General features: G+C 34.4%; 2 protein-coding genes across 10 annotated transcripts; both read left to right on the top strand.

The window, feature by feature from the left end:
* Positions 1–15978: 15978 nt before the first annotated feature.
* Positions 15979–25929, top strand: POP1 (ribonuclease Ps). Of its 9 annotated transcripts, none has more exons than XM_039038811.2 (12): positions 15979–16226; positions 16320–16386; positions 17293–17759; positions 18398–18494; positions 18611–18718; positions 18803–19033; positions 22861–22979; positions 23052–23570; positions 24260–24368; positions 24465–25045; positions 25167–25340; positions 25436–25929. In XM_039038811.2, the coding sequence occupies exons 3-12, from the start codon at positions 17329–17331 to the stop codon at positions 25629–25631; spliced, it is 2565 nt and encodes an 854-aa protein (XP_038894739.1). In that variant the 5' UTR covers positions 15979–16226; positions 16320–16386; positions 17293–17328; the 3' UTR covers positions 25632–25929. The 9 variants fall into 9 exon arrangements, with proteins under 9 accessions (XP_038894739.1, XP_038894741.1, XP_038894738.1 ...); XM_039038809.2 differs by having other exon boundaries at positions 15999–16226; positions 17167–17759; XM_039038813.2 differs by lacking the exon at positions 16320–16386 and having other exon boundaries at positions 17298–17759; positions 18398–18501.
* A 7121-nt stretch (positions 25930–33050) lies between these two features.
* LOC120083326 (nucleotide/nucleic acid binding protein) lies at positions 33051–42611 on the top strand. Its single transcript, XM_039039034.2, has 16 exons — positions 33051–33463; positions 33926–34011; positions 34125–34232; positions 34383–34497; positions 35592–36307; positions 36447–36578; positions 37015–37104; positions 37222–37345; positions 37914–38237; positions 38532–38596; positions 39728–39896; positions 40834–40938; positions 41020–41121; positions 41206–41379; positions 41956–42087; positions 42216–42611. Exons 2-16 carry the CDS (start codon positions 33998–34000, stop codon positions 42369–42371), a joined length of 2526 nt encoding a protein of 841 aa, XP_038894962.1. The 5' UTR covers positions 33051–33463; positions 33926–33997; the 3' UTR covers positions 42372–42611.
* The last annotated feature ends 29478 nt before the right edge of the window (positions 42612–72089 follow it).

The raw sequence follows: 72089 nt of genomic DNA, 5'->3' as shown, positions 1-72089 counted from the left end.
GATGAAGGCGTTGAGAATCCTTTGACCTATAATTACACAATGAATGATCAAAGGAATAGAGTCTTAACACACCTCAAGGAGTTGAGGCATCGAAAATGTTCTATTTTCCTCTTCTTAATTCTAGGTCGTTACTATGTTTAATGTGTTTATTTAATGATTTTATAGGTATCAAGTATCTTAGAGGTGGAATCAGTCGTTATGAGCTGTCCAAGGTTAACTTGAAGCAACTAAGAACTAATTTAAGCAATCGGGCTTCAAAAGGATGTGAAATGACGAAAATGCCCCTAAATGGAGCGTTACAATGTCAGCCGAGCATTGTGCAACGCTACAAGATAGTAGCCTCCATAATGCTAAAAACAAGGTAGTGTTGCAATTTGACAGAGGCGTGCAAGGCCTCATAGCATTGCAACGTTGTGACTGCCATATAAAACGTTTCTTCTTCGTTTTAGGACAGATTATGATGAAAGAATCAACTTCTAGTTGGTTCTATGACAATTTTTTCCTCTCCTCATCTCTCCACTTGTATTTTTCTCTATTTTTCTCCCCATCTCATGTAATTAATGAAGACATTACCAGGTTCTTCTCTTCTTCATCTCTATAGGAAGGTAAGACTTAGCTCTCTAGTTTAGGGATATGGAATAAAGTAATTCTTTTGTAGTTTTTTCAATGTAGTTTCTATATTCTTGTCTATGGATTTCAATATAAATTTTATGTTTATGAATTGCATAATTTTGTTATTGATTGACAACCAATAATTTGTTGTGCAATTTGAATGTTTAGAGATAGCTTATAATATGTGACATATAATTATAGATTAATCTCAAAGTAAGTAGTAGGTTAATTAGGCTTCAAATTCATTGTGTAAAATGAATAGTATTGCTCCCATCAACCTAGAGAGAAACCACATTGAATGTTTGATTAACTGGTGGAAGTTGAACACTCATCCTAGCATTATCCCTAGAACTTAATGCGGTTTGTTAATTTGTATGGAACGAATTCATTTTCTATGCATTTTGATTAATTAGGTAATTATGACCATTGATTGGGATTCCAATCAATTTGGCTAGGTATAGTCAAGAACCTCTAATTGCATTTCAATAACTTGATGGACAAGAATTGGATTGGTCCATTCCATTTCCCTAAGCTAGAATGTCGTAGTTAATTGCATTTCTATCTTTTATCTTTTAGTTTTATTGCATTTTATTTATTTTATGCATTTCCTATTCCAATCCACACAAAGCCCCCTCATTTTACCATTTTTACTAAAAATGCGCTTCGAAGAACCAATCTTCTGTGCTTCTCTAAGGTTCGACCCAGGACTTGCCGCTTGTACTACCATTTAGTATAAGTAGTTCGTTCGGTGCTTTATAAATATTATTTGGCTAGCAAGGGTTTATCGTCTGTACCTCAGAGGCAGAGTTCCTCAGAGGCAGAGCAATCCATCATCTGTACTTTGGAGGTAGAATTCCTTATGGAGTGCTACTACTCCAGTGATGATGAGGGCGTCACTCCATGCTTGCCAGTTTGTGAGGCTAAGAAGGATCCTGAGCCTAAACCTGAAGACATCTAAATGATACAGTTAGAGGTCAAAAGACCTCGTCCTGTTCTAACTCCTTGTATTTTGTATATTTTTTAATTTTCCTCTTCTAGTCCTTACGAGTCTATTGAGTCTTTTCTTTGTTTCAACTCTTTTTGGTCATTTGAGTCTTTTAATTCTTTCTTTTTACCTTTTTCGCCATATTCCAAAAAACCAAAATTCGACCTGTCTAGTTCCCTCGAAAAAATGAGAAGTCTTATAGTCTTACTGGGCTATATTGACTCATCTAAGAAGGGACCAGAGAAATACGAGAATTTCTTTGTACTTTGATAGGGGACAGGTCACATTGAGCAACCGATGTTAAAAATTTGCTCTTCTTGGAGGGAGCCAAGTGAAAAAAAAAATTACTGCTTTCTAGTTTAACTTCTTGTTTTTCTTTTGTAGGCTTTTTCCCTTTGCCCCAAAAGAAAAATAAGATCAATTCATGTGCGAGCCCTCATACCACCATCTCGTGTGCGAAAACGCCATCAGGGGAGGTTTTCTGTTTCCTTGACTCCTTTATTTTTGGGCTTAGATTAGAGATACATTAAGGACAATATATCATTTTAAGTTAGGGGTGGGGTATGTTATGATAGCTTGGGGTCCTTGAGCGTTGTACTCGGACAATGTATGTGTGCTTGAATTGCTTGCTTGCTCTTTTGCTTGGTTTGTAATGATGAAAAGTTGGTGCACACATTCTTTGTGATTAGATTTGTATGAGATGATGTTTGAAGATCATTATCATGATTTTTAACCCTTTTTTTTAAAAAAAATCTTATCTCTCATGCATCTATAAGTCCTTTATCCAACAAAATTAGGCCTTGCGTGCTTAGAATTGTATTATGTGGCTTGTACATTTGTTGTCACCCTGAAAGGCCTAGGTAATAGGTGTTAAGTGACTGAAAGCTCAACCTAGTAATGCATGCCTAAGTTTTTTTCCAAACTATTGTTTTGTATTATAAAAGTTAAGTGTTGATGAGTAAATAAAAAGAAAGTTTGTAAAAGGCAAAGCATGTTGTAAAGTAAAAACAAATTTGTATGTTATTTTTTAAGGGGATTACTCATCTTTCTTGGGGTTATGATTAACCTGGGGCGGCTATGACACTCTAGTTTCCTTCTGAGCTAAAGTACCCTGAGAAACGAGTAAGCTTCGGCACCTTATTAGGAGACGTTGCCCATAGTTGGATGTCTTTCACATAACCCTTGTCGACAAGCCAAAATGAAGGTGATATGTCTAGAGAAGGGTTCCTCTTTTGTGTAAAGTAAGAAAATGAGAAAAAAGAAAAAAATTATAATAAAAGTTTGGTTTCCTTAAGTGTGTCATTGCATTGTTAAGTCTAGGAGGCTTAGCTCTTGAACCTTTGAGCCAGAGTAGGGGAAAAATGAATCGAGAGCCTTAAATAACCATTCCGGGTTTTGCGAGCATAATTAGTAGGACTTTGGACTCACTCATGCATGAATAGGTTTAGAATCATTTTTAAAATGTGTTTCATTGATTGACTGTAATCGGATTTCATTTTTTATTGCAAATCTTATCCTTATAGACTGTTGAGACTAGAGTAACAACCCTCGTGATTAAGCAAGCATATTTTTGTGTGAATGTGTAATTCTACCTTGCTCAAGGACGATCAAGAATTAAGTTGGGGGTGTTTGATAGCACTGAAAATGTCTTATTTTCATCTTCTTAATTCTAGGTTGTTACTATGTTTAATGTGTTTATTTAATGATTTTATAGATATCGAGCATCTTGGAGGTGGAATCGGTTGTTATGGGTCGTTCGAGGTAATTTGGAGCAATTAGAAGCTAATTTGAGCAACCGGACTATAAAGGATATGAAATTACGAAAATACCCCTAGATGGAGCATTGTAACGCTCAGCCGAGCGTTGTGCAATGCTATAAGACAGTATCCTCGATGTTCAAAAACAAGGTAGCATTGCAACGCTCCAAATTTTGACGGAGGCACATTGATGCTTGATTTTATGAAGTGAATTATGGATGATATGCGATGGTGAAATTGCGTTGTGCACTTAAGTTTCCTCAACGAAATCCAAGTATAAATTCTACTGAGTTTCTTGGTAAGTCCAGAGTCGAACTCAGGGACTTGTGAAAACAGGTTGCGTTGGTAATTTTTATGAAAACTTTGCAGTAACCGGTAACTCAATTAATTGTGGGTTTTTTGTTGATTGCGTTAGTGAAAAAATAAACAAATGCAGTGGATTTGAGAAAAGTCAATTGTGTGATAGATGCACTAAGTATGCGGATGAATGGGTTGAGAAGATCTTTAGCTAGCATTACGTGGGAATGCGTCAGACTATGCGATCATGCTACAACCATGTACAGCAAGTCATTTTCCAATGAAAATGCGATGCTCCTAAGTCTATGACACATGTGTTGAATGCAAAATTGTCCATAGAGCTTATCCCTAAGTCTCTACTTTTTTCCTATACGATGATGCAAAATGCATAAAGGCAAGGTGATCGCATAAAATCATATCCTATCTCTAGGATGCATGTGATGCGTTGATAACAAATAGTGCTTATTCCTAAACCTCTATCTCTTGATTATGCATTCTAATCTGACTCTCTCGAGCCTAGATTCTAACCTGACCTTCCCAAGCCTAGATCCTGTCCTTAGACTACCCTCCCGAGTATCTCTAATGGACGAATGAAGCATACATAATACAAGATAATTGCATAGAATGAAGATTCCCCAGTTGTGCTAGCTAAATGCTTCTCAACCCATTCAACTGATTTAGCTACTCATGCGTAAATAACAGAGAGTGAATAGATATAGAGAGAGAAATTCCATTTCGATAAATGAGTGGAGTACAAAATAACAATGGAAGTTAAAGGTAGAGAGCCTGATAGCAATTCCTTGCTGACCGAGGCTTTTACACTGTAAATCTCTATTTGGTTCCAAAGATGTTTCTGCTTGCGCAGGTGTCGGCCCTCTCTTTGTCCTTGAAGCTTCCGACGCTCTCCCAAGTTTACCGAAACGATCTGTCGACACAACCTTCTCCTCTCGCGTTCCCCATGAAGTAAAGAAAATCTAAGAACCACGCTTTGAGGAACTGATCTTCTGTGCTTCCCTAAGGTTCAACTTCGGACTTGCCGCTTGTACTACCAGTTAGTATAAGTAGTTCGTTTAGTGATTTATAAATATTATTTGACTAGCAAGGGTTTATGGGCGACAATAAACTTCGAGCTTTATCAAATTGCGCCATTGCTAGGGAAGCCAATTAGTTCTTCTTAGTTAGTTTTTAATGAAAGTTTCTTTTACTTTGATTTTTTTTCTCTCTTGTGTTAGTTAAGCATGACAGGATTTCCAAATCAATCTTAGACGTCCAAAAGTTGAGTTGCAGGTCTTGACGACAAGGTAAGTGGCCTTGATCAACACATTGCCGAGTCAACCGCCTTGGCTGGCCACATGATAGAGTGGAGTTCGCAGTAAGCAGAGGCAGCAGACCTGAGATTGCAATGGAGTTTAGTACCATATGGTCATTCTAAGGAGGGGTATTATGATCATTTGGACTATGAGCCTTACCATTCTTGGTGGGAAGAGTCCTTTGACCATGGATACTCAAAACGGCAGCAGAGCTTAGACAACCAAGATTTCACAGCACCATGCCAGTTGACTTATGCTCAGTCTTCAGGATCAGGTAAATCTTTAGAGGCTTTGGTTATGGAGCTTGCTGACAATACTTTTGAGCTTCAGCAGGACACCCTCCGTAGGCAGCAGGAGTTCGAGTGCTTCCAACATGAGAGTCTTTGCCCCGTGCCAGAGGCTGTAACTGACTTGCAAAGTCTGAGTGGCCTTGTTGCTCAGCTTGCAACTTCAGTTGTGAGGCTAGACGAGTTGTTGCCAGACCATTCCTTGGATTTTCCAGAGACTCAAAAGCATGAGATAGTCCATGTTGACGTGGTGAAGGAGAAAGAATCACTTCCTGAAGATTCGTGCCCAAGTATGTGTTTGAAGTTCTTAATTTCTGAACTTGCTAATAGCTCTTTTCAGTTTGAGCAGGGCGTTCAAGCTTAGTTGCGAAGCATGACTGACCATGTTGCCAAGCTGACAGAGGTCGTGCAGAGATTGGAGAGTGTGCCAGAGAAACCCCTCGTCTATACCTCAAAGGCAGAGTTCCTTGTGGAGTATTACTACTCCCGTAATGATGATGACTAGTTTGAGAGTCACCTAGTGAGTCTAAGACTAAAGGTTGTATAATTTAGGGCAAGTGGGAGAAAAACCCATGGCTATATGATGCTTAGTGAAGACAAACTATTGGTATGTGATGTCCTACTTTATTATATTTCTCTCTAAAAATTCAACAACTCAACATTATGTGTATATATGTGTTACCATTGGAGTTTTAGTCCAAGTAGAAGTTGGTTGGATTTTATGTCCTAAAACTCATGGTTTGTAAACAATAAACTTACTTTGTTATCAATAAAGAAGTTATTGAGGTTTATTCAATAAAGTTGCTATTGAATATATTAATTGCTCATTTCGTTTTAGAAAACCCTAAATCCAATAAACTAAAATTCATGGCTATAACATGAATATTTGGATTTTATGTAGTAACATAAAAGTGGATCAAGTTCAAGTAAATAGTCTAAACGGTCTATAGTAAACGATAAGGTTGGATACCTTATTCTGGAGACACTATCGGATGCGGCCCACTTTGTATTTAGTACAAACGATGTGATCTTAAATTGTTCATATGGAGACATGCGAGTGGGGCATCCTGTGCAAAGAGTTTATATAAGATCGGACAAGAAATAAGTCACTCTTACTTTATAACGTTGTTTACTATTTAAGACTGACTATTTCAAAGCGATGATCTAGGTAACTTGACCTTAATCCTGAGCTAACTATTAACTCCTGTTTATTTGGGATTATCCTTAAATTTGCATTGGTGAGGGTTAGCTTAACAGCATTGGCTCATAAGCTCCCTATTTCAGGGGTAAGACCGGGTAGATAGCTGGGGACATAGGGTGTAAGACGAAATTCACTCCTACCCACTTTTAAGGATAGTAGAGAGGTTGTTCCCTTAAGTACTAACTTCGAGTCTTGAACAAGAGGCCCCACTCTCTCATTGGCCTAGGAGACTCGGTTTGGTGATTGGATCACAAACAAATTGTTCATTAGATGATCAGTGGGACTTAAGGAGCAAGATGTAATCTCGAGGGTAAAAGAGCTTTTGACCTAACCGTTGTTAGAAACAACCTGTGAAGGGTTGATTTACTGATTATGGTTATATCAAGTGGACAGAAGTATATTTATAGTGAAGAGAGTGCAACTACTAGGCTTTAATGGAGTGACCCTATAGTTAATGGGTGTTGGTTAATTGGGTTAAAAAGTTTAGTTAGTTAATCTTGGATCGTTAGAGCCCATGACTGTACGTCCATTAGGTCCCCCTACTAGCTCATATCGGACTAAATCTTATAATAGTGTGAAGAATGAGTTCGAAGTTTTCAAATTCAATTTTTGGAGTAAATTGTTAATTATATTAATATATTTAACCTAATGTTTAATTATGAATTAAACATATAGAGAGAAAAAATATATTTAAATAAGATTTGAATATCGGAATTTTCTAAATAAGGATTAAAAACGATCAATCAGGATTGATCGAAGTAGTATGGTTTTAATTAATTAAATTGTTTAATTAGTTATTTAAATTTAAATTAATTGTTTAAATTAATTTTAATGTAAAGAGGTCAAAATTGGATTAAAAGTCAAAATTATTGACTAGGTTAAAATTAGTATAAAGTCAAAATGCTGACCACAGACTTTGAGAGTCAAAGTTTGATTATTTGACCAATTTAGTGGAAAAATCCAATATCAGCTTAGTGGGAAAATTGATTTTTTTGTGAATTTGATTAAAATATTCTTGCTAGGTGTTCATCCCATCTGAAGACACTAATCCCACTTAAAGTTAATGGAATTTTGAGTTTCGAATTTTGAGTGTCAAATTTTCATAAACTCGACTTTGCATGATTTTACCTATAAATAGAATGGTTCTATGAAGTTTAATCCTCTTAGCAAAAGTGGAAGTTCTTGGGATTTTGAAGAACTTCAACTCTAATTTTCTCTCAAACTCTTATACAATTTTTTCTCCAAATTGGTCAATTATCGGATCCCACCATCTCGTTCTAAGGCCGAAGAATAGTCGGGAAGACTCTCGTGGTGATCTATGAACCGTTCGTGAGAAGAATTGATAAAAAACTAAGAAGGAATTTGGGCTACAAAGGTTGTATATTCTAGCCCTTTAATCTATATTAAAATCCATGTCTATTCATTTGAAATTAACCTAATTAGAGTACTTAAGATCTTTTATTGTTTCTATGTGTTAATAGTTAACTCTTTCACTATGAACACTTTCCCTATTCATCTTGGTATTGACCCATGCAAACACTTTCTGAAGGGAGGCCGCGCCCAAGGCGAAACGAAACCAAGCATGGATCTCACAGTGTGAACTTTAAGGGACACGAGAGCTAAAAATTGATATATCAAATATACTATTTTTCTCCCACTAAAATATTCTATTATTTTAGAGTTTTATTATACTTAGTTAAATTTCACCTAATGAATCTATTTAATTCCTTCTTAATTTGCTCAATATAACATTTGTATTGAATATTTAACAATACTTGATTTCATTTTATTAAACTCTGGAATAAAATCAATCATCTATTGCATGCATATAAATATTTATCCAAATCACCTTTCAGGTCAGTTCCTAGGTAGAGGTGATCCATTTCTGTCAGCTTAAATACCTCCACCTAGTCAGAACGTTCGTAGACAAAGGTTCTTTATGGACAATTATTTTATAAATTTGATCCTTTAATAGAATTAATTTTAATCCTGTTTAAAAAATTAAAAGATTAACTTATTTCTAATCACATTAGAAATACTTGCAACATAGGTCTAGGTGAATTAATTTAAAATCATTTTAAAAATAACTTGGACCTATGTTTGCATGCAACTCTTGATTATAGGTTTTAATCTATCCCATTAAACATATAACACTTATATTTTAATGTCGTATTAAAACCTATAATTTGCATCTAATGACATCGATCAAATATAACGCTTATATTTAACTAAGTATTGTCATGCTCAATGCAAGGTTCATTTTCATTGGAAAAATATAACATTTATATTTGCCATCCATGAAAAAAAAACATTCATATTCATCATTCCACCATACATTATAACATTTATAGCTTTGTATGATGCATGAACATGCTTAATTAATCATACATCAAAATAATGCAATACTTATATTATGATGCATGAGCATGCTAGTAAAATCATGCATCCATAAAATATAACACTTATACTTAATCATGATGCATGAATATGTTTATCCTAAGGTGGGATTTTGAATCTATATAACATACATTATGTAATATAAATTCAAACATTAATTTAAACATACATCCAATGCATAATAAATTAAAACAATAAATTTTGGACCAAGATTTGGCACCCTAAAAATTAATTTAATTAATATAACTAATTTATATTAATTTAATTAATAAAAATAAATAAAATTACAAAATAAAAGAAACACAATTGCAAACACGGAATAGAGGCTTGAACCCACGACCGTTGGACTCCACGTGCATATGAAACTCGAAACGTTGCAACGTTGAGGGGCAGCGTTGCAATGTTGCAGATGAACGTCCTTCTCCCCTAGCCCCCTAGCGTTGCAACGCTTTGACAGTAGTGTTGCAACGCTACAGTCCAGAATGCTCTATTTGGCTTCGTTTTGCATCGAACTTGGACCAAAATCCTCTGTTTCTCATCGATCTCTTTAGCAACTCTTACTCCTCGATCGACATAGACTTATAGACTCGATAGCAAAACATAAATACTCAAAAACAACGACCCTTACATTTTAATAGGATTAAAACGTAAACCTAAGTGCCAAAAATTGCAAACATCCAATATTGCAAACCTTCATTCAAAATGCATATTATAACCCCAACTTTCCACACTATTTTTTGTTTTCAAAATGTGAAAAATAAAATACAAGGTCTGATACCAATTGTAGGGATCGAATCCCGAGCAAAAGCATTATGATCGTCTTGCATATATTTTTTTTAATAAAAAAGATTAAATTTGAAAGAAGTAGTGTTCCTTTATGGGTTTTAGGGTTAAAAGTCCATAAATACATGAAATTTCTAGTTTAAAATTCTAAATTTGAAATCATTTTCACAAAATTAACAATTTAAATTTCAACCATCAATAACAATTTTTAATTTAAAATGAGAAGTGTTCGCTTTTTTTAATTTATAATTTCTTAAATACATGAAATTTTCATTAAACATCGACGACAGACACTAGAATCATCAAAGTTTGATATTATAATAAGCTTGAGGTGTAAGAAATTATAATGGGAATCCAAAATAAATTTTCAATTTATTTAATGACTTTGATGCCACTCACAATTATTAGCACATGTTTTATTTCTAAAATGTGAACTAATAAACATGAGACATTAAAAAACAAAGCAATAACATTTGTTGGACCTTATTTTTTTTAATTGAACAATAAAAGATAAAAGTTGGTAACCTTTTATGGGTGTTATAGGGTACCAACACATTCCCTACACACAAATGGCTTCCAAGCTCAAATCTGAATTTACATAGACCAAACCTTTTTAAATTAGGCGACCAATCATGCCTATTGGTGGCGACTCCATAACTCTTTATTTAAAGAGACCCATAAAAGAGGACGTCGGCTGCTTCATGTCGCGACCACGTTGTAACAAATGGTCACAAAGGATCTCCACTCTTCCATCCCTTTTAAGACGTAGTTTTCTTATTGAGACTCTAGTTTGACTCTCCTTCATTCAATCGGCTACCTTTTTTATCCTCTTGGCTCATTTTTGCAGCATGTAGGTTTGACAATTTATTTGCCGATATAACATATTTCTATTTAGTTATCAATCCTCAAATGTATAATAGTACTTTAAATTTTCAATTTTGTATTAAATAAGTCATTGATTTTCTTAAAATAAATACCTAATAAATTCTTTAACCTTTCAATTTCATGTCAATTAAGCTTCTAACATTAAAAGTGTATAAAAGATATGGTAAAAAAACTAAGAACGTGGTGGAAGCTTGAGCTCATTGCCCTCTAGGTATTATCTCTTTTGTTTATTGTAAGTGCAAGTATAACTTTGTCGTCCACTCTGTCATGTACTATTGTCAGCTATTTTGACCCTAGGCCTTTCCTCTTAAGAGGATCTCTCTAAATATGTGGAATGCTAACTTTTTTTTAAAAAAAATAGTGTCCATTTTCAGAATACCAAATGAAATTTAAGGTTGGTTTAGAGAAAATAGTAAACACTAAGACTTGTATAGCAGGTAACTCAGACTCTATTTTATATTTTCAAATTTATTGAGTTCAGCGAATATGTGTTTGGTTGGTAGTCTAAATTATGTTTTCAGAAACTGTTTTCGAATTCTATGGTCCAAACAATGCAAATTCTGAAAATAACTTTTTTATGTTTTCAATGTATTCATATTTTGAATTCAAGATTTTAAAAGCAGAATTACATTAAAATTAGTGATAAAAAATAATAACAAATATACTGTTTCATGCTATAGACTCAATTGTTTTTGTTAAATTATAATATGTAATATATTACATATTAATATGATGTTACAAAATAATAATTATACAAAAAATTTAACATAAAAAAGTTCATAAATTAATTAGTAGTGGTTTATATTCAACCTAGTATGTAGTGAGTGGTTAAATATATTTTAAAATATATTTTGAAAAATTATTAAATTGGAATTTGATTTTTAACTCTACTACCAAACGCATATTTGAAAACATAAAATACAATTCCATTTTCTTTGAATTCCTTGTTTTCAATATTCTATTTTCAGATTGTCTACCAAACAGGCCTTACGGTATTGAATTTTTTTATATTTATGTGGACTGTAACACCCTGCACATTTTTTAGTAATAATGTAATTTCAGTAACCTTATTATTTGGAATTTTAGTAATTGTTATTAGTTGGAGGACATTTTTGAAATTTTGGACTTTATAAGTGCGGAATTTAATTGTTGGCATAAAATTATTCAATTTGAAATTCAAACTGAAAATTAATGGCAGGAATTAATTTTCTTTTGAAATGGAAAGGAATTTTATTTCCTTTTTTATTTTATTATTATTGTTGTTGTTGTTGTTGTTATTTTATAAAAAGTCAAACCCCCCCCACCCCCCCCCCTTTTCTTCCTCACGTTCGTGAGCCCGTCCGACGCCGCCCAAAGCCGCCGCATCAGTTTCTTCTTCATGACCTCCGTCCACCACTGCTCAAGCGTCGTTCGCTTTTGCCGTCACTTGATCTATCGATTTGGGTAAGATTTCTGCCGTTTGGGTTTGTTTTCGGTTGATTCTTGAATACTCACTTACTTTTGGCATCAATTGGTTGAAACCCATTGTGTTTCAACTTTGGATTCAAGTTTGTGAAGGTATTGAGGTGTTGTTCAGTAAAGTTGGAGTTTGTTTTAGCGAGTTTTGGTAAGTTTTATGCTTTGATGACCCTCTTGTGGATTAATTTTGGTTGTTGAGAAATTTTGGTAAAATCATTTGGAAGTGATTTTTTTGACAAAGCTACATATGGATAATTTATTTGAGACATTGGTAGTGAAGTATGTATTTGATTCAAGCTTTAATCATGTAAACCTAATTTCAAATTATGATTAGGGGTTGATTCAAGAATTTCATTCAAGATGAAGAAGAGTTTGATTTGCTAATTATTTAGGCTTAAAATTGGAGGTTTGGAAGGTGAATTCGAATTGGACCGCACCTTAGGTAAGGTTATTTGGAAATATTTTGTAATATTTGGGTGTTTGGAATTTGACCTTAACTATTAATTTTAAAGTTTGGTTTATGTTTAGGCTTGATTAAGGATTCAATAATTTCACAAAGATTCGATTGCTTTTTGGTTCGACCTAATATCAAGGTAAGTAATCTTACTACTGGAACTGCCCATGGGCCAGGCATTAGATTTATGCAAGCATGTTAAATGAAGGTTATGGCAGAATGACAGCATGAAAGATTGATAGTATAACATGATTAAAGTATGTTCTGTTACGAGATCCGAATTATTTATTTATGTACATAGACACTTGAATGCTAGTATGAGATGGTATGTGCTTCCATGGTTGTATTTGATCTGATGATGTTGAGGTATACATGTATGTGGTTGAACCATGATGTTGAGGTATATGTGTATGTTGTAGAGCCATGATGTTGAGGTTTATATGTATGCCATAGATTTGTACAGTGATGATTATGATGTTGAGACTGTGCAAATGTACTTACTGATTAGTTAGATGCCCATTAGATTTTGTGTTTCCATCGGGATTCACCATTTTGTGTTTCCTTCGAGATTCACCAGTTTGTGTCTCCTTTGGGATTCACCAGATGTAGTGGGCATACTTAACTACAGTAGGATAGGACTCGGTCTCCTTTTTGTTTCATATGGATATGTGTTCCATGAGGACTAGAGCAGTGTATATGTTTCACCAGAGGTGGGTATCTAGAGAACATAGATGCCCAGCCTGACCCCAGTGGGGTTACTTACTAAGTATTTTATACTCATTCTTTCTCATGTTGTTGTTTCAGGTAAGGGTAGAGATGCACTGGCGATGGAAAAGCAGAATTCATGATCGAGCCACAGGGACTAGTTTTTATGCTTCTGCATCATGAAATCTAGAGTTCTTTTCATGTTTCTCTTAACTTTTCGTTTTGACGTTTAAAACTTACTTTAAGAATCATTTTTCAGACTCATTTACTATCCTTTATGATTTATGGGTACCCTACTATTGTTTTAGTATTTGAATTTGATGAAAGTCTTTTGAACTTGCCTTATTTAATTAGCATTTATTTCACCATAACTGAGTGTCATTTTGAGTTCCATGCATGCATGTATTTAGTAACGGCCTAGCTTAAGTCCTAGGGGGTCGGGTCATTCAAATACTAAACCAATAGTAGGGTACCCATAAATCATAAAGGATAATAAATAAGTCTGAAAAACGACTCTTAAAACTAAGTTTTAAACATCAAAACTAAAAATTAAGAGGAACATGAAAAGAACTCTAAATCTCATGATGCGGAAGCGTAAATACTAGTCCTAGTGGCCCGATCACGAATTCTGCTTGTCCATCGCCGGTGCATCTCTACCCTTACCTGAAACAACAACATGAGAAAGAATGAGTATAAAATAGTAACTCTACTATTGGGGTCAGGCTGGGCATCCATATTCTCTAGATACCCACCTCTGGTGAAACATATAAATTGCTCTAGTCCTCATGGGACACATATGCACATGAAACAAGAAGAAGACTGAGTACTATCCTACTGTAGTTAAGTATGCCCACTACCTCTGGTGAATCCCGAAGGAGACACAAACTGGTGAATCCCGAAGGAAATACAAACTGGTGAATCCCGAAGAAAACACAAAATCTAATGGGCATCTAACTAATCAGTAAAAACATTTGCACAGTCTCAACATCATAATCATCACTGTACGAATCTATGACATACATATAAACCTCAACATCATGGCTCTACAACATACACATATACCTCAACATCATAGTTCTACAACATACATGTATACCTCAACATCATCAGATCAAATACAACCATGGAAGCACATACCATCTCATACTAGCATTCAAGTGTCTATGTGCATAAATAAATAATTTGGATTTCGTAATAGAACATACTTTAATCATGTTATACTATCAATCTTTCATGCTGTCATTCTGCCATAACCTTGATATTAAATCGAACCAAAAAGCAATTGAATCTTTGTGAAATTCTTGAATCCTTAATTAAGCCTAAACATAAACCAAGCTTTAAAATTAATAGTTAAGGCCAAATTCGAAACACCCAAATATTACAAAATATTTCTAGATAACCTTACCTAAGGTGTGGTCCAATTCGAATTCACCTTCCAAACCTCCAATTTTAAGTCCAAATAATTAGTAAACCAAAACTCTTCTTCACCTTGAATGAAATTCTTGAATCAACCCCTTAATCATAATTTGAAATTAGGCTTACATGATTAAAACTTGAATCAAATACATACTTCACTATCAATGTCTCAAATAAATTATCCATATGTAGCTTCTCAAAAATCACTTCCAAATGACTTTACCAAAATTTCTCAACAACCAAAATTAATCCACAAAAGGGTAATCAAAGCATAAAACTTACCAAAACTCGCTAAAACAAACTCCAACTTCACTGAACAACACCTCAATACCTTCACAAACTTGAATCCGAAACACAATGGGTATCAACCAATTGATGCCAAAAGTAAATGAGTATTCAAGAATCAACCGAAAACAAACCCAAACGGCATAAATCTTACCCAAATCGATAGATCTAGTGACGGCAAAAGCGAACGACGCTTGAGCAATGGTGGACAGAGGTCATGAAGAAGAAACTGACGCGGCGGCTTTGGGCGGAGTCGGACGGGCTCACGAACGTGAGGAAGAAAAGGGGGGTGGGGTTTGAATTTTTATAAAAAACAACAACAACAACAACAATAATAATAAAACAAAAAAGGAAGTAAATATAATTACATTTAATTCCTTTCCGTTTTCTACTATTAAATTCATTTCCGTTTCAAAAGAAAATTAATTCATGCCATTAATTTTCAATTTGAATTTCAAATTGAATAATTTCACGCCAACAATTAAACTCCCGCACTTATACTTGAAGTCCAAAATTCTAAAAATGCCCTTTAACTAATAATAATTACTGAAATTCCAAATAATAAAGTTATTGAACTAAAAAAATTGTGCAGGGTGTTACATGGACATTTTGACAGTAATGGCATTTTCATATGTAATAATGATAGTTTTCAAAGTATGTATACATACACACACAATATATATAGTTTTTATGTATTAATTTTAATATTTTTTTTATGAGTTTCCAAAATTATTTACGATTTGACATGATTATCACGTCCTCATGAAATTGTGGTTCATTATCAATAATTAAAACAGTTGTTTTCAAATATAATAAAACCCTATCTCTATCACATAGTGACATTTTGTTATATTTTAAAATATTTCAAGTAATTCTTCTATTTAAAACAATTACATTAATTAAAAACCTTCATTTAAAATTTGGAATAAATTTTACAACTAAATTAAGATATATTTGGAATAGTTTTTAAATTATTAAAATTACAATATATCTTTCTAGTCTCGAGTTTTTAGAATAAGTGTATTTGGTGCTAAATCTTTAAAATATACTTTTTTTTAATCCTTAATGTTTAAAAGTAAGTTTAAAAGGCCATGTATTCTTTTTATTTTTTTAATATAATTACATGACATTTCAAATTACAAAAATAATTTAAACAAATAATTTTACGGAGAACTGGATTCTTTTTTAAAAAAATCAGTATCATATTCCTCGCTCTCTCCCTCCCGCAAGAACTCACTAGCCGCGCCCGCCGCCGTTGCCGCCGCGCTGTGAGTATCTCTGTGCATGTCTCTCTCTAAACTGCCCCCACCTCCGAACGACGTCAGTACCGCCAACTACCACACCGTCGCCACCGTCATTCCCCGGAAAACCCCTCCGCCGCCAGCTGGTTGCGGGTGAGTGTTGTAATTAAAGTTTTCGGTATTTTTTAAGACTCTCGAATACCTATTGAAGTTTTAACGTAATTATCGGTTTACTTACAAATTTAGAGGTTGGATTCGAAAGCTTTGAAGGAGTTAGAGTCGCTGTCTAGTGGGATTAAAGTTAACTTTTTGGGTATGTATCGAGGTTTCAGAACCCTTTTAAATTCGTTGGACGCTGTAAATTGGGTTTCTATCCCTTAAATTCTGGTGTTCGACTTAGGTTCGTCTTGATTTGGAAGTTTGGGAGTGGTTTCGGAAAAAAGTCATAAATTGGATGAGTTGTTTGGACCTTTTGGATGAATTTATGTTTAGAATTAAGCCCTAAAGATTGAATTTAATTTAGTTCATGTTGTAGAGTTTGATTTTTTTGGTGTGGTGGATAATTTTGGTTTTTGGATTATTCACTGAACTTCAATTCAAGGTTAGTGGCTGTTCTGATGACGGCCTTATGGCCTGTTGGATATGTATCTACTATTTGAAAATTATGCATGATTTTTGTGATGCTTAATGTTGACGTATGTTCTATGATTTTTGCGCTGCTTAATACATGCTAGTGTAGGAAATTGATATGGGGTTATTTCTAACTTATATTGGTATGCTGACCATGTATATTTGTTTGTCTGCGTGACGTAAATTCACATGATGAACGAGCTAGGAGAATATATATATATATATATATGTTATTTTTTAATCTACGTTTGTTTGTTTCTCTCTGTTATTTTAATGCTGGTGATTTAAAGAAACGGACACCCTTTTTCTTAAAAAAGAATAATAGATTGCTTTCAAGGAAAAATTGGAAACCATGAGAATTCTGTTCGTTCCAGGCTGAAGAGTATTATAATGTTCATCCATCCTTGGATGGAATTTAATTATTTTTATCGGGATTTATGGTTTGTTCTTTATATTAATATAGGTTATTCAAGTGTTTTTGATGGAATTGAAGTTTTGATCAAACTTGTAAATATCAAAATTTTCTTGAAAGAGTTTGAGCCAAGTAGAAGAATTCAAGCTCATGAAACACTTCTTTCTGATATGATAGCATAGAAAGTTGAAGAATATCCATTGAAATATCAGGATGGGGGAGAAAGTTATCGCTGTTAATGGTAAGGACAGGTCAATTCCTAGAAATCTTAATGTGCATAAGTTTGTAGAGCCTCGAGCATCTGAGCTGGAAGCTCTGCAATCCATCATTTTGAATCGGATGAGTAGTGGTACTTGTGATCAAAGATCAAGGAGGAGAAGAACTTCGTCTTATTTAACTAATGCTTCAAGGAAAAGGAAAAATAAGAAAATGAAATTGGATAGCACCAATCTGAATTTAGAGAAAGATGAGAAGAAGGCTTCTCGAAAAATACGTCGCAGAGCTGAGCTTAAAATGAATTGTGAAACTGGATTTTCTACTTCTGGAGATAGTACCAAAAGGCTCAGAACTCATGTTTGGCATGCTAAGCGTTTCACTATGACTAAGCTTTGGGGTTTTCACCTTCCTCTGGGGTTGCAAGGCAGGTAATGCTTTACTTTTTCTTGTTTAATATTCTTGAATATCCTGAGAGAAGAAAAGGGGAAATTGGATTGATATAATGCTGATTTTAAAATGTGAAAATTTTGAAAGATTTCTGGAGTTGGTTGAAGATTGAAAAGCACAGATTTGATGGTTACCTTGTAAGGTTATAGATCGTAAAAATACGTATAAACTTCACATTCGTTAATTATTTAAAAACACATTTAACGAATGTGAAGTTTATACATATTTTTAATATCTATAACCTCATTATCTGATGTCCCCAAAGGGACATATCTATAACCTCGTTAAAATCATAAATATTGTACTTTTTCTTTTTAAATTTTTAGATTGTTGAATCCTCAAAGCTCAAACATTGGAAATTGGACCACAAATCTATTTATTAGGGAAAATTCTTATAAATAGAAAATTTCTAAAAATATTTACACTTTATAGCAAAAGTTCCAAAAGTGTTTTATACTTTTGGAACTTTTTGCTATAAAATGTAAATATTTTTAAATATTTTTTTATATTTAAAAAGACCCCATTTATTAATGTAGTTTTTTAAAGAGTTTTCTTTGTTTTATGTATAATTACAAAGAGTTTTATGTGATAGAAATGAAATCAATCTTCTATCATGCAGAGGTAGGGGTTCTAGAGCTCTTTTGAAATGGTACAATGATGGAGTGCTTATACATGATGCTAGTTATTACGTTCCTATCCAGTTGGAGGGTCCAGAGGTGGGAGGTCTCTTTCCTTTGTGCTCTTCAATTTTTTCATGTGATATGATTTTTTTTAATTATTGTTGTTTTTCATGATCATTTGTCTTCTAAAGCCTGTTGTCATTTGCCTACAGGACTCTTTGATCTCAGCGCTAAGAATGGTGTTGGTACCATCCATATTATCTCATTCTCAAGACATTTCCCATGCAATTATTTCTGGTGACATATATGGTAGAGCAATTGTATGTCATCTGGCTACACATTTTTACTAGTTTAATGATGCTAGTAGATGGATTTGTAATTACTTAGATTTCGTTCTTTTGCAGCTTCATGATGTCAGAGCTCCAGGTATTAATGCAATTGCTCCTGTAACATATATGTGGCGGCCGTGTCCTTGCCGAAATAAGGAATTCAATGTTGATCATCGTAATAGTAATGTATTTAAGATAATAGATGGTGCAAACATGTCTTATAGTACACGCCAACTTTGGGTTTGGTTACATGCTTCTACCTCTAGTGAAGGATATGATGCTCTAAAATTTGCTTGCCAAAAAGAGGTAAATATTATGTTCGTTTCCTGACACTACAAAACATTGAGGGATTCTCCCCGTAGAAGGTTTGTTGTCTGATAGGAATAACTAATAAGAATAAAGCATTCTGTATTTTCTATAAACTAGACTGTTTATCACCTCACTCACAATTCACTTTAAGTTTGATCTACTTGTTTATGACGTTGATAGGAATGTTGTTTAAGTATTGTAAGAGTATAATAGTAATTAGCTAGAGAGGTAGTTATGATGTTAGGTTGTAAATTGAGGGAGTGGGAAAGGAGAAGGAAGATATTATTTTGGTGAGGGGTTTAGGGCTGGAGAGAGATCTCGGGGAGGGTTCAAGTACCTTGGACACTTCTATTATGTAATTCGGTTATTTTCTATATTTTAAGTTTATCACCTCACTCACAGTTTACTCTTAAGTATATTCTACTTGCTTATGATGTCTATTGCTATATTTCTATGATGCATAGCAGTATGACCCCTTCTAGAAATGTTGTTTCTAGAATGAAAAATTATGAATCAACATGTTAGGTATCCAAGTATCCCTGCACTCAGAAAGACCCAACAAAATCGAAAACAGGGGAAGAAACTTGTAACAAAGTAATAACAAAGAAGAAAGAGTAGAAGAACAATGAAGATAAGGATTTATTCAAGAGCGCCGCCCTCTTCTATAAAGTTTTTCAGCTCAAATCTTCCACACCTTGTGTCACACTCCTCCCCAGATTACCCTCTTAATCCAAGAATGGATGTGAGGACAGCAATTGCAACCCTTTTGTGACAACTACCATCCTACACTACTCTGTAACCTGTATCCTTAGCTCCTGGCAACCTGATAAACATTTCAATACTATGACTGTTTCAAGCATCATCCATAACAACTTGTTAACACAGCTGCCATTGATCTAAAATTTCACATTATAGTTAAAAACAAAAAAGACATTACTATAATTGTAACTCTTATCTCAAGGTTTCTACCCAGATTCCCAAGATATGTACAGACAAAATCATAACAAAACAGACATGGTGAACCACCTAGATACTACTCACTGAAGGAATCCTAGGCGATGACTGACTGACAAATCTACTCGGCTTTGGGACGTCGACCGCTACCTGGGGAAAGGAAACATATGAAAGAGTGAGCTTAAAATGCAGTGGGTGACTATCTTGTATAAAACATGTTTAAAAACATAATTAAGTAAACGTGATTATCATTGAAACATTTATCAAATCATAATCAGGGTTTTGGAAGTAAAGTTGGAATCATAAAATACATCACGTAAAAACCCTGAAATAAACATCATAAGCATCTTTTAGGAAAACACCGCTACTCCACTGCCTGAACATGTGGGAGAACCCTTTTGCTCAATCCCTAATAACCTTAGTTGAGAGAGTCTTTTTGCTCGATCTCATCAACGTCGATAACATAGTCATACGTGCACATAGAGCTGATCTAGGCCCTGACCACCTTACCATAGCTTCAGTGTCACGGAACCCTAGCATAATTGAAATCTGGATACCTTACCATACCTTCAGTACCAACATTGGAGTAGGGTTTATACAAGAGACAAAACATTTAAGCACATGACAGAATGTACATTCATTTAAAACATTCCTTATGGTTTCATAGCAACACATGGTGCCTCGTAAAACATTATGCATGTTATAAAATTCCTTGATAAAACTGTATTATGCTATAAAACATGGCATGGGCTTACTAGAAATTGCATGCTAAATTCATAAATAACTTTCTCATTTGACACAAGATCATGCGATCAACATTCATTTAAAGCATGTGTCCATCAAAACATATTATGTAAACTGCCTATGCGATTAAAACTTGTCGCTCACTATCTTAAGCTACTTATCCAAGGGATCTGTAAGCCTTTCCTACTTGCGTCTGCCCTGTAATAAGAAGAGGTCCCTTGATTAGTTACATTAGCTCCCTTTTGGGCTTAACATAATACTTAACATTATCACATAACTTCATCACATCATACTGAGTTCATCGCATCCCTTAAACTTAGCCATCTTACCTCTTTCCTAACTAGAGACTGTCTACCCTCTCTATGGGTTCTCTATGGTCGCGACACACCCCTCTGTGCCTATGTGTCAAACAACCCTCGTGCCTTACTTCATGCCTATGTGCGTCGTCGCACACCTTGACAAGTCAGTTGCTTGCTTACTCTTCGTATGCAGTTGCCTGCTTATTCATTCATAACATTAATTCATATTTCAACTTTTAAAACTTCATAATTCTATTTCCAACCATTTATTAACTAAATCTCCTTTTAATAAAACTTGCTAAAAAATTCTTAGCTCTCTCACCTTAGAATTTGAACATCAAAACCTTTTGATTCAGCTGAAAAACTTCTCACGTCTCCTTAAACTTGCTCAAAATTTATTCAGCACCTTCAATGTCGCAACAAGCACTCACACTTCTCTTGGACGTAAGAAAATTTGGCAAAATAGTCTCCTTCTTTGCTAAGCCTATTTATACTTAGGCTTGCATGATAAGTTTGCTTAACTAAGTGCCACCTGGTCATTAATCCTTAACTAACCCTCTCTAAGGTTGCCACTTTGCCCACTAACAAATTATTAAGGTTGAAATCCTCAACTTATCTTCATTGCATAAGGCTTGCGATCACTTAGGCTTCTTCATTACTTTATCGTATAACCAGACCATTGTCTTATTGTCTCACCTTGGACATCCTTAGTAAGCCTTGCGTGAATAACCAACCCTTATCCATTTCTATAACCTACTTCGTACTTGACTATTATTCTGACTGCATAGTAGTAAGAAACTGATCGCATACCACTTTGTCACGCTTCAGCCAATATCTTACTCGGCCCTTAACTTAACTTCCTTCATGACCTTCTTACTCTTAAACATAATTCCTTTTCTTCCTTAAACACCTTGGCCGCATGTCATTTGGAAGAGTTGGTCGCATGAACTGGCATAATTTCATCGTATGACATCTTTGTTTTCCCTCTAAGTGTTAATTCTTCCTTACTCACCCAAGAGCTTACTCCTTCCATACTTGTAATATTTTACTGCCTTCTAAAGTACCCGAGAGTTATACTTTTAACACTTAAAAATTTTCTTCCCCCTAACAACACCCACATGTTCATCATATTTTCACAACATTGTAAGCAGTGCTTTCATCATGAATACTTAGAATATTTCCTCATTTAAACCTTGCATACATACATGCTAGGCCTTTCTACATTATGACTAATACAAACACCTTAGATACATGCTTACAAAAGCTTAAACACACAATTAGGAGGGCTTAAACATTATTAACTCCTAAAACAGGTTTAGGAGTTTACACCTTGCTTATTCCTCAAACCCTTCATAAACTCTCAGCCTGGTCCTCTCATGGTTCTCACACTTGTAACCAAATTCTCCATGTACTCTTACTTTTCTTTCTCAGTTGTTTTCTCCTTTTTACTCCTCTGTCAATACGTTTGAGTGATTGGAGATTTTACACAACACAACCCCAACCATTTTATGATGTGATTGACAACTAGAGCAAATAAATGGTGTGCATAGCTAGATAGGTGTTGGGAGTTTGTTTTCCTGAATGTGGAACGACCATGTCAAATCTAGTTGTTTTAGTTTTCCTTATCTATTTGGGAGATCGTTTGACTCTTAGGTTTAAAGTGATTATATAATTTTCTCTTGCATATTTTATCAATTTCGGTGAACTGATTCTTTTTTTTCAATTATAATTTTTTAAAAAAACTGAAAGTTTACTTGGTATCTTGAGAGTTGAGAAGATTATACTTTGCGGTTAGTTGCTAAGGTCTTATCTTCTCTCTTATCTCAGATGGGAGAGAGAAATATCCCAATTTACTGTACTTCATTAGAAGGCCAGCTTGCAAAATTGGAAGTGTTTGGCTCGAATGCATCCCAGCTACTTGAAAATGTTTTGCATCCTGTTTCACGGTATAAGCACATCTTGTCTTACTGTCATATATAGTTGATAACTATGCATAATGACTAATTTTACCTCTGCAGTGCTTTACAGAATCTTTGGCAGTTAAAGAAGCACCCCGTTGGGGGTTTGGAAGGTAATTCTCATTTGAAAATATTTTCCAATCATGAAAATGAGAATTACATTCCATCTCATGGAATTGCATCCGTCACTTTTAAGGATCCTCGAATGCTACCAAATGAAAAGATTGCAGACGTTCAAGATTCAACTTCAATGCAGAATCCTGTTGATTCCTCAGCTACTTATAATAGAGATCCAAAAATTTCAAGAAGTAATGGAATCTTATCATCATCTTTGTATTCAATAATCAACGAAAGTGGATTTTTACATGAGAACAAGGAATTGTGGGATGCCAACAGTGGAATGGGGGCCCCTGTGGAAGAATCTATTATTTGTGCAACAAGACATCATATGCGGATGAATCATTTTTGCCTTGATGAACCACCTGCAGAGATGGTGAAAGATCTGAGCTCATTGAAATGCTCGAGCTCTTGCCCCACATTGCTTTTAAATGAGAATGATGAAAGCAGTACTCTTATAAGGTAATCTCTTTTTCCCGATTCTATTAGTTTCATTGTTATTAAGGTAAGGAGTTAGGATTATTTTTCTGCTTTCTGATCGCTCAATGTTTACATGTTTGGTCTTTCAGGTTATTTAACTAGTGCATTGTTTTATATTTTTATGTTATATGATTGATCAAACACTGCTTTGAATTGAATGAATGAACAGGATGGTAGTATGATGAACTCTTTTAGGCTTTCTTCCCTTTTTCATCAGTTTCTAATATTACTCAAAATGGGAATTTGGAGTCCATTCAGCTACTACTTAGTCAAGTTTTGAGGGGAAAAAATATCAATTGTTTGATGGAGGCTTTGCTCAAAATTCTATTTTATTCCATCGACTGGCTTGTTCTCAAATATGGAGACGAGCCTTAATTTGAACATCAATTAAAATGAATTATTATTTGTCATAGGGATGTGAAGGTTTGTTGTTCTCATTGTGTGTTAATTCTCGTGGAAAACTTGAGTTCAAAATCATATGAAGGGTTCTATTTCACTAGACATTTCCACCCTTTTGACCATGTTCATCTCACAAGATTTGAGTGGGTTTATCTTTTTCTGTTATGTTTTCATGGATCATAATGTGGTCTCACCAGTCTTCTATTTGACACACTATGGTAGTTCATTGAGAATGTTTAATAATAACAATGCATTTTTTCGTTGTATTTCAGATGGTCAATCATATTGCCCATAAGTTGGGTTAAGGCATTTTGGATCCCTCTAATATCTAGGGGTGCTCGTGCAATCGGTTTGAGAGAGAGACACTGGATTGCATGTGAAGTAAGAAATATTCCAATAAAAATATTCATTTAAATAAAGTTTCCAATAGTAGGAATCACATAATTACATCTCTATATCTCCCCTCTTAAATTATAGGTAGGATTGCCATCATTTCCTTGGGATTTTCCTGATTGTGCCGCTTACTCGCGATTCATGGCAAAAGAAGCTACGGCAGCTGAATGTTCTACTTCTTCCTCTTCAAGATCTTTAAAGGTACCCATTCCACCCCCATGGGATAGTGTCAAGATGACTCTTTGCAAGGGACCTGATGGAGTGGGAAAAAATGGAGCTTGTACTGAGAAGAATATGACTCACGCCCATTCATCATCAAATTTTTATGATGGAAATTGTGAAACTGCAGTGGTTGGTGTTGATGATCAGAAATTGTTTGACGGAATTGTGGCTCGAACGTCCTCTTCATTGTTCGAATTTTTGAGTGAAATAAAACTTGAACATTTGCCTCTGTTTCCTCGAGAACGAGATAAGAAGGCTAGAATTCTTGAGTTTCTTAACAAAAGCACACTAGATCGATGCAAAAGTAGTATCAACCAAATTAGTTATACCAGCAAATCATGTTTCCTTAGAGTTATTCTCCGTGCTTATAAAAAAGGTGCTTTTGAAGAGGGAGCTGTTATTTGTGCTCCCAAGTCAGATGATCTATCTTTATGGACTTCAAGGTGATTAAACTTTTCATTTCCTTTTTTATATGTTGCAAAAGTCTGGTAGTTCCAATTGACATTATGTTATGTTGTTGGAATCTTTACTACTAACATTCATTCATTCTATATGATCTTGCAGGTCAGTAGATGAAGAAAGAGCACTCCAAATTCCCGAATCTGCTGTAAGGCACTACTTCAAACTCAAAGAGCAGTCACTCTCAGAGTGGGAACTACAACTACCAGATGATGATGTTGCTAGGGAATATCACAGGTGGCCCATTGGCTTCGTCACCACTGGATTCGTCCATGGAAGGTTAGGATACTACGGTTATCTTCAACCAAACTCTTTATACCGGATTCATCATGTTCTTTTTTTGTCGTTATGATATTTTGATATTGTTCCTGTAGCAAGAAGCCTGTTGCAGAGGGTCTTTGTGAAGCAACCTTACTAGCTCGTCTTCGAGAGCAACAGTGGGACGGTATGTTTGCAAAAAAGAAGGAACAAATATATGTGCTTGTTAGGAACTTGAGATCTTCAGCATACCGAGTTGCTCTTGCTATTGTTATCCTTGAGCAGCAGGAAGATGATTTAGAATTTATGTAACTTAAAGATCTCTAACTCAAGGCTACGAGAAGCCTGCAGTTTTCAACCTCATGATGTTTTGGTGGTTCATTTTTTTATAACTTAGTCTAGAAATTAGTTCTCACTTGATTTATTTTCCATCCTTTTGGCTAATGTATAAGCTTATGAGAGATCATGCAGAATGAGGCTATAGTGAAATATCATTTGTTTTGTAGGTTTTGATAAGGACATTATGTAATTTGGGACAAATTTCATTTTGTATACTTGGTTTTGTGAATTAATTCAAATTTTATATAATTTATATACAAGTTTGAATAAATGATGAGATTAGTACTCTTCATAGGAAGCTTGAAAATTATTCAAATCTAATCAATGAATTAGATTTTAATTCAAATAATTCTTCAAAATGTGTGATAATATATTTACAACCATAAAGCTAGTTGCCAATAGATCTGTTTTGTGTTGGACACTGGCACAAAGATCCCCTCATAGCAACCTATACTACAATCAATTAGTTTCTGATGATTTTGAGTAATGCGAGATAGGCTAATTATATTTGATTTTTTGTTTTTAAAATTAAATCTATAAACACTAATTTCATCTCTAAAAATTTGTTTGGATTGCAAATATTATTTTAAGTATAGATATTAAGCATTGGAGATAATTAATGTGTATTTTGATATACATGATAATTAATATTTGGAAGTTAAATACGTGTGTTAAATTTACCAATTTTGTATATAGAAACCAAAATAACTAATTAATTGATTAAATGCAAGAGACAAATTATTGTAGTCATCCGAATATTTAGTATTATTTAATCAATAAAAATAAAAATAAATGAACATTTTATATTAAATCTTTATTAAACATAATTAATAAATTTAAATTTATTACTAAAAGGAACTAAATTATGATAAGTTAATTAGAATATTGATAAGCATCGTAATAATAATAATTTATACTAAATAGATAAGATAGAATAAAATAATGGTAGAGATATTAGTTGAAATTTATTAAATCTAATGAATATATTTATATTTAATAATTAATTAAACATAATAATAATGAGTAATTGATATTAATTTAGTAATTAATTAAGCTATATTTGTATTGATCATCTTCTAGACATAAAAATCTCATACTTTTGCAGGGTATAAAAAAACTCAGGTCAAATGGATTTTGAAGTTCCCTGGATAATAATATCTTAGGTTTTAGAAATTAAAATTTTGTGAAACAAACAATTATATTAAATGTATGTCTGAAATCCCATGGGAAAACTTGTGAAACAAATAAACCCTAAATGATTTACTTGTCCAAGTGAATTTGAAATCTTAAAATAATTAGGGTTATTTTCAAATAAAGGAAAATGAACAAATTTAATTACAAATATAGCAAAATGTCGTTGTCTATCTATTATAGACCACAATGGACATCTATCAGTGTCGTCGATAAATGTCTATTACAGTCTATTAATGATAGACAATGACATTTTACTATATTGAAAATACTTTTAATAGTTTTATCATTTAAAACAATTAACTTTTATATTTAAAAGATTAAATATTTAATAAATATAGTAACATAAATTAAAATAGCTAAAATATATGATATTGTTAAATAAACAAAATTTTTAAGATAAACAATGTTTCTATTGTGAAATTGATGAGCACAACAAATATGGAGAAAATATAATATAATAATATATATATTTAAATATAATAAATAAATAAATATAATATGATATAATAATAAACTAAAATTATAAAATAACTAAAACTATAAAAATTGGGCAATATGAAAATTTAAGTGGAATTTTGAAGTGGATTAACCCATCAATGTGTATGATTTTAAGATCCACCAAATGCCACTATTTATGGGCAAAGTGGCAAGTAAGATGTAGTCTTACATGGACACAAAGCATGAATAACTACAAGGCACATGGACAACATGAAGATTGACACACGATTTTTAGGATAATATGCAATTGACACCTATTTATTTTTATAATATTTATAATACTTCCCCTTAGATGCCTATATATATCATATACATCGTTAAAACCTTACTAGGAAAAACCCAATGGAAAAAAACCCTAGTGAAGGAAAAAGAGTACATATTTCTTATAATATATACTCCTAAAAGAATATAATATATTCACTCCCCCTCATGAAAACATCACTTAAGATTTTTGAGTCGTCACATTCCAATGTTGTGCACCAATTTTTCAAAAGTTGCGGTTGGTAATGTCTTTATAAATAAGTCGGCCAAGTTATTCTTACAAATTTTTTGTACAGTGATGTTGTCATTTCTCCAAGATCATGAGTGTAGAAAAGCTTTGGTGAAATATGCTTTGTTCTAGTGAAATATGTTTTGTTTTATCTCCTTTAATATATCCTTCTTTGACTTGGGTTATGCAAGTTGTGTTACCTTCGTATAATATTATTGGAAGATTTTTATTAGAAGACAAGCCACATGTTTCACGAATGTATTGAGTCATTGATTTTAGCCATACCACATTCTCGACTAGCCTCGTGAATTCCAAGAATTTCAACATGATTTGAGGAACGGGTCGTTATGGTCTATTTCACCGATCATCATGATATAGAAATTCCTCCACATGTGAACAGATAACCTGTTTGAGATCTAGCTTTATGTGGATTAGATAAATATCCAGAATGTGCATAATCAACTAGGTCAAAATTTGATTTATTTGAATAAAACAAACTCATATTGATTGTTCTTCGGAGATAATAAAGTATATGTTTAATTTTGTTCCAATATCTTTTTGTAGGAGAAGAATTATATCTAGCTAATAAATTTAGTGAAAATGCAATATTTGGTCTTGTATTATTAGCAAGATACATAAATGCACCAATTGCACTAAGATATGACACTTCAAAACCAAGAAGTTCTTCATTATCGTCTCGAGGTCTAAATATATCTTTCTTTATATCCAATTAATGGACTTCCATTTGAATATTTAATGGATGTGCTTTGTCCATATAAAATTTTTTCAAATTTTTTCCTGTATAAGTTGACTGATGAATAAATATTTCATCTGCTAAATGTTCAATTTGCAATCAAGGAAAAAATTTATTTTTCCGAGATCTTTCATCTCAAATTCTTTCCCAAGATATTCTAATGTCTTTGAAAGCTCTTTAGGAGTTCTAATTATATAAGTCATCAATATATACAGTTATATTAACAAATCCTGAATGTGGTTTTTTTTTTGTATAAAAACACACAGACATATTAGATTATTTTGATATCATTATTTCAATAAATATCCACTCAGACGATTGTACCACAACCGTCCTAATTGTTTTAATCCATATAGTGATATCTGTAACTTTATTGAATACAACTCCTAGGAATTTGATGTATATGTTTTAGGTAACTTAAATCCTTCTGAGATTCTCATATAAATATCATTATCAAGAGATCCGTATAAATATGTTATGACTACATCCATAAGATTCGTATCCAAACTTTCACACACAGTCAGACTAATTAAATATCTTAGTGTAATTGTATCCATTGAAGAATATGTCTCCTCATAATCAATACTAGGTTCTTGTGAAAAACCTTGTGCAACTAGTCTTGCTTTGTATCATGTGACCTCATTATTTTCATTTTTTTTTCACACAAATACCCATTTGTATCCCACAGGACTACTGGTCTAAAAACCTGCCATTTCGAAAGTGAGTTTATTTTTGCCTCGATTACTTATTTCCACTGAAGTCATTCTTTTCTATGTCCACATTTTTCAACAGATTTTGGTTCAGGATCCTCATTTTTATATATAATATCAAGAGCAACATTATATGCAAAGATATTGTCAATAACTACATTAATTCGATTTCATATTCTTCCTCTCATGGTATAGTTTATTGAAATCTCATTATTATCTTTAGGTATTTCACCTTCCCCACAGTCATGTTGAGGATTTCTTCATGGATATTTACATCCTCAACCAAGTCTTTTTTACTATTAATTATTTTTCCTTTCGAGGATTTTTATCTTTGGAATCCACTAGTCTACCACGCTTCTAATATGTTATAGATTCGTTAGTGATAACTTGTTGTGTTAGGATATCAAATTTTGATAGATCATTTACGCTGGTATATGTGACTTAGTTACTTTCTTTGCATCTATAAATGTATCTGGTAATTGATTTGTTATATTTTGCAAATGAATTGTTTTCTGAACTTCAAGTTCACATTGATATGTATGGGGATCTAAATGAGACAATAACGATGCATTCCATGTAATTGTTTTTCCAACTTATTAATTCCTCCCCTAATGTTGGAAAATTTGTCTCGTTAGAATGACAATCGACAAATCGTGCAGTAAATATATCACCCGTCAAAAGTTCAAAATATTTAATAATTGATAAAGAATCATATACAACATACTTTCCTAACCTCTTTTGAGGACCCATCTTAGTGTATTGTGGTGGAGCAACATAAAAAAATTCTCAGGTGGGAAATATTTGACTCATGGCCATAAGCTAATTGTAATGGTGATTATTTATGATAAGCTACTGGCCTAATACGTACAAGTAATGCGACATACAAAATAGCATGTCCCCATACAGATGAATGAAGGTTAGCTCTCATAAGTAATGGTCTTGTAATTAATTGCAAACGTTTATAAATGATTATGCTAAACCATTTTGTGTATGAACATGAGCTATCCCAATTGACATACAATAATTATCAAAAGTTTGGGATGTAGATTCACCAACATTATCAAGATGAATGATCTTAACTGTATAATCGGGAAATTGTGCTTTTAACTTAATTATTTGAGCAAGTAATCTTGCAAATGCAATATTTCGACTTAATAATAAACACACGTGTGACCATCTACTGTATGCATCTATTAATACCATAAAATATCTAAATGGTCTACTTGGTGGGTTAATAGGTTCACATATATCACCATGAATTCGTTTTAAAAATATAGGTGATTCAGTTTCCACTTTAGCTAGTGATGGTCTAATTATTAATTTGCTTTAAGAGCAAGCATCACATGATAATTCATAGATTGAAGAATCTTCTAGCTCTTCAATTGGAGTCCACTTGAATTCTCAATAATTCTTCTCATCATTATAGACCCTGGATGACCCAATCTATCATGCCAAATAGCAATATATATGTATTCGTGAACTTCAGGTTCATTATTGCACATGTTTCAATTACTCATATATGAGTATAATACAATCTAAAAGATAAAAGCAGACAACTTTTTCAATATACATTTTTCATTTGAGATAGTGGAGATAATATATAGATATTTCCTATTATTCTTACTACTAGTCTCAATATGATAACCACTGCAACATATATCTTTAAAACTTAGAAGATTTCTTTTTTATTGACTAGAGAACAATGTATTGCCAATTGTAATTTTTGTTCCTTTAGACAAAATAATATTTGCTTTTTCAAAACCTTCGATCAAGTTTGCAGAACCTGATATTGTATTTACTTTTGCTTTCAACATTGTCAATTTGGAAAAGTATTTTTTATTTATTAGTATTCTGTATATAGTTGCACTGTCTGCTAGACATAGATAATTTTTGTTCATTTTTTAATCATCCAATGTATGAAAATGATCTATGTTTCTTCATTAAAAGAAAATAATTACAATAAGAAAAACAACACTTAAAAATAAAAAAGTTACTAATAAAAACATGAAGACAAATAAAAGAAAATAACAACATTAAGTATAGATATTCTCAAAGTCAAAAGAAATACTTAAAGGTCCATCAACTGTGTCAATCTTCTCTTTGGGAGATTCAAAGAAATCCACCACATCCAAATTTGTCATATGGGATGAGTCAAATATGTCATTATCATGGTATGCAAAATTTGCTTCCACATTTTTCTCTTTTTCCTTCAAGGAGATTTGATAGGGCCAACTAAGTGTTTTGACTTATGATAGGTATATGACCAATGTCCAGTTATTCTACATTAGAAACATTCATTTTCAACACTTTTTGAACTTTTATCTTGTTGAGTTTTTCCTTTGTGGTCATCATTTTGTGTGGTTCTTTTGAAAATTTGAATGATTAGAACAATCACCACGAAAATAATTATTATTTCTTCCTCTGCCACGATCATGACCTCGACCACGATTATTAACATTCACAACATTCACTTCAAGGAATGGTGTTGTTTCATATGGTCGAGATTCGTAGTTTTTTCATCAATAACTTGTTATTTTGTTCGGTTATGAGAAGACGTGAAATTAATTCATAATATTGTTTAAAACATTTCTCTCGATATTGCTGTTGCAGAAGCATATTTAAGACATGAAATGTAGAAAATGTCTTCTTTAACATATCAGCATCAATAATTTTCTCTCCGCATAACAACAATTTTGAACTAATTTTAAATAATGCGGAATTTGTAATCACTTACTGATTTAAAATCTTATTGCTTTAAATGCATCCACTTGTAACGAGTTTTAGAAAGAATAACTATTTTTTGATGATCATACATTTCTTTAAAAAAATTTCACAAGATACGGTGATCTTTTATTGTAAGATACTCTATTTTTAATCCCTCGTGGAGATGATGACGAAGAAAAATTATAGTTTTTGTTTTGTCCGGATTGGATATCGTATTTCCTTATTTAATTGTTTTTCCCAAATTCATAGTATCTAGGTAAATTTCGGTATTGAACACTCATGACAAATAATTATTGCCATTAATGTCAAGGGTTGTGAATTCTAATTTTGTAAGGTTTGTTATCACATAACTATCACAAAATATGGTATTTATATTAGAATTTTAATATGTACTAAATATGCAAAATAATATTTAATTTATTAATTACAATAAAGAGGAAGAAAATCGACCTACTTTTAGAATCTACGATGGAAGCAATAGAAGCTCATGCTGATAACGTGTTGTGAAATTGAGGAGCACAATGGATATGGAGAAAATATAATATAATAATATATGTTTAAATATAATAAATAAATAAATACAATATGATATAATAATAAACTAAAATTATAAAATAACTAAAATTATAAAAATTGGGCAATATAGAAATTTAAGTGGAATTTTGTAGTGGATTAACCCACCAATGTGTATGACTTTAAGATCTACTAAATGCCACTATTTATGGATAAAATGAATGTGGTCTTACCTAAGCACCAAACATGAATAACTAAAGACACATGGACAATATGAATATTGACACATGATTTTTAGGACACTATGCTTTCTATTTATTTTTATAATATTTATAATAGTTTCTAAATAAATTTAAAATAGTTTATATTGGAAAGTTACAACTAATTTTATGATTAATAATTATGTTACATGTTAAAATACGAATCCAATTAGAATTTGCTTAAAAAATCTTTTTTCTGGAAAGAAAAAAAAAACCTTAAAAGAATTTGCCGTTTTCAAAATTTCTACCAACATAGCCCTTCTAAAATAAAATAAATTAAAAGAAATAAAAATTATGCTAAAACTATAATAATCACATATATTATTTTAACTACCTACCGTTAATACTATTTTAAAATCTAAGTTATTAGACTTCAAATATATAATATAATAATTTAAAATCCCAAATACAAACGATTACGATCCAATTATAATAATAACTCATTTCTACAATCGTACCTAAATTTTTCATCTTCCTTTAACTCTCACGTGCTTCGCGCCACCCTATTTTACTTCTTCAAGATGTGTGCTCATCCCGGTTCAGCTTTTTAGTATCGCCGCCGCCTCTCTTCCGTTCAGTGCTGCCCTGCCGTCGTCTTTCGCCGCCGCAGCAGACACCCTCCTAGCGGTTTTGCACCGATTTCCACTATCTTGTTGTTACTGGTATTCTCCTAATCTCTATCTCTGTCTTTCGTCTTACAATAGCCGGATATCAACGAAGAAAAGAAAATACAAAAGAAAAAAAGAGTCTTGCGGCGAATTGGGACGTGGGTGTATCGCCAATTTGAAATTCTCTTGGATTAATCAATACAATAACCAATGATATTTAAATTGACCGGAAATAAGAGCCCTCAATATGCTTTGTATTTCATTTACTTGATTTACGTAGGCTTTTCTTTCTTATTCTTTTTGGAACTTGATTTAAGAAATTATAGCCAATGTTCAGGATAAACTAGATGTATTTCAGACCTTTAGGATGAAATATTTGTGTTGGATGTCTAATATCTTCTTGTTAACAGCAAGGATGGTACGTCTGGGTTATGTTATGTTCTGTGTGGTTCTTTACCTTCTAGGTTTCTGAGTGGCAGTGAGGGACTTACGCATTTTATTTATGATTTTGTCCAGGTTGCATTTAGAACCTGTAAGTTTCACTTGAATATTCATAAGCCTCATTGATTTGGTTGCCTCAAACTTACCATGACGGATTCCACGTGAGCTCACTCTTTTCTTCGCTTGTGCAATTTCTCATATGTTCATTGCAAAACATTACAATTGAAGTAGAAGAAAAAAGAACTTTTGATTTAGAATTTTCTGCCTAACGCAGGTCGAGGATATGTGTGAAGAATTTACCTAAGTACATAGATGACAATCGCCTTCGTACCTTGTTCTCTGAAAAAGGAGAGATTACAGATGTTAAGCTTATGCGGACCAAGTATTATTCATACCCGAATCTCGATTCGTTTGAATGTTTTTGCCTTTGGTTGTGTCATTTTTATCCTTACAAGATATCATTCATAATGACTTTGCTTCGTAGACTTTGATTCTGGTATGCTATTTTATTCTTAATTTTTTATTTTTGAAGGGATGGGAAGAGCCGACAATTTGCTTTCATTGGGTTTCGCACGGAACATGAAGCTCAAGAAGCGATACGATACTTCAACAAATCTTTTATCAATACTCACAGGATCGCTTGTGAGGTCTGTTATATTCTCTTCCCCTGTATCAGTTTTTCCCCCTTGGTATTTTGGATTCTTGGTGATGTTTCATATTTTTGCATTTGCTTTGGGAAAATTTTCTGCTTGTGAACTTAAAGGATGTAATTATATGCTGCTTATTTTTTTCATTATTTCTTGCTATTCTTCTTGAGAACATTATTATATATGCTACGGGCTATTTGTTCATTCACTAGCTTCAAGTGCTCAAATGAAAATGTGGAAAAGTATTGGAGTTTTAATTGAGTTATAATGAAGATATTCTCTAACAGAATTTAAGAGTCAGTAGAAAACTAGAGGGTTTCAGGATTGTGGGAGTTTAGAAGCATCTCCAACACCTTAGGTTTGTTGATGGTTCCGTTGGTTTAGTGTATCAGTTTTTAGTTGCCCCCTGAATCCTAACGCTCTTTGATTCCTTGAGAATGTCCAAACCTCAGTACAATACTTTCTACAATTTTTGCAAATAAAGTGTCATTTAGCTTTTGTGTGGCATTTGTTTAAGGAGAAGACTATTTCCCTTTAGTTATTTTGATTACATGTGGTAAAACTGCTATTTGTTGGATGGAGAGGAATAGAAGGATCTTTGAAGAGAAGAAATTTAGTTTTCATGGATTTTTGGGACCGTATTCATCTACCTAGCTACTAGTTGATGTACTTTTTCATTTTTTGTTTTGTTTTTGTAATTTGCCTTCTTCTTCCTCTTTTTTTTTTCTTTTTGATAATTGGTTGCCATTGAAGCTCTGTGATGGCTTGGGAGGTGGCTTATCTTCCTCTTTTGTATTTGAGCTTTCAGTGGTGTATATTTTGGTTTCAATTAGAAAAAAGGAAAGAAAGTGAAGTGATTATCAAGGTGGGTTTCGGACCAATTTGTGTTGCAATGCCAATGCCTGGTCATTTTGTGAAGTTCGTTGATTATGCATTCTGTATATGAGATCTTTAGTCGGAATCATAGTCTTTTATTAAGTTGAGTTGTTTTGCTTGTGTAAACATAATTAATTAGAGTGCATACGTAGTGAAGAAATGTTTCCTAAAACCCTCGGACTGTGATTATTACTAAATCCTGCTTTTTTCCCCCCTAGAGTGCATGGAAAGTTGGGGATCCAAAAATTCCCCGACCTTGGAGTAAACATTCTAAAGCAAAAAAGGGCACTAAAGATGAAATGAAAGTAGAAGATGACAAAAGTTTAAGCTCTTTGGGGTCTAAAGAAGAGGGAGACAACCTTAAATTGAGTATTCAAGATGATGATCCTAAAATCCAAGAGTTTCTTCACGTGACACAGCCTCGGATTAATTCAAAATTGTGGGCAAATGACATTTTGATGGCTCCAGAAGCTGATCAAAATGGAAAAGGAAAGGAGAAACCAAGTCAAATGAAAAAGATTGACAGAGAAAGACTGGAGTTGGTGAATGTTGATGGAGATAAAGCTGAGGAAAAGCAAACTTCATTGCTTAAAAACTCTGCTCATGATGATAAAATTTCAGATATGGTACATTTTGAAAGCAGGGCGACGAAAAATTGGTCAGATTCAGAGACTAGTGACAATGATAATAATGATGAGGATGCTCAAAATGAGGATGAATCTATAAAGAAAAAATTGGAGAAAAAGAATGTTCAGATGGTGAATTCCAAGTCACCTCTAGAATCAAAGGCCAAAGAAGAGGACCATTCCAATCATTGGGATGAAGTCGCAGATGTACTTCACATGGAGAAGTCCTCATCAACTCTGGAAGATAAGAAGGATGAAATGCTGGAGAGTGGTCGACTCTTTGTTCGTAATCTTCCATATGCAGCAACGTAACAAATCCTTTCTGCAATCTTTCAACTGTGCCAATTCTTTGTTTTTTTGTTTTTTTTAATCAATTTATATTATATTCATGCAAATTTACTGTAATTAATTTTTTTTAATTGATATTTTTTGAACTTTCATCATCAGCGAAGAAGAGTTAGAAGAGCACTTCCAAAAATATGGCACAATCTCAGAGGTGCATCTTGTAGTTGATAAAGATACAAGACGTTCTAAAGGCATTGCTTATATCCTTTACACTCTTCCAGAATCTGCAAAAAGGTATTTGTTTAGTGAATGAAAATGGTTTATTAGATTCATTGTTCCTACTTGTCTTTATTTGTCTTGACATATTGTATTTCTTGGGGATTTAATGGCCAATTCGGGGATGTATAGTTGATCTCAACCTCGTTAAAATTTTTAAGTGCCGCTTCATTGGACTGGGTCTAATTTGAAGATCTTTGAGAAAAATTGAAAATTGAAAATATGAATATTTTGAATGGGACTGGTCTAATTTGAATATCTTTGAGAAAAACTGAAAATTGAAAATATGAATATTTTGTAGTGATTTTCCTCTTCTTTCTCGCTCTCTTTTGAACTTCAGATTTTAAATTCAAATAAGAGAACAGGAGTATGCTTGGCTATCTGCTTGTCACTTGTACATTCTTGAAACAATTGGACCTATTAAGAAAAAATTTCAATTATATTTTAACTGAAGGGCACTTGAAGAATTGGACAATTCAATATTCCAAGGGAGATTATTGCATGTCATGCCTGCTCAACTAAGGAAAACAGTCGAGAAACCAGAGTAAGTTCCATTAGTGTACTCTGTGCATGGATTGCACAAATTTGAATTCTATTGCTATTTTCATTTCCCCTCTGTTTAATCAAATATGTTTAATGGAGAATGTCGCTCACTCATTAGGGCAAATATTTTAGAGGGACAAAGGTCAAAATCCTTCAAGCAAAAGAGAGAGGAAGAGAGAAAATCATCTGAAGCTAGTGGCAATACAAGAGCATGGAATAGTTTATTCATGCGCCCTGATACGGTATGACACCCTAAGCTGTGTCTTCTTTCCACTTGCTTAGATCTTTATTTTCTTAAAAGAAAAAGTACAAAATACATAAGTTGACTAGTCGTTTGCTGTATGGACCAAAACCATTGCATGAGTGAATTTAGAGTAGGAGACATTTTCTAAGAATTGCAGAAAGAAGATTCAGGGCATTTTTGACATTCCATTTAGTATAAGCACCACTTTTAAGTCATTTTAGATAATCAATCTCTCAAGTATTTCTTCAAACATAGGTGTTTTTTTTTTCCTTTTAACAAAAATGTATCCCACTTTTTAAAGGCTTTTATTTATTAAAATTTTAAAATACTTTTTTTTTACCATATAAAATCACTCAAAAAGCTATATGAAACACACTTTAAATTAACATTTTTTTCAACGATACTTAATGAAAAAGTGATTTTTATTTAACAAACATTTCTCAATACATTTGAAGTTTGATAACATAATATGGAATATAATGCTTTCTACCACCTTCGTATTTATAAACAATAAATTTCTGTTGTGAGCTTGTGGCAAGCTTCTTGATGTCTTCTTTTATCTGTAGGTCGTTGAAAACATTGCTAGAAAATATGGGGTTAGTAAGGGTGAGTTACTGGACGGGGAGGCTGATGACCTTGCTGTACGAGTTGCGTTGGGTGAAACTCAAGTCGTTGCAGAGACGAAGAAGGCTCTCACAAATGCTGGAGTAAATGTTGCATCTTTAGAGGAATTTGCTTCTGGAAAAGCTGATGGACACAAAAGGAGCAATCATATTCTTCTTGTGAAAAACTTGCCTTATGGTTCTTCTGAAGGAGAACTTGCAAATATGTTCGGAAAATTTGGGAGTTTGGATAAAATCATTCTTCCGCCAACAAAGATATTGGCCTTGGTAATTGTTGCTTTATATGTATATATATTAATATTTATAAGTTAATGTTTCATAAAATTGTTGATTTGTCTGAACACTTGCATGACTGATCTTACAATAAATAATTTCATCTACGCCCACCACTCACCAGTTATGATTTATTCATGACTGTCTTTTATTAGCTGGACTGATTAAAGCAAATTTCAGTATTGGTGGCGCATATAAAATCTTTCAACTGTTAATGATATATTTATTTCGTTACTTAATTTTATCTTCTATCTTCTAACCTTTGAACTGCTTTACTGTGAGATTCAGGTTATTTTTCTTGAGCCATCTGTGGCCCGTGCTGCTTTTAAAGGCTTAGCATACAAGCGTTACAAGTGAGCTCATTCTCTTTTCTTCTATGTTGGAGACCAGCTGTTGTATTTTATGGCATATGCTTAATGGAATTGCATTTTAGCATGCAGATCTCGTCGATTGAAGAATATTATGCTTTCTTCACTCTCTAGATAGAAGCTGATTGATATTAATTTTTTATTGTTTTCATGTTATATAAAGCTAAAAACACTTTAATACCACAAATAACAATGGTATCTGACAAATTTCATAGATTCTTATTTTTTTGGGAATTTTACTATCCTTGGAAATTGGAGATTTTTTTTGGGAACCTTATGGAAAATGCTTATTGTAGTCATTTGAATTATGACATCTTTTTTCTAGTATACGGAAAGATAGTCATTGCAGTATAATTGACAATGAGTTGAGCTCTTTCCAGAAAAGATGTTTCTTAATTTGTTAAGCTTATGAAAGTTTTTGTTGTGTAACACGGATGGGGAAGGTGGTGAATATTTACTCATTTGCTGTCCCTTGGGTAGCAGTAATGACTTCATTTTAATATGGATTACGGATACTGTGGTCTTTTAAATTTAGTTTTACCTTTTATCAACAATGATGTTTAATGCTTGAATAATCCACAGCTGTTTTTTAGAGAACTTTGGCGTATATATTCTTATTATTTGTTTGTTTGAGTTACCCTTGTTTCACTTCGATCAATAGTTTTGTTGCACTTGACTTGGAGCTTTCCTTGTGCTTTGAAAACTTTGTTAAAAACTGAACATATTACATTAAAATGCTATCTTGTGCAGTTTATATGAGTTAAGTGTTCGCCAAATAAAATCTTGATGCACGATGCAAGTGCTACCTTTATTCTTTGCCCTCACTTTGAGAATAATGTCTTTTGTTATATTGTTCTCAAATTTGATATTATAGTTTTACATCTCTTATCATTGATGTGAGCATGCGGGGGAGGGTTTTTATTATTTATTTATTATTATTATTATTATTATTGCAAACAAAAGCATATCTCGACTGGTTAGGTATAAACTATTATATCATTTATCGAAAGGTAAAGGCTTGAATTTCCGCTCCTGTATGTTGTTGAACTGACTCGGAAAGAATAGTTGTTTTTTCTTCTTAAAGGTAATGGTTCTTTCATTTTGGCATTACACTAGGGATGCTCCGCTATATTTGGAATGGGCTCCTGACAATATTCTTAGTCAAAATCCAATGGCTGGCAATGTGAAGGACGAGAAAGTTGCTGAAGGTGATGCTAGGAGGGTGATATTGCAGCAGGCAGTGGAAGAAATATCAGATGTTGATTTGGACCCTGATAGGGTTGAGGTTTGTTTTGATGAGCCTCTCTCTTGTCCCCTTCTTTTTGTTGTTTTTATCCATTGTGATGGTTGATGATGTTGTCCTTTTGTAATTTACGTTGGACAATTGGTGATCACATTGTGCTCTATCTGGTTGTCAATGAAGAAAATGTGCATTGTTAAACGTTAACTCATGGTGGATGACCCCTCTTAGGCAATTATAGTCTAGGATGACGCCTCAGGCAATAATAGTTTACTTCATTGTTGATCTAGTTAGTTTAAATGCTGGAGAGTATGCTCCCTCATTACATCTGGTCCACACACCGTGATGCTGTCAGAACACATTAACGTGTAGGTCATCTCTCTCACATGTGTACACATGATGTCCATTTCTGACTATTCCTGTCAGCTGCAAATTTGGAAAATTTCTAATTGTTTTTTTTAGCCCTCTCTTGCTCATTTGGGAATAAGCAAGCGCCAGAATCATATAGATAAGTAAAAAATCTTGGTTTAATCATTTTGGATCTTGTATAATTTACCTTCCTAATCCGAGTGCTTTACACAAAAATCTCATTATCTTAGAGAGGTATTTGATACTTTTAGACAAATGCCTGTGTTCTTGTCCCTTGGTCATAAGGTGGAACAACAACATTTATCTCAAGATACTCATGGTTAACATGCGTATGGCGATTATTCAGCTTATTTCATGAGCCTTTTCTCTATTTTTTTGTACTACAAACAGAAAGTACAAAAAAATAAAATGAAGAGAAATAAATGTTGATGGTACTCGGTAATAGTAATATTTGTCCAGTGGGACAATATATATCTAAGCATCAACTACTTTTGCGTCTTGTATGCCGCGCCAAACATTTTCTTTAATTTTTTGAACATGGGAGCTTAGTTATGTTGTCTATCTAAGTCTATTTACTTGCTTTTAAGTTTTACTTCTGTTCTATTTTCTTCAGTCACGATCTCTTTTTGTCAAGAACCTCAATTTTAAAACGACCGATGAAAGTTTGAGAAACCATTTTAGCGAACACATGAAAGAGGGAAGAATATTAAGCGCCAAGGTATACCTTGATCTCAACAGTTCATTTTGTTGATCTCAAGAAGTTCAATTGTTTTTTAGTGCTTTATTTCTTGATTGGCAGGTTAAGAAGCATATAAAAAAGGGACAGCATGTCTCAATGGGTTTCGGATTTTTGGAATTTGATTCGGTGGAGACTTCCACAAGTGTCTGCAGTAATTTGCAGGTGATTGTGCTTTCAAAGCAATTTTTTACATTGCTCGTCAGTTTAGGAATAAATTAGATTTCTTGGTTCCTTTCTTTGTATCAGGGAACTGTTTTGGATGGCCATGCCCTCATCTTGCAAACGTGCAATGTCAAGAAGGATGATCAAGGGCAAAGAAAAGTAGATAAAGAAAAGAGTTCAACAAAATTACTTGTGAGAAATGTGGCCTTTGAGGCAACAGGGAAAGATCTAAGGCAACTGTTCAGTCCGTACGGACAGGTGATTGCTTCTTTTTGTTAATAATTCAGCTTTTTAACTTTGAAAGTAATATTTGAGAGAATTTGGAAGTTATATTCTAACTGGAGATGTCGCCAACTTTTATGATCGATATGAGGCAAAGGCTATTAACCTATAGAGATGGGAGCATGGTACCAGCTACCGCTGCCTCTATGTTATTTTCATGTGTGGATTTGTATCATTCAAGTTGAAATCTAATATTTACTAATTTTGTTTACTTTATTGCACTTGGAGATGATTTCAAAACCACACACTATAAGTACAAGATCCATACAAACCTTCATATTGTACCTTCGTCCACTTGGACCTGAACACAATTCTCCATCTAAAGCACCGTTATCCTCTTGTGAGTTTGGCATAGTTTTTAGTAGTGACAAGTGCTTTTAGCTATAACTTAAAGCACTTTTAAAAAATTTTCATTAGGAATTAAAAAGCGACTTAAGGGCAGTAAACTCAACAAAGATTTTGGATTTTCTTGTAACGATCAAATTTTATATCGAGTCATCTGTGTACGTCTCTGGTGATTCTTTTGCTCTTATAATATTTATCTTTTCTCAGATTAAGAGCTTAAGACTGCCAATGAAGTTTGGAAAACATAGAGGTTTTGCATTTGTGGAGTTTGTCACAAAGCAGGAGGCACAAAATGCATTTCAAGCGCTTTCAAACACCCATTTGTATGGTCGGCATCTTGTAAGTCTTGAACTCACCTTACGAATCAACAGCCGTACTTATTACTTCATTTGGTGCTTTGTTACAGCAGAGTGTAAAATCTGAGCCAATGACTTTTTTTTTTTGTTTTTTCCTTCCACAACTACCAGGTTTTAGAGAGAGCAAGAGAAGGTGAGAGCTTGGAAGAATTAAGGGCCCGAACGGCTGCTCAGTTTAGCAACGATCAAGATAAGTCTCAAAATCCAATCTTGTCCAAGAAGAGGAAACAGATGACCGACTTTGATGAAGATGAGATGAAGTTGTAAAGGACTTACTAATCATATTTAAGGTTCATGGTAGTTTAGAAGAAATATATGATCAATTTTGTTTTGTATTTTGCTTATTTGTTGTACCATATCTTGTTTTCTGGCCCCCTTTTTGGTTCATGGGAGCTGCATTGTCTATTGAATACAGGAACCAGTTAGCATTTTCCTCTTTTATACTTGGCTAAAGTATAGTTGAAGTTCAGGTCATTACATAATCTATGTTCTTTAATTCATATAACATTCGCCATTGTTCCTTTTTAATGTTGAAAAATTGTAACGAGGGGCAAAATAGATTAGGTATTTTGCATTGGTTTTTTTGTTTTTGTTTTTTGTTCTTTTTTGTTTTTTTGTTATTGTTGTTGTACAAATGGCCTTGTTTGGGAGCTCCAAATGTAAAATGGCCGCCCATAGAAAAAGTAATGGGAAGTGACTTTATGCTTACGTCATAAGAATGCGATATTATCGATTCGTCCCCGCGATGCATCCCTTGCGCCTGCCAATACGAATTTACTCAATCTTCAATGGTTCGTCACACGTTTCTCGATGCACGATCACTCGATATCTAGTTTCATAGTCACTCGATATGGTTGTAATCGACACGTGTATATTCGATCATATCTACTTCATATTCGATGCTCGATTACTTTGTACTCGATTATTTTGAATTCATAACTCGTTTGAAGGTCATTCGATATCCAGCTTCATTGTCACTTGATACGGCTGCAATTGACACGTGTATACTCGATCATATGAACGTTATACTCGATGCTCGATTATTTTGAATAGACATTCGAAGTTCATTATTTTACCACTTCCCACGAGCTCAGACTATTCTCTCTGTTCATTCGATTGTATATCTTTCGACGACAACACATCTACACTTGAAGCTCCACTATCTCTGCATCAGGTAACATTCTTCTCCTTGTTTGTAGTTTGACATCATTCACTAGAAACTTGACTATCATCAGGTAACATTCTTCTCCTTTTTGAGTTTTGGCATCATTTACTCAAAACTCAACTATCTTCGCATCATGTTCCTCGATATGCGCTTGCAGGTTACTCAATACTCGACCGACACGATTTTCATTTATGTTTTCATATCTTGCATGTTTAGCTGGACTTCGAGTTTATTTTGTTTTAGTTTTCATATTTTTGTTATTTCGGACCGTCTGGAGTTTAGGGTTTGAGTTGGATAATGCATGAAGGTGGAAAATCAAATCGAATGCTCGAAAATCGACTATCTAGTCACTTGTAATGTAGCGAGTAAGGGATACCATGTAGCATGTATAGGGTATTGAGAAATCAAGTATCTTGTATCGTGCATCGAGGAATGTGCATCGTGTATCAAGTATTGAACAAAATTCTTATTTATCTTTTTTTTTTTTTTGTTATTTTGTGCAATATGGCTAGACAATTCAAGATTCCTCCATAGGATCGTTTCCAAGGCCAAATGACCAACCTATCCTCTCACATTGGGATGACTAACAAGATAGTGAAAAAGAAGCTTACTCCCACTTGACTTGCCCTCTTTAGGAAGACTATATTTGGACGATTTGTGGACGTGGACATAAAGTTGCCAGAGTACGCTTAACCTCGGGATTTGACAGGCATCCCAAGTAATTCAGTCTTATGGTTCTTTATCTTCAACAATCCATTGATCCATTACATTTTATTGAGGGAGGTTGAAGACCATAAGAAGGATGCAATGACATTTTATTTGAATGGTACAGTTGTAACATTCACCAAAGAAGACTTCCTATTGGTGACGGGATTGTGATGGTCACTTAATTCAGTAGTTGTGAGAAGGGCTGAAGGAATTGGATCACTATGTAATAGGTATAAGGAGATGAAGTTTGAGAATGATATGGATGTTGTGAAGATGACATTGGTCTACTACACTGAATTGACTATGATGGTAAGGGAGAAGACGAGGGCCAATGTCGATAAGACCTTATTAATTGACGTGGAGGATTTAGATTACTTCAACTCCATGGATTAGGAAAATGTGTTATGGGAGGGGACGTTACTTGGACTACAAAGAGGATTGAGTGGTAAGTCCGAGAACTACAAAAAGAGGTCCAAGATCAATAAGAACTACATCATCAAGTACAACCTACCGGGGTTTCCTCATGCTTTTAAGGTAATACTCATTCATTGGCCATAGGAGATCTACTAATTGTAGTGTCAATGTCACTTACTACTTATGCTTGTCTTATAATCGTTTATGAATTATGATAGGTATGGGTATACGAGATCATTTCAACGGTTGTCGGAAAAGTTACAACCTGACTCAATGGACATGTCGTACCTCGATTCCTGAGGTGGGAGTGTACATATTCACCGCCAACAAAAACAATAATGCAAGACCTGTCTGAGTCCATCGAGGTTAGTGTGTTACATCACAATTTACTTGGATTTAAGGTGAATGACATATATAACTAACAAATTGTTCGTTGTTTTGTATAGACAAAGATCACACCCACACCTTTGGTCATGTTCGATAGGGAGAGGTGGTATAAGGACACTAAGGTCGATGAACAACCCGTATACGAGTGCATTGATGTCGAGACGACCTCCTCAGAGACACACAGATCACACCATGATGAGGATGCTCGTAGTCACTCTAATGATTATGAGAGTCACGATCATCGAGCCTACGAGCCAGAACTCAATGAGCATCAGTGTCACGAGCTCCCTACCGATGAGCACGAGATTCACCCTCTTCATAATGAGTCTTATGAGCTCCCTACTAATGAGTATGCGCTCCCAACTGAGGAGCGAGAGTCACCTCGGTTGAATGTAGCCCATTCATAGCCCATGAGGGTGTGGGCATTTGCACATCGCTCCATGACATAGATCAGAGAGTGGCTATGATGGAGCGTAAATTGGACGATGTACAGTTAGACTTGAAAGATGTGAAGTATGACTTGAGTGTCCTTCAGGCTGATGTACAAACAATTACTAGCCTATTGCAATCATTGTGTCGGGTACATAATATCATCTTAAACTTATTCTAATATAAATCTATATCATGTTGTGTTTGACCTAACATACTTCGTAAATTATATAGGGTTTACGCGTGGAGTCCATTGAGACTATTGAATCCATTCCTCCACATTTAGTCGAGTCCCGTGACCCAACCCTCCATCAACCACTGAGTCCCGTGACCCCATTCCTCCACCTTCCACAGAGTTCCAGGACCCCATTCCTTTACCCACTACCGAGACTAGTGACCCCATTCATCCACCTTCCACTGAGTCATATGACCCCATTCCTCCCTTAGCCACTGAGATCCAGAACCCCATTCCTCAACCTTCAATGGAGCTTGTGAATTGTGAGGGGGAACATAGACAGACAAGTAGGAAGAGGAAGCCAACACAACCGTACACCCCTCCAGTTGACAAGGTAAGGGCAACTGGAAAAAAAATCAGAAATACATTCAGCTCAGTGAATGTTCGATTGACATTGTCCCCTACGACCTGACACACGCTATTCCAGAGGACTTGATGAATGAGTTCATGGTCTAGTTAAACAAAGTGGACATGGGTCCTCACTAGCTGGGGAATGAAATCCTATTCATGACGAATTATACGATAAAAGAGTTATTCCGGGAGCTAACACATGATAGTAATTAGGTTGAGAATGACGAAATAACATCCCTTATTTCATTTATATGCTTGTTAATTACTATTCCCATTCTTTAACTTAACTTGCAAACTATAGGTTCTCGAATCTTTATTCATGTTTCTCCGACGGAAGTTTATTAGTCGGCCGGAGATATGTGCTCATCGGTTCACGACATTGTCACATTGCATATTGATATGTATTATAGAGGGTTTAAATTTTAGTGTACAATTTTGCATTATTGATATATACTTGAACCTGTTGTTATCTATTTTGTAGAGTCACTTGAACCTTCAAGGTCCAGATAGCTTGTTCGAGGCCATATGTGGGAAAACGATGGAAAAAGCTGCTAAAGTATGGGAGAAAGAGCATACATATTTCGATTACATGCTCGAACTGGTACCTGAACATCAATCTGGATGGGCAGATGTCGATTACAACTATAGCCCGGTCAACTACAAGCAGCATTGGTTTATGTTGGTCGTGGACATGAACATCAGATGCATCCTTTTGTATGACTCACTGCCCAAGTACATCACATCGAAGGATCTGCTAAAATTCCTGGTGCCCCTATGCTTTACTCTCCCTTCACTGGCACAATTCTGCAGCCTATATGAAGCAAAGCCCCATCTTGCACCCAGTCCTTGGAAGCTGAGTCGTATCAATATAGGTGCACTACAAGGGAATACACTGGGCTGTGAGATTTTCAATCTCAAGTACTTTGAGTACTTGGTGACCGGGTCGAGTATGGAGAGCTTACGATAGGCTAAAATGCATAATTTTAGGTTGCAGTATGGTGTCGAGTTATGGGCAGATCAATTTTTTTTTTCTTAGGGCAGATCAATTTTTCTATGTAAATTTATACAATCTATGTGAATTTTGACATTATTTGTAAATTTGACACAATATTTTGACATTATTTGTAAATCAAACCAAATCTGAATTGTATATAGTATGATGCTGAGTTGTAGGCAGATCAATTTTTTTATTAGGACTTTCCATGTAAATTTTGACACTATTTGTAAATCTATACCATCTATGTAAATTTTGACATTATTTGTAAATCTGAGATAGTATTAGTATTCTCGAGTATCGTGTAACATGCATCAAGTATATAGTACATGTAAATTAACAATCTATATAGTCAATGTTTATCGAGTATTGTGTAACATGCACCGAGTATATAATACATGTAAATCAACCATCTATATAGCTAATGTTTATCGAGTATTGTCGAGTATCGTGTAACATGCACCGAGTATATAGTATATGTAAATCAATCAACCATCTATATAGTTAATGTTTATCGAGTATTGTCGAGTATAGTGTAACATGCACCGAGTATATAGTATTTGTAAATCAACCATCTATATAGTTAATGTTTATCGAGTGTTGTCGAGTATCGTATAACGATTATATCTAACGAGTATCGAGCAATGAGTATTGTGTATCGAGTATTTATCAGAACATCTCTACATTACCGAATGAACAATCTATATAATACAGAGTTTGGAGGGTCCCATATAAACAATTTATATAAGATAGAATGAACAATGAACAATCTATATTGGACGTTTGCTGGGTCCCCTATGCCGTCCTTGCTCGTTGTTGAGTTTGGACGTGTCAAATGGTTCGTTGCGCTTGTGTCTATTATGTCTCGATTGGCCACACCGTCCATAGTTCTTTAATGTGACATGTTCTCCAGCAGACGGTATCATGTTTATCCTTCGTCTGCCAACCTGTACCACTCTTTTTGGTAGGAGTATTTTCACCTCGGCATACCTTGGTGGCTTTTTCCATTCGGATACATGATCAAGTGGATTTATTGATTCCGCATATGCTAGTACTAGGGAATCAACACTATACAATCTGCTACATAGAGTAAACGGATTAATATTGCACTCTCTAGCTGTAGCAATAACATGCGAACACGGAATCTCCAAACACTGAAATTGCTTATAACTACATTTTCGAGTGTTAAGGATGACTATACCATCTAATCCACTGTCATTGACATGAAATCTATAATAATCGATTGGATTTATTCGACATCGCCTAGCTTTGTCACACTTTAAACCCATTATTTCTTCTGCATACATTGATTGTATCGATGTACTATTAGACTACATTGTTCACCGCCCAAAAAGTCACTTAGTTAAAATCCTTAGCCGTGTTTTTTTTTATAAGTAAGCTAAACCCTAGGTTATAAAATACCCAATAGGAGGAAGAGGTGTACAGATATGTCTATAATTCCACTCACGTTTCTCCTTGTATGTTCACACCGTGAAATTTACGCCTCGTGGTGCCCAGGATACATCCCCCTTCGGATGGTGTTTGCATGAGTCAATATCAAGGTGAACGGAGGGAGTGTTTATAGTAAGTGGGTGAAGGGTGTGTGTCAATATGTCCTATGGTCTCTGTCATTCGTTCACACCATAAGATCATTCTGTACGCCCTTGTGATGCCTTCGGAGGTCCCCCTTCGGATGAGTTTTGTGCAGTTGGTCAATATCAAGGTGAACTCTAGAAATGGATAGGGTCGCTTTAGGTTTTACCCCAATCGGATTTTTTCCCTTTGGATTGGCCTTTTGGGATGGACCTCTAGGGCTTAAAATGGTGGGTCACATTTACGGAAGATTATTAAGTAAGTTAATGATCTCTTGGCTAAATCAATGATGGCTAGTTGTTATAGGAACAAGAGTTGTTCTGATATTAATGACTGGTTGAAAACTTCTCAATTCAGAGGAGAGATAACTGACCTCCCTTCGACTTTTTTCCTAAACCTTTGAAGCGTCATTGCAAAACTAGATGTCACACGGGGTTCATGTTAGTTTTGCTAAAACCTTATTGGATGTTGTTTTGTTTTACGTGTATTTGCTTAAAACCTAACGTAGGTCAATGTGTTTTTCTTTTCAGCAACTCGTTAGTATTTCCGTCTAAATCTTTTTATAACGACTGATTATTTACAATGGAAAGAATCGTGTGAAACGAATTTCGTGGCAAACGACCTCGATCCCACTACTCTCCAAAAGAGGAGACAAGACAGTAAATATGATTTATTGGTCTTGGAGACATGTCTGGTAGAGAATGATGATTCTGCTTGGATCTTTGATTCAGGTGCTACCAATCATGTCAGTCTCTTTTGCAAAGGATTCAGTTCCTGACAAATGTTGTCATAGGAAGAAATGACTCTTCGAGTCCATACTAGTGAGGTTGTTTCAGTTGTTGCTGTCGACAGGCTGAAGTTATTTATTGACAAGAAACGTTATCTGTTACTGGATAATGTTTTTGTAGTTCCTCATATTAAGAGGAACTTAATCTCGGTTTCTTGTCTCATTGAACAAGACTACATCGTCTCCTTTTCTGAGAATAAAGTATTTATTTTCAAGAATGGAATGGAGATTGGTTATGGTTCAATGAAAAATAACTTATATGTACTAAAACCGTTAGTCATAAAAGCCTTGTTTAACATTGAAATGTTTAGTACGACAAGAACAACTAAAAGACCAAAGGTTTCTCCAAAGAAAAACGCCCATCTTTGGCATATAAGGTTAAGTCACATCAACCTCAATAGGATTGAGAAGTTGGTGAAAAGTGGACTTCTAAAGAGTTTAGAAGAAAACTCCTTGCCGGTATGTGAATCATGCCTCGAAGGCAAGATGACCAAACGACCTTTTACTGGAAAAGGTTACAAAGCCAAGAAAACCTGGGAACTTGTACATTCAGACCTCTGTGTCCGATGAATGTTAAAGCTTGAGGTGAGTATGAATATTTCATCTCTTTCATAGATGATTATTCAAAGTTTGGGTATCTCTTCCTAATGCAACGTAAGTCTGATACCTTTGACAAGTTCAAGGAGTACAAGGCTGAAGTTGAAAACTTGTTAGGTAAGAAGATAAAAACACTACAATCTGATCGTGGTGGAGAGTATATGGACCTCCAATTCCAGAACTATATGATAGAACATGGGATTGCGTCCCAACTCTCGGCCCTTGGTACACCTCAGCAGAATGGTGTATCAGAAAGAAGAAACAGAACCTTGTTGGACATAGTTCGGTCTATGATGAGTTATGCTCATCTTCTAGACTCGTTTTAGGGTTATGTAGTGTAGACTGTATGTTATATCCTGAACAACGTTCCCTCGAAAAGTGTTTCTGAAACACCTTTTGAGTTATGGAGAGGCTGTAAAGGTAGTTTACGCCACTTCAGGATTTGGGGTTGTCCGACACATGTGCTAGTGACTAACCCAAAGAAGTTGGAACTACGTTCGAAGGTTTGCCTCTTTGTAGGCTACCCGAAGGAAATGAGAGGTGGATACTTCTATGATCCGAGTGAGAACAAAGTGTTTGTTTCCACTAATGCTATCTTCTTGGAAGAAGACCATATGAGGGATCATAAGCCACGAAGTAAGCTCATTTTACATGAGATCTCTAGTGAGACTGAGACTGCTAAGGGTTCAACAAGAGTTGTTGAACAGGCCGACAGATCAACAAAAGTTGTTGAGGTCGGGATGTCTAGTCAACCAGCTCAAGAGTTGAGACTGCCTCGACGTAGTGGAAGGATTATAAACCCACCGGATCGCTACATGGGTTTGACTGAAGCCCAAAACGTCATTACGAATGATGAGGTCGAGGATCCGTTGTCTTTTAAGAAAGCAATAGAGGATGTTGACAAAGATGAATGAGTTAAGGCCATGAACCAGGAAATGGAGTCTATGTAGTTCAATAACGTCTGGGAGCTTGTTGATCCACTTGATGGGGTAAGACTTATTGGCTGTAAGTGGATCTATAAGCGAAAGAGAGGTGTAGATGGAAAGGTGCAAACCTTTAATGCTAGACTCGTGGCAAAGGATTATACCCAGGTTGAGGGAGTTGACTATGAGGAAACTTTCTCACCTGTTGTTATGCTTAAGTCTATCAAGATTCTCCTGTCTATAGCCACATTTTATTATTATGAAATATGGAAAATGGACGTCAAAACTGCCTTTCTTAATGGTAATCTTGAGAAGACCATCTATATGACTCAACCAGAGGGGTCCGTAGCTCCAGATCAAGAGCAAAGAGTTTGTAAGCTTAATAGGTCCATTTATGGGCTGAAACAAGCATCTAGATCTTGGAACATCAGATTTGACACTGCTATCAAGTCGTTTGGCTTTGACTAGAACGTTGATGAACATTTTGTTTACAAGAAGATCATCAACAGCTCAGTAGCTTTCCTGGTATTGTATGTGGATGATATCCTACTCATTGGGAATGATGTAGGGTATCTAACTGACATTAAGAGTTGGCTAGTTGCCCAGTTCCAAATGAAAGATTTGGGTGAGGCAAAGTGTTCTTGGGATTTAGATTATTCGAGATCGCAAGAACAAACGGTTAGCCTTGTCTCAGGCATCGTACATTAATTAAATGTTGATCAGGTACAAGATGTAGGATTCCAAGAGGGGTTTGTTACCCTTCAGACATGGAATCATTCTGTCTAAGGATCAATGTTCTAAGACACCTCAAGAAGTTGAGGAGATGAGACGGATTTCCTATGCTTCTGCTGTAGGAAGTTTGATGTATGCGATGTTGTGTATCAGACCTGACATTTGCTATGCAGTAGGGATCGTCAGTCGGTATCAGTCCAATCCAGGATTTGATCACTGGACGACGGTCAAAACGATCCTTAAGTATCTTCGGAGAACGAAGAATTACATGCTTGTTTATGGAGATAAGGATCTGATCCTTACCGGATACACAGACTCTGACTTTTAGGCTAATAGAGATTCTCGCAAATCGACATCGGGGTCAGTGTCTACTCTGAATGGAGGGGCTATAGTTTGGCGAAGCATCAAGCAAGGATGCATCACGGACTCCACCATGGAAGCCGAATACGTAGCGGCTTGTGAAGCAGCTAAGGAGGCTGTTTGGCTGAGGAAGTTCCTTTTAGATTTGGAAGTTGTTCCAAATATGGATTTACCTATCACTCTTTATTATGATAACAACGGGGCTGTGAAAAATTCAAAGGAACCTCGGAGTCATCATCAGGGTATGTACATAGAATGGAAATATCACCTGATCAGGGAGATTATGCATCGTGGTGATGTGATAGTTACGAAGATCGCATCGGAGCACAATTTTGCTGATCCCTTTACAAAGGCCCTCATGGCTAATGTGTTCGAGGGTCACCTGGAATGTCTGGGTCTTCGGGACATGCGGCATCTTGTCTAAGGCAAGTGGAAGATGATACTGGGGTATGCTCTAGTTTATTGTATATTGTACATTTTTATATTGTATTGTACATTAGTCTCCTGAGTCATTAGGACAAGTGGGAAATTGTTTGGATTGGTGTCCTAATTCTCCCAGAGTCTCGTTGTTTTGTAAAGATACACATTGTTTAATGAATAAAATAAGTGTTATTTAATTCTGGCATTTACTCATATCCAATAAACAAAGCTCCTTGGTTATCTTATGTGAACTTAAACATGTCTATGTGATATACAAGTGGATCATGCCTTAAGTGATAACTTAAATAGGTATGTAGTATAAGGATTAAGGTGGGATATCTAATCATGGTGATACTACGGATATGCTGCTTTGTAGAGGTTTGCAAGTGTTGTAAACTACTACAGATGGTTGATCCTGACCATTCATGTGGAGATGTGGAGTGAGAGTGTCCTATACAAAGAATTTGTATAAGACCTGGACCACGAGATGACTAGACTCTGTATATAACGCTGTTGATACTAGAGACTTACATCTCACCTAAACGGCCATAGGTGACACGACTTCAATCCTGAGTGTTTTGGGAACTTCTGCTTTTGAGGACGGTTCTTTAATTAGTATGGGTGAGAGTGGCCAGATTGCCAACTCAACATGCCTACCTTTTTGGGGACTTGTCTGATCTGGGAGCTGGGAACTCAATCCACAAGATGGAATTCACTCCTTTTCCAAAGCAGGGATAAGTAGAGAGATTGCTCCCTTAAGGGCTGATTCCGGGGCTTGAACATAATGGTCACAACTTCTCTTTGGAAGAGAAGACCCAGTCATAGTAGAACTATGACTTATGTTCATTAGAGAGATCAGTGGTACTTAAGAAGACAAATGTAACTACAGAGGTATAACGGTTATTGGCCCAGCTGTACTTACGAGCGATCTGTGAAGGGTTGTCGTACTACTGATTGGTTAAGATGGACACATAATATATCTGTGGTAAGGAGAGTTCAGCTGTCGGTCTTTATTGGAGAGCCTGGCAGTTAACAGATGGTGGATCTCGTGACCAAAGAGTTTAGTAAGTTATTCACGTACCGTTGAAGCTTCGCACTACAGGTCTATAAGGTCCCCTTGGTAGCTCAATGGATTCAGTTGAGGATCAGTTCTTGGTGTTGATTTGAAATGTTCAAATTGACAAGAGGTATTTTGATTATATATAATATAATCAGTATGATATATGAGATACGTCTAATGGAGGATTGATGTAAATGATATTTACATTAAGTACCCTAGAATAGAAAAAGAGCTATGGTTTATATGTTTCATGAGATGAAATATTAAAACTATAGGTTATAAATATAGTATGATAAGTTGGTTATCATTTATATTTATAATAATATTAATTATTAGATAATTAATTATTTTTCTTTAATAATTAAAGTACTTGGTGGTTATTGGATTCATGGTAACTGTGAATTTAAAAGGAAAATGGTTTTCCTATTTTGAAAAGAAGGGTTTTACAAACAATTGAAAAAGTTTTTGAGTTTTTTTCTCTCGGCGCAAAGAATCGTGAGTGGCGAGCTAAACAATCGTGCAGTTTTTACTAAACGATCGCATAGCTTTGTTGGACGATCGCTTGCCCAAAGTAAACAATCATGTAGTGTCTGTAGGTGACAGATCAAGTTAAATGATGAGCTAAACGATTGGGCATCGACTTATACGATAGGTCTCCACCATCTCCCACTTGCTCAGTCGTGTATGTGATCGATGTTTCCTTCTTTGTCTGCCTCATACCAAGTCCGAACAGAGCCCACCCTCTGGATTCTCCCATCGAGAATACCAAGGTTTCCTTGTTGGCAGTGTCAGACTCAACTCGACACCATCGAGGATTTCTGGAGCCCATTTGTGGTGCTGTGGAAGCCGTTCGTGTTGCGGAGGAATTCGTGACCGAGGTGATCGTTAAGGACGAGTGCGAATTGTTCGTGCTGTGTTGCAGTCGTGTAGATCGAGCGTTCAAGGTTATTGATTGTTCGAGTGGTCCCGCAACAGAGCGTGGAGACGCCTTTGCAAATGTTCGTAGGGTTCTCCCTTTCTGCATTTGTATTTATTCATGCTGTAATTGCTCTGTTAATTGTATAATTGCTTGTTTGAAGTCGACTATAAATATATTGTTCATTCATGATTATGATTTGAAATAATCTTGTTCCGCTACTCATGGAAATCTCATATCTGATTTCCTTCACCCTTTGGGTAAACCCTTTTGCCACAAGCCTAGCCTTGTAGGTCTATACCTTACCAACTTGGTCTCGTTTTCTCTTGTAGATCCACTTGCAATCGATGGGTTTTACCCCTTTAAGTTGATCTACAAGATCACAGACTTAATTGAAGTATATTGACTCCATTTCGAGGTGCATGGCTTTAATCCACTAGTCCTTATCCACATCTTCCATTACTTGTTTGAATGTTAATGGATCCTCTAAGCCATCATCCGGTATGATGACTTGAGTTTCAGTTAAACCCATATACCGATTAGGCTGTTGCACAACTCTCCCACTACGCTGAGGCACTCTTAACTTTTGAGAAGGATGTAAAATACCAGTTCCATAAAAAACTCTTGTTGATGGACCTGCGTGATCTATAACTCTTGTTGATGCATTTGTCGTTTCATCGATCATTTCATCTATTACTAGCCTACTGTAAGGTTGGTGATTTTGAATATGGTCTTCCTCTAGGAAAGTTGCATTCGTCGATAAAAATATCTTATCTTCTTGAGGATCATAAAAGAAACCACTTTTTGTCTCTTTAGTATAACCTACAAATAGGCATACCTTTGAACGACATTTAAACTTCTTAGGATTTTGCACCAACACATGTGTTGGACATCCCCAGATTCTGAAGTGATGTAAACTACCTTTACATCCTCTCCATAGCTCGTAAAGTGTTTCAGAAATACTTTTGAGGGAACCATGTTCAAAATGTATATTGCAGTCTGAACTGCATAACCCCAAACAAATTTGGTAACTGAGCATAACTTATCATAGAACGAACCATGTCTAACAAGGTCCTATTTTTCCTTTCTGCTACACCATTTTATTGAGGTGTACCAGGTGCTGTGAGTTGCGATCGAATTCCATGTTCTATCAAATAGTCCTAGAATTTTAAGTCCATATACTTATCCCCTCGATCTGATCGAAATGTTTTAAGCCTTTTACCTAATTTGTTTCAACCTCAGCCTTATATTCCTTGAACTTTTCAAGTGTTTCGAACTTATGATGCATTAGGTAAATATGGCCATACCTTGAATAATCATCAACGAAGCTGATGAAATATTCATACCCTCCTCTAACTTTAACATTCATCGGACCATAAAGGTATGAATGCACTAGCTTCAAGGGTTCTTTGGCTCTAAGACATTTTCCAAAAAAAAGATCTTTTAGTCATTTTACCTCAAGACAAGATTCACATGGCGGTATTGAATTGTCTTCTAACTGATTTAGATCACCGTTCTTAACTAATCTCTCAATCCTGTTGAGATTGATGTGACCAAGCCTCAAGTGCTAAAGATAGGCATTTGGAGAAATTTTCCATTTCTTATTTTGAGTCTCAATTGTTTTAAACATCTCACATCTCTATGTTTAAAACGGCTTTTACCTCAACCGATTTTAATATGTACAAGTTATTTTCTAGTTTTGCGGAACAAATTTTGATATTTTCAAAGTAATGAACAATTCATTACTTTTAAAAGAAACTTTATAATTTTGTTCTAGCAAACACGAGACAGATACTAAATTCCTTTTCATAGAAGGAATGTAATAAACATTTTCAAGTAAAATGTAATTATCTCCTATTAATAACTTCATATCTCCCACTGCTTTAGCTGAAACAACCTCCCCGGTCCCCACCTTAAAGGTTGCTTTGCCTTCTATAAATTGTCTCCAGGAACTTGTTTCCTAAGAGAAAGTATATATATGATTAGTGGCACCTGAATCTATTATACATGTCTTTTTATCATTTTTCACTAAGCATGTTTCGATGACAAGTAAATCGTATTTACTTTGTCGTTCGATTTTCGCATTCTCATCTATACAATTCAAAACTTTAGATGAGATGGGAGATAGAGAACTCTCCTCTATTAAAACATGTTTTGAATCATTATTTGCTGGTAATTTGCATGTTGAATTGTTATTACTATTAACTAAAGTGGAAGCAAGTATTTTAGAAGAATTCGACATGCTGAAAATTAAAAAAAAAATTCTATTTAGTAAAAAGCAACTAAACCCACATCAAGTTTTAGCAAAAAATAATAATGTACCCATAATCATTATTTATTTGCAACGATACTATAGTGAGTCAGAATAAGTACTACCGAGGGGCAGTCAAATACTCCTTCACTGAAGCAAGACATTCTTGACTAAATACTATCTCAAGAATAACTCTTATTCTTATAGTCATTTAGTTACTGTTTTCGGACAGAAATTACTAACACTTCGTAATTCTGTAACTGCAACCCTCCATTTTCAGACTTCAAAGGTCAAGCCCAACGATGCTACCAAATTGGAGAGTCAAGGTTGAGAATGGACCTAAGAAATCCTATCCATTTCTAGAGTTTGAGTTGTTCCGAATCTTATGTTACAACCCTTCGAGGGGATAGCCGTTGTTAAATGACTAGCAAGGGCCGCCTAAAGCTAATCAACAGGCACAATATAGGAATCTCACAGCCTAAACCAACGTAAGAGACCACAGTACACGTTGACATATATCCTTCACCCACTTACTATGAACTAATTCCCCCTATCCACCTTGATCTTAACCCATACAAACACTTTTCGAATGGAGTGGTCGAGGTATGATCGATACGAAGCATTGCATGGACCTCATGGTGTGAAATCTTTAGGGATATGAGAACTAAAATCAAAACATCATGTATTTTATTTTACTATGAATAACTTTCCCTATTCACCTAGATCTTGATTCATGCAAACACTTTTCGAATGGAGCAGTCGAAGTATAATCGACACGAAGCAAAACATGAATCTCAATGTGAACTCTTAGGACGTGAGAGCTAAAAACAACATATTGTATATGTTATTAATCTTCTATTGAAGTGTTCTAACAATATATCATATACGTTATTAAATTCCACTAAAGCGTTCTAACAACATATCATATACACTATTAAACTCCCAGTGAAATGTTCTACTTATTGTTTGGGTATATTTATACTTAGGTTTATTTTGGCTAATTAAACAACCCTGAGTCTATGTGGTTTATCCAAGTATAACGCTTATAAATGGATTTAACCTACAATGTTTAGGTGATAAACCATTCTATTATCTCACACCGCTCACATACGCTTATAAAACCGGTTAATAATACTCAATTATTCAGCCATAATCCCCGGGTAGGAGGCGTTTCATAGACCGTCAACTTCAAAAACCTCCCACCTTAGAGAGGATTATATATCGATTGAGTTTGTTATCGTGATTTATAAGATAACGACCTATTTTAACTATTTAAAAACAAGTGTTTAACCTACCTGAGCATGCTTTTGTCTTTGTTATGGATTTTAATGTCTAATCTAATTTTATAATAACTTATAAAATAATAGACATACTTTGCATCCATAACATGCTTTTATATAACAATTATATAAACATTCATTCCATGCATTAATATAACAAATTATATCAAAAGCTATAGAATCTTACACATGCATACTATATATTATAACACTTATAATATACTTGCAATTCATGCTACATGCTTATCCTATGGTGGGGTTTTAAATCTACATAACATACAATATGCACACAATAGATAAAATATTTAATTCATACATTCACAATGCATAATTAAATAAACACAATAAAATGGACCGATTTTGGCATCCTAAGCTAGCTAAAAGCTACACTTATTACAATAATAAGTAGAAAACAACCTCGAATCGCCTTCAAACACTTTGAACTAGCTCAAACCACTTGAAAGGGCTTGAACCGGCTTCAAAACCCAAAAAATAGTAAAAACTACTCTAAACCGATCAAAACTGGTTAAACCAATCAAACCGAACCGGTCTAGACCATATAAACTGGCTAAGCCACCACAAGGTATGTGAGTTAACAGCTGAAGCGGACGCGGGTCATTGGGTCGGTTGGGTGTGGGTCGAAGTGAAGCTGCTGGGCCGAATTGGACGGGCTGGTGAGGTGAATTGGGCTGAAAACAGACTGGGCTGCAGACAGACTTGGATCAGCGCGTTGACGCGAGCGACAACCGGAGCGTTTCTAGAGTTGGGTCAAAAGGTGGGCTAGGCTACGTGCGCAACTTCAACTGGAACGGATAGATCGGGTCAATCGAATCGGGTCGCTGACGCCAGTTCTGGACCGGGTCTGGGAACCTACAAGTGTCAGCCATCCACCTCGCGGGTTAAGCGCCTTCCAGGTCGGGTTGTCAGGTCGGCTACTGAGTCCAGGAGTCTTAACGGGTCTGTGAGCTAAGAGGTCGAACCTTCCACTTTCTAGTGCCAGAGGAAGAAGGTCCAAACTTAGTTCCAAAGGTCGAATCTTCATGGAACTTTTTGGAAGATGAAGCAACATTTGCCTCAACAACCTTCTTCTCCTTACTTTTTAGCAAAGATTCCTCCGTAAGGACGAAGCGAAGGTCATCGATGATTAGTATCGTGTTAATGGCATTTTTCCAACTAGCGTAATTTTCGACAGTTAGTTTATCGGCGGCAAGTAAAGACAATGTAGCGGTAGCCATAATAAAATTGCTAAAAAATGAACAAACTTAATAAGTCTACTTGCATTAAACCACTTTTAAAACCAATTAAGTTTTAGGAAAATAATTCTCGTGTACCCTAAGTGACATCTATTTTGCAATGATGCTCCAGTGAGACAGGACAAATTTCACCGTAGGGTGATCAAGTGCCCCTTCACTGGAATGAGACAATCTCAAAGATTAGACAGAAACAACTCCCTGTAACTAAATCTAATAGTCACCATTGTTCGGTCCAAAATTTGTTAACATCCTTAACAATTCCGTGTAAGTGTAACCCCTCATTTTAAGCCATAGAGTCCTGCCCTAATGAGCTAATCTTAGGGAAAAGCCGATTAGGACAAAAGACTAAAGAAACCCTATCAATTTTTGGAGATCAAATAAAGAGTAGTGCAAAACTGCCATCTTTTAGGGGGACACTCCCCGGGTGCCACGAGGCGATGCACAAAAACTTTATCCAACTTAATAAAAGAGACTGAGGGATATGTTGTCACACATCCCACTCCCAGTTACTATGAACATTCTCTCCATTCACCTTGGTATTGACCTACCCAAATGCCACCTATAGGGGGACACTCTAGAGGTGCCTCGAGGTCGAAGATAGATCTCATAGTGTGAACTTTTAGGGACAAACGTGTAGAATTAAAGTGAAGTATCACATACCCCATTTACCTCCCACTGAATATGTAAGAGTAAATTAGCATGCAGTGAAAGTAACAAGGATTAATAAGCATTCTAATTCATTAATTTTGGCATAAATTAAAGCATGTTCATCTAATATATGAGGGTTTGAAATCGTACCTTTGTAGAACTCTTCAAGATCTTGATTCTTAGCAGTTGTCTTCTCCAAAACTCACCGCGAACCACCTTAAGATCTTTCCCACTATTCTCTTGGAGCTTTAGAATGAGTTGTGGGATTCAAGAACAACTTGAACCAATAGAAAACTAGGGAGAAGCTCACTATACCAGTTTGTTTGAAAAACTCTTTCTTCAACACGAAATTTTCTCTAAAATCTCTTTTGAATTCATGCCTCAAATCCACTCTAATCTTCTTTATTTATTGCAGATAAACATGCAAAGAAGATGACTGCATGAGATGCAGCTCATGCTTAGAGTAATTGAAGAGAATGTCAATGGGTTTTGAGTGAGCTAGTTGAAGATGGTAATGGAAAAACCTATTTTTTCATTTTGTGCATATTTTTGCAATTTTTCAATTTTTCCAAAAAAACCAAATGATTTTAATAAATCCATTTGATTTTAAAACTGAAAATATTATTAATTTTATAAAATTAATTTCATAAATTAATTTTCCAAAAAAATTAATAAATAATTATTTAAATAATCACTTAAATAATTTCAATTAATTTAATATCAAATATTAAATTAATACTCCACATTCATATATTTAAATATAAATTCTTCTTTTTCGTTTAATTCTAATTTGAACGTTTCAAATTAACTTATCATGCTACTCTAAAGCTTATCCATTTACGAGCTAGTAGGGGGACCTCACGGACCTACAGATCATGGGCTCTAACGATTCGAGATTAATTGGCTCAGCTTATTAGACCAAATTAACCCTCAATCGTTAACTAATGGGTCACTCCACTATAGCCCATAGTTGAACCCCCTAACTGTAGATATATTATGTCTATTTGATATAACCATAATCAGTAAGTCAATCCTTCACAGGTTGTTCATAATCACAGTTGGGTCAGGATAACCGTTTTACCTCTATGAATACATCTTGTTCCTTAAGTTTCCATTGACCCTCTAATGGACAATTTTGATTCAAAATACCTATGAATCAAGTCCTTTCTCTATCATGAGAAGGTGGGCTCCGATTGTTTAAGACCTGGAATCAGTACTTAAGAGAACAACCTATCTACTAACCCTAAATCGGGTATGAGTGAATTCCATCTTGCAGGGCTATGTCCCTAGCTATTCACTCTGTCTTATCCCCAAAATGGGAGGCTTATTGAGCAGTGCTGTTGAACTACTCTCACCCATGCAGATCAAAGGATAATCCTGAACAAACAGGAGTTCATAGCTAGCTCAGGATTAAGATCAAGTTAACCTAGGTTACTTAATAAATGAAATAGTCAATTTTAACAGTAAACGGTCGTTATAAAGAAAAGTGACTATTTTCGTGGCCCAGTCTATATGCAAACTCATTGCATAGGATGCCCCCACTCACATGTCTCTACATGAACAATCTGTGGATCACATCATTTGTAGCACTTTACAACTCTTTGTAACAACTACAAAGTGGGTCGAATCCAATAGTGTTACCAGGATGAGATGCCCAATTTCATCCATATACTTATTAGACCATTTAGGCTATATACTGTTAACTTAATCCTGTTTATGTCACTACATAAATTTAAAGTATTCAAACTATAGCCATGGATATGTTTATTGGATTTTCATAATAGAATGCAAAATCAACAACTTATTATTATTGATAAATAGAATGTTTAACACGAACTGCGAGTTCTAGGACATTCCCAACAAAATGTTCTACCTAGGGTTCATTAACTTAGAAAATACGGCTACTGATTTTAACTAAGTGGTTTGTTTAATTTTCTAAAAAAAAACACTTGCTTTTGATGATTAAACAAGTTTGATTCAAGTCTTATTAAACTCTTTAATAGACTTTCATCAAATTTGCATGCATGTAACAAATCTATCTAATTCATCTTTCCAAGTAGGTTCTTAGGTAAGGGTGCAACGTTTTCATCGACTTAAGTACTCCAGCCTAGCCAGAACCAACCTTAGCCAAAAGGTCTCTTATAGATACATTCGTTACATATTTAATCTTTTATTAGTATCAATTTAATCCTGTTAAACCGATTTAAAAGATTAAACTTAGATTACTAATCTTATTAGAAATGTGATCTTAGGTCTATCTCAATTAAATTTTAAAACACTTTTAAAAATAGATTAAAGCCTAAGGTTTGCATGCAACTCTTTATTATTGATTTTAATTCTAATTTCATTAATTATAACTCTTATAAAAAACGAAACAACTAAAACCATTCAATATTGCCAGCTAGACATACATAAATTATTTATAACACTCATAAATAAACCTAAATGTTATACTTCATGCAATGTTCATTCATTACTAATATATAACTTTTATATAATAAAGTAATGAACTAAGCATACACTCCATACATACATTTAACCTTATATTATAACATTTATAATATAAATGATGCATGGATATGCTATAATGCATGCATATATTATAACTCTTATATTATATGTTGCAAGAGCATGCTTAATGTAATTTAATCATGCATACTAATATATTATAATTCTTATAATATAAAATGATACATGAAAAAATGCATAACCTATGGTAGGTTTTAAAACTATATGACATACATTATGGTATATAATATAAACATACATCTCATGAGTATTTAATAAAGTTGATGGACCGGGATAGAATATCTAAAAATGCGAAAAAAATGCTAATCTATTACAAGTTGAGTCAACTTGTTCGAACAGGTGAACTGGGTCTTGAACCGCTCGCCTTGAAGCGTTGCAGCTTGATCGTGTAGCAAACCCCTTGATCATCAAGCAACAAGCGTCGAGTGTAAACGATTGCGTAGCTTTGGACTATGCGACGAGTATGAAAGTCCACGTGATCTTGCAGCGCGCTTCGAGTAACGCATGCCATGCGATTGTGTAGCTAAAGACTATGCGATGAGCATGATAATCTACACGATCATTTAGCACGCATGCCTTACGTCGAGTATCAAATATCGCGCAATCTTTTACTCCGAGCGTCTATGCGATCATGTAGCCAATGAAACACGATTGAGTAAACACTTTACATGATTTCGTAACATTAGCTATGCGATCGTTTAGCAGATGCTACACAATCGTATAGAAAAATCTACACGAACGCATAGTCAAATCTAAGGTTAAGCTACACGATGCAACCACCGTTTCTTTCTCCATCGAAATGACCTGCAACTCTTGTGTCTGTTGCTTCACGAACGACTCAAAAAAATAAACGAATACAGATTCGATTGCAAGAATTATGCCCAAAAACGCAGGGGCCCTTACAAATTAACTTTTGTAAACTTAAAGAAAAGCCATAAACAGAGATACAACTATCCCAAAACATCCATCAACAACGTCCACATACATTTAACCATTAAACGCAATGCAGAAGTAAAACCCACCAAACTGTAAACGATACAATACAAAAAATGGAGCTTGAAAATCAGAACACAACCTGGCTCTGATACCAACTAAAGAAACTTTTTTTTACAGTGAACCTTTGAGTAGAAGTGGATTGTCCAAATCCCGTTTTGATTGAACACATACATTTACAATAAACAAAACATATTATGCATCAAAAGATAAATTGCAACATGCTATCTAGCAATAAACAAAGGTTCAAGAGATTATACCTTTGAAGAATCCTTCTTCGCGTTAATCCCTCGAACGTTCACGAACGCGTCGGACAACACGAACTCTCTTCAGAACAAACAACAACACAACTTGAACCAGAGAAGGACACTACCACTTGGTAACTTTGGTATTCTCGGTGTGAGAACCTAGGAATGGTGAACTTTGCCTATTTTGGTTAGAGGGTGTTTTGAAGTTGGAGGAGGAAGACGATCGAAGGAAGGCAAAGCTATCGCATAGCAAGACTTCAATCGTGTAGTAAACTGAGTCTATCGCATAAGCTCTCAAACAAATCGTGTAGAAGATCAATCGTGAATAATCGTCTCTCGGAATATTAAAAATTATGTTTTCATTTAAATTTTGCCATAAAACCAATTAACTTCCCACTAAGGGTGGTTAGAGAGAAAAATGAAATTAATTATTAAATAATTAATAATATAAATAAATATGATAACCAAGTTATCATATTATATTTATAACCTATAGTTTTAATATTGCATCATATAGAATATATAAACCATAGTTCTTTTTCTCTATTTTATGGCATTTAATATAAATTATATTTATATTAATTTAACAACTATAAATCTTATTCATAGAAAATATATTTGAATCATATTTAAATATTAGTTCCTCCAATTAAACAATAATGTATCAAATACATTATGTCAATTATATCATATATAATTGAATTAATTTAATTACATCATATATAATTAAATTTCCTCATATTAATTTGAACATTTCAAATTAACCCAAAAAACTGATTCTTAACTAAATCCTTTGAGCTACTAACGCAACCTTGTGGACCTGTAGCTTGAAGCTCCAACGGTACGTGAATAAATAATTAAACTTTTTAATTACTTAATCCACCATCCGTTAACCGTCAAACACTCTACTAAAAACCGACAGCTACACTATTTGCACTACAGATATATTTCTATATCCATTGGATATAATCAATCAACAGTACGATGACCATTCACAAATTGCTCTAAGTACAGCTGGATCAAATTATCGTTTTACCCCTATAGTTATATTTAACTCCTTAAGTACCACTGATCTCTCTAATGAACAATAGATCATAGTCCCACTATGACTAAACCCCTCTCTGGCCAAGAAAAAGTGTGGCGCCACATTGTTCAAGACCCGAAATCAGCCCTTAAAGGAGCCATTCCATCTTGAGTAACTGAGCCAAACCTACCATTTTAGAGATTCGTCTGATTGGGGAACTGGGAACTCAGCTACTCAAGATGGTATTCACTCATTCCTCTTAAAATGAGAGGCTTATTGAGCCGACGCTGTTGAGCCAACCCTCACCCATGCAAATCTAAGGATAATCCCGAATAAACAGGAGTTCATAGTTAGCTCAAGATTAAGGTCAAGTTACCTAGGTCATCACTTTGAAATAGTCAATCTTAAATAGTAAACAGCGTTATAAAGTAAGAGTGACTTAATTCTTAGTTCGATCTTATGCAAACTCCTTGCATAGGACACTCCCACTCCTCATGTCAATACATGAACGAATCAATATCACTTCATTTGTAGCACTTTACAACAAACTGTAATAATACAGAGTGGGCCGCATCTGATAGTGTTATCAAAATAAGACACCCAACCTTATTTGTATACTATAAACCGTTTTGGCTATTTACTCGAACTTGATCCATCTTTATGTCTCCACATAAAGTTCAAGTATTCATATAATAGTCATAGATCTTTAGTTTATTGGATTTAGTCTTTATAAGGGGAATTTACAAATCCAATAACAACTTTATTGAATAAATGTTAAATAGCATATTTATTGATAATAGAAAAAAGTGTCTAACTTTACAAACTGCGAGTTTTAGGACATACAACCCAACACTATCTACAATGATCATGGGTCGAAAACTCTTAAAACCTCTTAGACACACACCTAGTGCCATGAATACGTATTTGAAATATTTTGATTATTCAAGCTCAATCTCAAATATAATTCCAGGATTTTTTATCTTCAAAGTCTCACCATATGCATGCAAGATGGCATATGATTTCTCTAACGTTCCCTTTGCAAGAGCAAAAACAGTTTTTCTCGCACGCCATGCCTTTTCATAACTAATATTGACACCGTATCGATGTTGCATATCCTCAATAATATAGTGTAGTTTGTCCCCCCGACCAACACCGAACTTGTCCTTGATTAGGTGACTAATAACGAATGTGTTGGCTTGCATGTGGTCATGATTCAATACTTCAATCGAGCATGTGTGATTGGACGTGCATTTTGTGATCTTGAAAATATCGCATCTGTCCATTTTAGTTGCTTGAACGGACCACTTACAAGTCTGGTGTAAACACCAAACACTATATAATTTTTTGTTCGATTTTTTAACCCGCAGCTCAAAGTTGTTCTTAATGGCTAACATTGCTAATCTCATCTTGACATCACTCTTGCTAAAGAAAATTTGACCTTCTTCAACTGTGTCCACCAACCCTATAGATGACTGTGGTTGCATAATCAAGTCCCCCGTTCTGGCGTTACTACTAGATGGTACATTGGTCGGATTTTAGCAAGGCACACTCCCAACAAAATGGCCAAAATCATTTGACATAATCGAAGTTGGTTGTTCTTCATTCACGAGAGAAGGACCACTCCCTAAAAAACCTGGGTTGGCTGTTCTTCATTCTTAACAGAAAGATTATTCCCTAAAAAAATCGAGGTTGTCTGTTTTTCATTTCCAACCTCTTCTTTTTTTATCATCGCATTCTCATTTACACATGTCCTAACTTCTTCTATTGTCACATTTAGACACAACACGTTCGCTATATTAACATCAATGTTATTGTTTTCTAGTGAGACGTCTGATGGACAAACATTATGCTCATTTACATCATCTCCACACATGGGTTGGTCTGATCTCTTCAGGTAATCAAATGTTGCTCCACGATGAATTACTTTGATTTCTTCAAGACTTACAGATACTTGTGGTCTTGTACGGTCGTACTCTGAGAGGAGAAATTTAACATCAGCATCGTCCATTAAGCATACTGGAGGAGAAGCAATACCCATCTTATATTTCACCCTTATTATAATCTTGAACTCTATCGAACTAACTTGCATGATATCACATACAAGATTTACCAGCCCATTATACGTCAATGTGCTTGAAACTAGCAAACCCTTCAAATGACCTTCAATATAGCATTCTTCTGTGTCGTCCCATATACTACCATAATGTAAGAATATATACTTATCCATCCTTCAAGAAAAACAATACATAAAGTGAGCAGTTAGGAAAATAGGTAACTGTTAAATACTCGCTATACTCTCTACTTGCTACTCGATTCTCATCACTCGATACTTGGTATTCTCAACTCAATGTTTATTGTTCCATAGCTCTCTCCCCTCATCCTCGCTCCACTGGCTACTTACATGTATCAGTGCACACTCACAAACTCACATTCACTTGTTCTCTCTGCTACGTTTGTATGTCTCGCATGTCGTCGGAAAAGTAAAAAAAAAAAATGAGCAGGAAAAAGATATTTACTTACTTGAGGTGTGAGACAATATGGTGAAATGATCTCAACGCCTTTATAACTTGATCTCCGTCAAGAAAAACAAGTTTTGTGAAGTAGGTTTTTTGAATAGAAGATCCTGATTTTCTCTTTTATGTTTTAGTTCTGTTTGTTTTTAGATAATAAAAGAAATCACTTCACATTTCAAGAAATTGATTTGAAAGAATTATGTATATTGTTAGAAAATTCTCCAATTTGTGTATGTTCATACATGAGTATTAACTACAGAGTAGGTTCCGACGACATAGATAATTCAAAATAATCGAGTATAAAGTAATCGAGCATCGAGTATGACGTGGATATGATCGAGTATACACGTGTCGATTGTAGCCATATCGAGTGACTATGAAGCTGGGTATCGAGTGACCGTACATCTAGGAATGTATGACGAGTCATCAGGTATCGAGTGACAAGCCATCAAGGATCAAGTAAATTTGTATTGACAGACGCAAGGGGTGCATCTCAGGGGCAAATTAGTAAAATCACATGCTTATGACGTAAGCTAAAAAAAACCTTATTTTGCATGTCTTTGAAGTTTTTTATTTTGCAGATGTAGCAAAATATTTAAATTCAAAATTTTTATTTTATTCGTCTTTCGATTTTACCCTTTATGTTAAAAGTAAAGCGTATTTTGTATTTTTCCTCCACATTTCCTCTTTGTTTTGTTCTTTTTCATTTGTAAGCATGTACAGTTATTGCATATTAATTGTATGATATATGTATGCCTTATGTTCTGTATATATTAGTCAACTAATACACTTATATTAACGTGAGTTATAACTGATTTTAGTCTTTTGTACTTTTTGTTGTATTTTATTGTTATTTGTTGACTTGATCTGGCTCCATCATTATATATTAACAATAAATCAAATAGCAATCAAGTTTCAAATATATCAATAATATATCATATATTATATACTTTTCAATTTTAAATATATCAAAAATATATCCGTAGTATTTTCAATTACTAAAATGATGAGTGAATAAGATATTTTAATTGTTTAGGGGATTTTTTTGGACTTTTCCAAATTAGTAATTGTTGGGCTTAATTTTTTTACCTTCACTTTTCCAAACTTGAAAATCTGGAGACACAGAGCCTAATTTTTTGTAATATTCTTTTGCTAGTAGTGTTACCCATAGATTAAAATTTTGTCGAGATTTCGACCTGCTCCAAATGTCGGAATTCAATGGGAATTTCGATTTTTTTTAAGCAATTAGGTTTTATGGAAGTTTTTTTTTTTTTTTTTTTTTTTTAAGGTTTATAGATTTGTGTTGATTACATTAATTGTATAAATTCACTCATCGATATATAATTTCATCTCAAAATTGAATGAATATAAGTTTTGTTTTTTTACAATTCAAAGCTATCATTTGTAAGAAACCAAAATTGAAAAAAATTAATATATATTTATTTTAACTTCATTCATACCTTCTTCGGTTGGATTTCCGTGACATTTTACCTTAATATTGAATTGATGTAAATTTTGTTTTTTTACCATCCAAAGCTTTCATTTTCAAGAAACCAAATTGAGAAAAATAATGACATATATTTATTTTTAACTTCATTCAAACCTTTTTTCATTGAATTTTTAAATCATTTCACCTTTGAATTATATTGATGTAAGTTTTATTTCTATTACTATCCAAAACTTTCATTTCTAAGAAATCAAAATTGGAAAAAATAACATATATTTATTTTTAATTTCATTAAAACCTTTTTCTATTAAATTTTCACATTATTTCATCACAAAGTTGAATTGATATGAGTTTTGCTTCTTTTACCATCCAAAGTTTTCATTTCCAAGAAAAGAACTTAGAAAACTATGGTCATAAGCAGTAGTAATACACAACAAAACTATGGTCAAAATAATTATTCTTACTTAGATTATGGTGGTCCTTTAAGACTTGAACATAACAATTTCCAACCTATCTTTCCATCGAATAGTTATTATACATCTTAAGGAGGAAGTTCATCGACCAATGAGATGTATCCACCAATAGAGTTTATATATTGGTCATACGAGTCATATCATTTTCATTTAAGTAACTATAATTAACATTTTCAATATAGGGTGACCTAGGAGCAATATAGTACTTCTACCTTAATTATCATTCTAGATTAAATGCTCAAAGGTCATCTTTTTGGTATTAGACATGTAGGTTTATAATAAATAATTTACAAATTTGTATGCGAACGTTTCATTTCCTTTAATTTTGTAGTTAATTATCAATATTTGATATTATTTTGTAATTATTTTTCCATTTATTTTTTAAATTTATGCTCTCGCATCGACATTTACATGATATTTATACTAAACCTCTAAATATTGTCTTATTTATAGAAATGATGATTAAAAATGGTTAAATATAGTTTAGTTAGGTGACAATCAAAGTTTTATTAACTAATTATAACCATTTCCATAAAGTTTTCCAAATTTTTCATCGATATCGATATTTCTAAAAAAGTGGGACCTCGATATTTCCATCAACATCACTGTATCAAATCTTGGTGTTACCACCCCTTCCATTTCTGCAATTTTGATGTAAGTATCAACAGTATAATAAATCAATTTACCTTTAGACTTTGTTTACTTATTTATTAGGAGGTAAAATGAGAATGATTTTATTATTAGTTGACTGTAACTAGAATTATTAGAAATTAGTGCAGATTGAAATAGTAATTAGATTATAAGAACACTCTTTTACATATTAATGAATTAAACAGATAATAATCAATAATAAAGTTTATTTTATTTTACTATTATTCTATTTCATTATAATATATATATATATATATATAGTTTATTTAATTTTAACAAATAGTTACTTAAAATAAAATTACACCAACCGATGAGTATCAATATTTTATAAAAGAGAGAAAACAACTAGAGAGTAAAAAAAAAAAAGAAGAAAGTAGGGAGCAAATGTATAATCTAATAAGAAAGGTTGTGATTGTGTTTTACAAATGTTCTCCACATAATTCGAACTAGATAGGTCGAATTTTGAACCCTCGACCTTTCCACATTTGCACGTCGAACTTTAAACCCTCGAACTTGCCCTAAAGACCATCCGAAGACCTTCCTCATTCCGGAGACCTTCCTCATAACACTCATAATTATTTGATATGTTAAAAATAATTTTGTATTGGGAGAGAACGAAAGAGGGAAGAGTATGAGAGAGAGCGAGATTTGAGAGAGCGAGATTTTGAGAGAGAGGGAGAGAGCGAGAGCGAGAGCGAGAAATCCGTACAAATTTCCCTTTTTTTTCTTTTTTTTTTAATTATTACACATTCCACCTTCTTCTTTCTTCCTTACTTTCTTTTTTTTTTTTAATTTTTCATTTTATAAAAATAATTTCTAAAAATATTTTCCATTTTATTATTTATAATTTAAAAAAAGAAAAAAAGAAAAAAAATCCATCAAAATCTTGGTACCAAATGTACAAAAGAATCCAAGATCATTATTGTAAAATCTTTTAAACTATTGACCTCACTACTCTGATTAAAATTTCTGTTCTTTATATCAATAATACAGTCTTATTTATAGACTTGCATGTGAAGGTTTTGAGTGTTGATTTGATTTATTATGTCCCCAAATTATTATCTAAAATATGTAAATTTGAATATTGAAGTTTTTTTTACCTAACTTTTTAGATTTAGACTATCTGATATTATTATTTATGTCAATGACATTTAAAAGTTTCTATATCAAAATAATTACTATTCATAATATATAAAAAGAATAAATTAAAAAAATAATATCTCATAAAAATAAAAAAAATGTAAATTAAATATCTCATTTATATAAAAATAATTACAAAAATCAATGTGTCCCACAAGGCGGACGTCGTCGATTTCGAGCTGGTTGTCGTCGTCGACTTCGAACTTGAGGTTGCTCGGGTTCTTCTTGATGTTGCTCTGGTACCTCTGCAGGCGCTTCATAATATAAATATTCATTATGCTCTCCACGACCCCGATCATGTCCATGCATGTATGAAGACGAAGGACCAGCCTCTGAGTCATAATGTCCTGAACCAAATGCTGGCATCATCATCATCGGACTAACATAATCAGTTTGACTCTGCGTCTGCATCATAGGGGGCAACTCTTCCACATTATGTGCAACCTCATCAAACTCATCCTCTTCCCGAACAGGTCCTCTACATCTAGGAGCTGGTGGAGGAACAATAGGTATATTGTACATATAATGAATTTCCTCCATATAGCTTTGGTTGTCACTACATATAGCAAGCACCTGGTTCGGATCATTCGCAACCTCACGGAGTCTACGGTTGTTCGATCTCTATGAATTATAAAACAATTAGACAATATTTAAAATAAATTTAAATTAAAAATAATTAGATAATATTCATTTACCAGATGACCCACAGCTGCTCCCGGACGAGTGACGTAGCGCCTTGTGATATTATTATACCAATGAATATATTCTGGAGTGACATCTGTGTCAAACTGTTCAAGAGAAACCCCCACTGCAATAAACCTTGCACGATAGTGCTATCGCACTACCAAATGTGCAACTTTTTCGGACCAATCTCCAGTCCTTAGGTCAATATCATGCAGTACGGGTTCAGTATTACAAGGCGATGGGACATCCTGCTGAAAACTGAATTGTCTCATCACCCTGTCAGGAAGATGCCACTCACCAATGTGAAAACATATGAGAGGACTCATCGTCCGCCATATGTTTTGACCATTCGTACAAAAATTAGGCAAAGTATGCATAATAATTTTGTACGGCTCCCAAATAACCTAAAACACAAAATATTATATTAGAGAATATTAAAGACAAATACAATAAAAATGTGTATAAAATAATCAATTAGGTTTAGTGTAATGTACCTGTTCAGGTTGAAGCAGATCAAACATGTATCTATACTAGCTGACTACATGTGTGGCTGTCCTAGTCACACAAAATTTGTCTCTCCACCTAAATTTTTAAATTGATAATTTAGAATTTAAATTAACTAGATCAGTGATATAAAAATTAAATTGAATTAAAACAACATACCGAGAACCGTAGGCTCGTCCAACTAACTGAGCGTCATTAACATGATGTAGCTGTGGAGCCATTGTTGGAAATCGCTCCCAAGCCCATAGTTGCAAAAGTATGAGAGGCCCAGCTATC

The sequence above is a fragment of the Benincasa hispida genome, chromosome 1 (assembly GCF_027475165.1).
Source record: "Benincasa hispida cultivar pf3 chromosome 1, pf3_genome.v1.1, whole genome shotgun sequence".
NCBI classification, from domain to species: domain Eukaryota; kingdom Viridiplantae; phylum Streptophyta; class Magnoliopsida; order Cucurbitales; family Cucurbitaceae; genus Benincasa; species Benincasa hispida.
Note: the sequence above shows the minus strand (reverse complement) of the source record. Positions and strands in the feature narration are given on the sequence as shown.

What these genes read in the sequence shown, in the direction of transcription:
- POP1 (XM_039038810.2), top strand. Translation starts at nt 17,329, where the DNA reads ATGGGGGAGAAAGTTATCGCTGTTAATGGTAAGGACAGGTCAATTCCT. An exon ending in ACATATATGGTAGAGCAATT is followed by an intron (nt 18,719 to 18,802) that starts GTATGTCATCTG and finishes GTTCTTTTGCAG; the next exon opens with CTTCATGATGTCAGAGCTCC. An exon ending in ACTGGATTCGTCCATGGAAG is followed by an intron (nt 25,341 to 25,435) that starts GTTAGGATACTA and finishes TTGTTCCTGTAG; the next exon opens with CAAGAAGCCTGTTGCAGAGG.
- LOC120083326 (XM_039039034.2), top strand. An exon ending in CTCACAGGATCGCTTGTGAG is followed by an intron (nt 34,498 to 35,591) that starts GTCTGTTATATT and finishes TTTCCCCCCTAG; the next exon opens with AGTGCATGGAAAGTTGGGGA. An exon ending in GTGTCTGCAGTAATTTGCAG is followed by an intron (nt 41,122 to 41,205) that starts GTGATTGTGCTT and finishes TCTTTGTATCAG; the next exon opens with GGAACTGTTTTGGATGGCCA.